Here is a 65,302-nt window from a genome sequence, read left to right as displayed (position 1 = left end):
TTTGCATTTTCAGGGGAATGAACAGCAGATGAATCAGAGTTCTAAATTAAAGAACAGGGTCGCAGAGGTGGACAGATAATAAATAGATGCTGAGTATCCAGGGAACATGAGCCGTCACGCAGGACTTTTGTACTCTTTGGAAATCGAGAGGTCTCTCTAGCGCCCTCTTCTCTCCTTGGCCCCGCCATCCACAATGAACCTCTGAGACCTTGATGATGTCAGCATAGTATGCCAACCTAGTGAGATCAGGCTGCAGACTGGCTGTGTCTTTTTAATAGCCTATTCAGAGGGAAAGTGACGTAGAAAAAAATCCCCTCCACAAGTAACCAACCAGCAGCCCTCTGCAAATGTCTACTTTACTTCTTCCTTGCCACACATGCTAAAGCAGCAGAGTTATTTTTAGCCCAACCCTCATATCACCCACCCAATGAACATGAACTGTATAGTGCCCACACCCGGACCAATAGAGAGCTCTACTAACATCTGCAAATTGTACATCCTCATTTTGGAAGTGTCGGTCCTGAACGAAGTCCAAATCAAAAGGCTGTGCTGAAGTGTAAGCTACATTTAGATTCATTAGTGAGTGGCATATGTACATTATCACAGCTCATCCAGTCTGCTGCTAAAGACTTAATTGTTACATGACACTAGTCCTGTGCTTGATGTGCTTAAAAAAAAACGCTATTTGCAAACACGAATACTCTTAATACATTTAATACTCTTAGTTACATTTCCATGAAAAAGAAGTTACTATAAATAATATAAAATAATTCTCTTCTTTTTCTTTCATCCAGCCAGTGATTGTACACTACACACTAGAATAGGCTCAGGTTAGCATCAGATTAACAATAATTTTTTTTCTGGTTTAGCATCCAGTCATTTCAGATTAACGGCCATTATTTCTGGTTTAGCATCCAGTCATTTCAAATTAGCATCCAGTCATTTCAAATAAACCACCAATTGTTTCATTTTAGCATCCAGGCATTTCAGTTTAGCATCCAATCATTTCAAATTAGTATTCAGTCATGCCAGATTAAAAACCATTTGTACTAGTTTAGCATCCAGTCATTTCAGTTTAACATCCAGCTATTACAGATTAGGCGGCACGGTGGTTTAGTGGTTAGCACGTTCGCCCCATGCGTCCTGTGTTCAAGTCTCGCAGTGAGCGGCTGTGTGTGTGGAGTTTGCATGTTCTCCCCGTGCTTGGTGGGTTTCCTCCCACAGTCCAAAGACATGCTTCTAGGCTGATTGGCGTCTCTAAATTGCCTGTTGCGTGTGTGAATGAGAGTGTGTGTGTGCCCTGTGATGGGTTGGCACTCCGTCCAGGGTGTATCCTGCCTTGATGCCTGATGACTCCTGAGATAGGCACAGGCTCCAGTATAGATCGGATAAGCGGCACAGAGAGTAAAAAAAAAAAGAAATATTACAGATTAGCATTCAGTCATTTCAGTTTAGCATCCAGTCATTTCAAATTAGTATTCAGTCATGTCCGATTAAAAACCATTTGTACTAGTTTAGCATCCAGATATTACAGATTAGGTGGCACGGTGGCTTAGTGGTTAGCACGTTCGCCTCCCACAGTCCAAAGACATGCTTCTAGGCTGATTGGAGTCTCTAAATTGCCTATAGTGAGTGAATGTGTGTGTGTGCCCTGTGATGGGTTGGCACTCTGTCCAGGGCGTATCCTGCCTTGATGCCTGATGACTCCTGAGATAGGCACAGGCTCCAGTATAGATCGGATAAGCGGCACAGAGAGTAAAAAAAAAAGAAATATTACAGATTAGCATTCAGTCATTTCAGTTTAGCATCCAGTCATTTCAAATTAGTATTCAGTCATGTCCGATTAAAAACCATTTGTACTAGTTAGCATCCAGTCATTTCAGTTTAGCATCCAGATATTACAGATTAGCATTCAGTCATTTCAGTTTAGCATCCAGACATTTCAGATTAGCATTCAGTCATTTCAGATCATTCCCTTCAAGAATAATTCGAATAGATATGTCACACCATTGAACTTCCCTGTCTTGCAGTAACATTTTATCACAGAAAGATGTTTCAGTATGCTTTAAGTTAGCAAGGACTTGTGTAAAAAGTGATATCACCTTTGCCTTACTAGAATTCATTAACTCCACTGAATTTGAAAGCACTGTGATTTTGCTAATATTAAATGGCCATAATTAACTAAGTTAACCTGGTTTCTTTGCTAATGCCGTGTTAGACTAGTATCAAAATCCAAATTCTCACATGTGGTAAATATTGCAAACTTAGAACGATGACTGATACTTTCAGGCAAAATTAGAACAAAGATAATCTTCTAACAGTTTAAGTTGAGTTATTTTTCACATAAGAAAATAAGCTTTAACCATTTCAATACTAAAAACATTCATTTAGATTTTAATACCTGAGTACATTAAAAACAAGAACCTTTTTCGTTTTGATTTGAGTAAAAGTTTTGCCTGAATGCCTCCACTTTAAATTAAGATCGTGACACTATCTATACTTTTTCTCTGAAATAAATTTTTTCAGTACTGTGCCCACTTCCTGTTATTATTATACTGTAACTCCCACACATGAACACATAAATATTCCCACATGTAAAAAGATGCTGGGTGATTTCCTGTGTGAAAACCTCTTTTATGCTAACACAGATGAGACAGTTCTCACAAGGCTTCTGAGTTGCATTTTGTAAGTGCTCAGGGATGGGACATTGTGTAGCTCAAATGGTTAAGGCTCTGGGTTGTTGATTGGCGTTTAAACCCCAGCACCACCAAGCTGCCACAGTTGTGCCCTTGAGCAAGGTCCCCAATCCTCCTGCTCCAGGGGTGCTGCATCATGGCTGACCCTGCGCTCTGACCCCAACCCTCCAAGGTATATGGTATATGCAAAGAAAGAATTTCACTGTGCAGTAATGTATGCGTGACAAAAAATAAAGGCTACTTATCTGTGCACCAGAAAGCTGAGTTTACATAAGTTTTGGAATGAATGCACAATCTGCACACTCAACTTTATTAACCACCACACCCATGCCTTTGGTAAGTTCATCACTTCTGGAAAGAGATGAGTCAAATGCTATAACATTCCTGATGTGTTCTTTCTAACTTCGGCCATCTCCCTCTGTGTGTGTCCTTCACAATCCTTTACCATTAGAGCGCTCAATAACACAACAGAACTTACCTAATCACCATAGCTCCCACTAAGAAAACAATACCAAAAATCCAGAAACGAACTTACCTTGTCACACTGCCTGGACCTGTCTGGATCACTGACCATTTATTAACTGAACAAAACTCAGAGTCATGCAAGAACCAAAGTCAATCAGTATTCAAAGTAATCAGGCATTTCTAATAACTTATATAACACCTTCATATACAAAAGCATTAGAATGGATCGGTTTATATTTGAACACTCACACAAAGCATGTAATGCTCACCAAGCTGAACACATCAATGCCTCAATATTTACCTTACACATGAATGCCAGATCCACTTTATCTCATCCTTACACTCTTCTTGACATGAAAACTACCATGAACGTGGTCAATGTGGTCAATTCAAGGTTTAAGTTTCCAAATTGGGTTGGAGCTCGCAGCACGGCAGCCACACTCAGTGCCATCTTGGACCCATCAAATTCATTTAATGGTAAGATATTTTGCTACTTTATTAATGGAAACATGGAAGGCAAGAAAGAAATGCTTGAAGGAAATATAAAGCAAACAAAATGATTGAGTGTTCAAGGAAAAAAAAATATTAGGAATAAATATTAATTTAATTTGAAACTTTGTAATATTAATTCTATGTTTTTATTTTTCTGTAAAGCTGCTTTGAGACAATGTTCAATGTTAAAAGTACCATACAAATAAATTGAACTAAATTTAAAACACAATGAAAATATAGAACAACTAGCTGAATGTAAATGGTGTTCAGGTTTCTCTCACTATGTCGAAACTACTCATCAACTACTAGGACTTCCTTTCCAGCAGGATTCCAGGGGAAAACTGAAATTTAGTAATTGAAGACATCTTGATATGGCATCACACCGGTTGAAGCGAAAGTATGCAAAGAGAGAGAAAACCAATATCACTTTTAATTTACTTCCTCATAAGACATGTGTCAGCCAGCAGAATGACACAAGAATGTGACTGCAACAGACAGGCTGGTTTAAAGAAACTGCTATTCTCCTAGAAGACGTAAAAGTCTCTATAGTTTATACAGAATGGTGCAGAAAAATAAAAACATCCAGTGAGCAGCAGCTGGCCATAGTGGAGACATCTTGTGGATTGAAAAGGTTCAAAGGAGAATGGGTGGACTTGTTTGCGCTGTCTTGAAGGCTTTGGTAACTCAAATAACCACCGGTTACAACTGTGGTGAGCAGAACAGCATCTCATGTTGAAGCTTGAGGCTCATCAGCTCACACTAGGTTCAAGAAAAAGATTCTGAAGCTGTAGTAGGAACAGGTTCACTGAAACTTTTATTTTAATTGGGTACACACATGCCCATAACCTAGAGATCACATCAGTACCTCAACATTCAGTGCTGTTTATTCTGTGTAAGATCCTGGACTCTACCTTCTCTTTCTTCCTCTTAGGAGTGCATTTAAATGCCCGTATTGTTCTCCAAAGAGGGGCTAATGGCAGGCTTAACAACCAAAAAATCCCCACTTGGAAATTGTTGTATATGTACATTCCCTTTGGGGCTTTTAATGACAAGGCTACTAAGAAATGACTGCTGCTACTACATGTCCATCTAACATCAATCTGCCGCTTTCCTGGAGTAGATGGACGGTTAATCCAGAGGTCAAGCATGTGTTTGGTGCAGTCCAGTATATTGACAGGCAGCTGTCTTCTTATGAAATAAGAACTGAGTGCATTTGTACATGCATAACAAAACCGGCTTCAGTGTTGATCTTGGAAGCTAGTGCAGCAACGTCAGCACAAATTTTTGTCTTTCCTTTGTGCTAAATCTCGTTTAGCCCATATGATCTGAACCAGCCATTTTTAGAAACACCAGTCAGGTTGAACGCTGTGGTCCAGACCATACACGTCCTTCTAGCACAAGGACACGCTACCTACACACTCCTGATGCGACCTAGGATTGATTACGGCTGATATTCCTAACGACACATGAAACCATTACGTCATTACGCTGTTAATTGCTTTTAATATGCAGGCATAGCATGTCACTCACCACTGTCCTATTACTTCACATCAGATGCATGTCCTCGTTTCGCACATTAACAGTTACGTCAGTCTTTGCCTTGTCCAAGCCCGCATCTCTAATGCGCTTATTATCCCTGCCTGGGGTTTAACACACAGCACCATAACTCAGTGCCATGGTGCTAAACCCACATTAATCTGTAACTGTATAGGTCTGGGTTATGTAGGCCTAGAGCATGGCACATGTGCCTTTACACACATCATCTTCCTTAATTTGTCTTTATGCACCTATTAGATTCCTTTAATTACGTACAGCCGAAAAAGCAGTTGTCGGAGAGAAGCAGCTGGCCAAGAGGGAGGGTCTTGGGTTTTGGGCTGCCTCGCAACACACGGGTCAAACATACAAATATGATATACACACATGGCAAGGCTCGCATGGAGTGTATGTTGTGAGTAATGGAGGGGATGTCCAGTGAGTCAAACGGTCCAGTGTATTGTACAGTGCTTAAGGAGTGATCATTTATGAACCGTAGTATTAGATGAAACTGCCCAGCAACCGATAGCTGTCCACAGGATAATACGGCAACAGGAAATGACTTTTAAACTAATTGACATTAACATGTCGATATCACAAAACACATTTAATCGTTACACAATAAAGAGGGACAGTGGGCAGTGGGGCAGTGGTGGCTCAAGTGGTTAAGGCTCTGGGTCGTTGACCAGAAGATTAGGGGTTCAAGCCCCAGCACTGCCAAGTTGCCACTGTTGGGCCCTTGAGCAAGGCCCTTAACCCTCTCTGCTCCAGGGGCGCCGTATCATGGCTGACCCTGCGCTCTGACCCCAACCTCCAAGGATAGGATATGCGAAGAAAGAATTTCACTGTGCTGTAATGTATACGTGACAAATAAAGGCTGTTTCGTTTCGTTTCGGGAAAGTACCACAAAGAACTTCTTTATATTTACAGCAGGCTTTTTTTGCAGTCATTGCATCTAATGAAAAGACCAGGCTTGTGTGTCTCACTTCAACCTATCAGTAGTATGCATCACATCTTGGCTGTTGCACCCAGTCAAGATTGCTACATTGATTTCATGCACATAAGGGCACTGAACACTGCTTCCCATAGATAAGTGCTAGCAAAATTGTAGGGTTCATCGGTATAGCATGAAAATCGCAGCAGGTGCTGTTCTTAGCTATAAATAATTACAGGGTCATGCAAAAATACTTGTTTTTCTTTAAAACAGCTGCTCTGTGCATTGTCAGTGTGTGTGAAAAACAAACACTTTGATTCATATTATAACAAATGGTTGGATAAAATGCCCTGCGACCACATCTACTGTACATCTATGCAGCTTCATTTGGGGTCATAAGAATCTAAACATTGGTCCAGATGGGCTAGCCTTCACTTCCTATGCATTAATGAGCCCATGACCATGTCACCACTTCAGCGGTTGTCCTTCCTTGGACCACTTTTAATAGGTACTACCCACTGCATGCTGGGAACACCCGACAAGACCTGTTGTTTTGGAGATGCTCTTACCCAGTCGTCTAACCATCACAATTTGATCCAAATTAAAGTCACTAAGATACTTACTCTTGCCCATTTTTCCTGCTTTAAACACATCAACTTTGAGAACTCAGTATGCACCTAATATACACCCAATCCCTGCTGTTCACTTCACCTGTCAATGTTATGGCTGATTGTTGTAAATCATAACATTTACTGTCACATCAAAAAGGGTATGACCGTAAACCTGACAATGAATAATTTATTGAAATTGTCAATTTTGCATACAAGCAAGTGGGAACTGAATGCAGATTTGTGATTAGTAGTAAAACATTAGAAGGTGTGTCCCTCCTTTGACACGGTGCCACTTAGAGGCTGGGTGAACGTGGGACTGTGACATATTAGTCTAATTAAACAATGCAGAACCAATGTTGAACGTTTTCCCACGTCGTGATTCAAACTTTTCTCCCTTCACTTTTGTCACAGTGACTTCTACACCTAACATCAATTCATGGGAAAATTTCACATCACCTGCGGCAACCAATAAATAGGCAGCATGCCAGAGTTTGGATTATCCTGAAGGACAACTTTTGGTGGGAACGAGATTTGTTTGTATGTTTTTTTTCTTGCTTTGTGGCATTCATCGACAGATTACCTGTTTTTTTTTTTGGTTTGTTTTTTTCTTGCTGTCTGCTAATTCACATTACTCAGATCTAGTCATAGCTGTTAGTCCATAGACTAAACCGGTTTGTTATTTGTTACAAATTGCTGAGCCATCTAAAGGTGGAGTCAAAAACAGTCATTCTTTTTGTAAACTGACAAAACAGTAACGTAAATATCTTTTGTTTGATAAGACTATAATACACAGAACACATATACAACATCAGTTGTCTTTACTTTGTGTTTAGAGATATACATATATTAGATAGATAAATAGATATACACTATACATTTTGCAGATCATTATTTGATTACTGAGCCATATATATATATATATATATATATATATATATATATATATATATATATGCATTTAGAAAAATCTTTACAGTATTTTATTTATTTTTATTTTAAATCAAGTTCTTCCTTTTTTTTTTGAAGACTGAGTAATAGGGGACATGAGAATAAAATGAAGCCTGTTTTTTTTTTTTTTTTTTTAAACAAAAGCCTAGGTTCCTACAAGAATAATTTTTCATTCATGTCAGGAAATAAAAACAATTTAAAGTTCACACCAACGCATTGCCACATATCTCAGGCTTCCACTTCCAAATAAACCCTTACAACCACAACCTATCAGCAACTGAGATCCAGTTTTAACTTTGTTTTCGCTTTGGTTGTCTGATTGCTCTGTAAATCTTGGCAGCGCATTGCTGTTTGTGGTTCTTTTGTTTGCTTGAATTAGAAGAAGTGAAGATTTTGTATGTGCTGTGAAGCTAATCTCACTTTATCCTTTATTGTTTAAAATTAATGTTGCCGTTAATACCAACATTAATCATTCAAAAACAATTTGAAGGCTCGTTTATATATATATATATATATATATATATATATATATATATATATATATATATATATATATATATATATATAAATAAAAGTATGTGTGTCAAACAAATCAATGAATTATGTTCAGCAGTCAAACAGTGTGAGGAGTGCAAGTGAGTGCATTCAGTGGGGTGTGTACAGTACGGAGTGTGAAAAGACACCTAGTTTAACAGCTCTTATACACATCTGAGCAGGTGTCCCGAGCTCAGCACTTCTATGGCGTAACCTTATCTTGGATATTCCAACTTTCAGAAAAATAGCCCATGATGTAAAACGTAAGGCCTGGTGTTTAGCAACCAGGAGAGCCGTATCCAGGCAACGGAGTGACAAGCGTGATTGGTCTGAACCCTCGACCTGTGTAAGTGGATGTGTGTGTAGCACATTATGATGTTTGGTGGCATCCCAGCGACATTTTATCCTGCGCGTATGAAGCAGCACCCATCTGCGGGTAACCTAAGAGAGGCCTGGAGGTGCCCTTTGTCACTGGATAGCTCTTAAAAATAAAACATGGTGAGATGATATGAAGGGATGCTGGAATCCAAGCAAGTATTTTTCAGGGGGCTTGAAAGACCAATTTAATAACAGATTGTTGTGGTAACTTGTCAAAGCAATAAACTATATAGTGAAAGCATTCTAAAAAGCATCTGTCTGTGAAAGCTTACAAAGTGTCTGAAGGTCAAAGTGAGTATTGAGAGCTGATGCTGTCATGTGCTGGCATAATTTCAGTTATCGTGTACAATCCAGTACAATCCATACATTTCCAAATGTTTGACCTGATGGAATGTGTCCGCAGGAACTCACAGGCAGCTGGCAGCAGAGATGTGGAATTACTTTAAAGGTGCTCATGTTGCAATGTTAAATTTCCAAGATGAGTCATGCTAAGAAAACAGGACGCAAAGTTGTCAACAGTAACTCGGTTTCCACTGGATCTGAATATACACAAGCTGCAGTAGTACGATTAAGACTGACTGACTTAAATGGAGGAGTCATGCTATTTGCATTTTTAATCAGTTAAGGAATCACATAACAGTATATGAAAAGTTATCATGGAAAGTGTGTGTGTGTGTGTGTGTAAGGAAGTTAGCGTGACTTATTATGTGTGTTTCCACTGAAACAGAACAAGTTGTGAAAGCTATTCATTCTATTCCACTTTCAGGGAATTCTTGTTGCAGGGGATCATCGCCTCACTAAAAACATTCTCGCATAACTGTTCCTTCATGCAGAACTGAAGTGGGCTCAGTGCTGAGCAAAGCCGGATTGGTTTTCAGATGGAGGTGCTCAGGCTGAACAGAGATATGTGCATTTAATTGAACTGACGCCGACTCCCAAAAGGGACACGATGAACAAGTTCGAGTTCAAGGTAATAAACACGTCATCTGCTCAATTTACACTGTGGCTCAGTAACATGGCCCGTCACACCTGGTAAACACTTCTACACCATTTATACAGATTCCAGTGCACTTCCTAAATAAAAAACCAGACAACCATTTTTTTTATAAAACATTCCCACATCAGATCTGATCTTAAATACATTGGATTTTTACTCATGGTAAAGCTGACATAAATATCTATGTTTATAAAAGTCAAACCTTCATGTTAATATTTCAGAATGTATCAATAGCTTGAATAGAATGTGATCAGTATTGGACCAGTGATGTGAAAATCACTGACTATGTTAAAATAAAGTCAAGTGCAAAAAATATATACATATACAGTATTTAGGTGAAAAATATAGTGAAATGCAGGAAAAATATATTTACATGCAACAGAAAATAGGGGAAAAAAAGATGGAAAAGACAAAAAAAAAAGGAAAAATATATACAGTACATAAAATGTAAAAAGAAATTAGGGAGCAAACCACAGATACGCATAAAAATAAAATTTAATTCATTAAAAAAATTCCTAAGCAAACCTCATTAGGGGAAATATAGTGAGGTGCAAAAATCTAGTCAATAGGAAAAAAGGGGTAAACAGTGTGACGTTAAAAACAGGGAGAAATATGGGAAAGTATTGTGAAGTGCACATTGTGAAGAAAATCTAATATAGTTAAGAAATGGGTGGGAGAGATATAGTGAACTGTAAGAAAAATAACAACATACAAAAAAATAGTGACGTGCAAAAAATTAAATGAAAATAAAAATACGGAAACGTTCGAAAAAATATGGGGGAAACTACTAAAAGTAAAATAATCGGGTAAAAATATACCGAAGTGCAAAAATAGTACAAAAAAAAGTGATGATTTTCAAAAAAGAGATTGTTTAGTGAAGTGAAACAAATAGTTAGGCAATATAGTGGAATTTAAATAAAATTCTAACATGTACTTTTTGCGTCAGTGTTTCACTTTAACAGAAAATGACCAGAACTTTACTTACACTGCTGTTTATATCTTGTGTCCATCATATAAGAATATTTGGGGTTATTTCACATTCACATTCTCATAATTCTAACATGACCTGTGATTAATAAACAGAGGGAAAAGGAAATATGGGGTTTACACATGTATTTATGAATAAGTCCTGTAGATTAATCATTTTTATTCAACTACTTAGACTCTGAGTGCTTAGTTATTTAGAAACTACATGGAAACTAAGAGCACTGTTTGTTTTTTGAAAGAGGAATGACTACACAGAGGAGAGGGATGAATATACAAGCAAGTCATAAGGCAACTCCTGAGATTTTAAGGATCTGGATGCACTAGATACAGGGATACATAGAAGTGTATTTATTTCCACACTACGTCCTACATAACTTAGCAGAGTTAAAATGACAAAAACTGTCTTTGTCTCCTGTCGTCCCAGCCATGTTTAGGGACTCTGTAGCATATCAGTACAGCATCACTAGAGTGCTGGTGGGAATAAGGGTTCATATGCTGGAGGAATGTAAACTACAGCCGTGGTCAATGGGACGTATTAAATACAGCCTTAGTTCCTGCTACCTGATATATGTATCTGCGATTGTTTCTGGATAAGAAAACAGTGAGCATTTTTTTTCCTTCTCATTTGGGATCGTTTAGTTCTTATGTGCCACAAAGAGTAATGCATATTTTAATGACTACAGTAAACTAATCTTGATCTTTAGACCCTGTATCATCGGTCACTCAGAATGTGACATAAAAACCACATGCTGTATTTGTCCCTATTGTTTCCATACGGAGTTGATACTCAATAAGCCTCGGTTATCAAGCTGGAGATGAACAAATGTATCTGAAAATTATTCACAGGAGCATTTACGCATGAAATGTAGCATTCATGAAATTCCTGAACTTGTCAATATTTATGTACATGGAGACTCCCTTATATTTTAGTCCTTAGCTCTGTATTGATTTATGTAGCTCTATGTTGTTTTATGTAGCACCAAGCTCCTGGAGAAACGTGGTACTGCATCAGCTATATATGATTGAAATGACAATAAACGCTTCTTGACTTATGAGAATTTACTGCGAATTTCTCTTCAGATTACGCCGACAAAGTTAAGTAGCTTATTGATTTCAATTACAGACAAACTGAATGAAAATTGTGAGTCATTTAATTTTAATGACTTGAAAGCCAGTGATAAAAACAAAAACCATTCATAACTTAAGACAAACAAGCCTAGTCATTCAATTAGGATAGAAGAAATGCTCTGTCGTCCTAAATGAATGATTAAGTCTTATTTGTCTTTAATTATGGATTTGTTCTTATTGCTTTCTTCAGTCCAATAAAAGGAGAAGGAGTGTGTGTCTGTGGTAGACGAGTCTGAACTGCAATACTTCAGGCACTCTTCTACTGATTAGTCACTTTGTCTTTTTTCAGCTCTCTGTGAGCTTTGCCTTTTATGGAGAAAAAATGTAAATCAGTTGCCATGAAGGTGACACAATCGTGTAAGTAAAAATAAATAATCAGTGTTACCGAAATTTAGTTTAGCTTGGCCTACGAAAACATTTACACCTATAAATTTCTGGAAAAAAAACCCCTGATCATCGAGGCTCAACGTGTGTCAGGTAACTGAGTTACCATAAGAAATGACAAACGGAGCTGTTGGAGTAATTTCTAGAAGTTTTTCTCTCTGGTTTTTGGGTGTGAGTGCGAGTCAGTGTCTGGGTGCTGGTGTATGTTTAAGACTGTCTGTGTTTAAGGATGACGAGATGCAGGACAGATTTGCTTAAGGCTTTGAGAGCTGTGGATTCTCTCAGACCTCTCTCAGAATGTGTAGATCACTGCTATATGCCTTCAGGGCTGATTGCACACAAGACAAGAGCAGTTCAGGAGGAATTAATCCAGCTAGCCTAGAGTGTGTTCAAGGTAACTATAGAGCTAGAACATTAACAATCTGCTCGATACACTGCAGGTACAAATGCTATCAATGCAAATAGCACGAATTCATAAAACCACGTAGGGTTGCAACATCTTTTTTTTATTTTGCCATGCAAACTAAGAGCTTCCCAGCATGCCCTGATCCAGGTAGCATGTTTGCAAATAAAATAGTGTGACATTACATCAAACAAATCTGCTCAATTGTTAAAAAAAATGTCTTTTTACCAGCTTCCACCATCAAAACGTTCTGCTCTAAACTGTTATCTGATGCCACAGATGTCGCCTGCACAAATATATATATATAAAAATTAAAACACACACAAACACCTGGGTACACATCGTTGCTGACCCACAGGTTGGCTGTAGCAACGACACAAACATCTAAAAACAACACCAAACAGAAATTGGCTTCAGATGGGACTTTTGTAAACTGATCGGGTTTTAAATTACAAATAAAACTTAGACTAAAACATTAAGTAAAGTTAAAAGTTTTTACGAAGAACCAGAGTAACAGCTATCATTATAGAACATTGACAAAAGCTACTTTATTACTTAATTGCATAATACTTAATGATTCGTTTATGCCTATTAATAATGCACATCAATTCAAACTGGATTTAAACTTGAGGAGAAGAACACACACACACACACTTCTCTTTCTGTTCATCTGTAAACTTTAAATGTTATTTTTGGCATGAGCTTTTCTTATTTTTGTGCAAGCCGTGTCTCAATTCACTCAGCAGATTCTTCCCTTTCTGATGAGCTGCCTTCAGTGAAATAATTTATGAAAAGTCACGTGATTGGATAAGCCATGACAGATGATCTGCTACAGAAGAACTGGATCGTGTTTACAAAAGTTTTTAAATCAACATTATTTTCCGTTAAAATACTTTTCTGGGTCCACTAGTTGATGATCTCTGCTTTATACGATTGAAAGTGGCTTCTCTGTGTCCAGTGCAACTCGGTGGCTATTGTGTGAAGCTGACAGGAGCAAGAGGGTGATGAGAGCTGGGCAGACAGAAGTTGACCCCTTGTGTCATCACGTCGCTGCCCCCAATGCTGCTCCGAATCGCACAGAACAACAGACCTGCTGCCATTGTGCCGCTCGCTCCGGGAAAAACAAGCCATCAATCAAGCGTTCAGCAAGCCTCGTTCCGCTTATCAGGATCATCTTAGGAAGAGCAGGATCTCCATAGCACATGTGCGAGAACCACTGGACTGGACTCCTCATGAGTCTGAGTGGAGAAATATAAACTACAAACATTCAAGTGTTATAGAATTGTGTTAATGTTGTTCAGGGGGTATTCTAAATTTGGCATTTATTTTTAAACAGTTCTGCATCTGAGATGTAGCTTATGTATTTTAAAAGTGTGGTTCTTTTGAATTGGGAAGCATTTTAAGTTAGAAGAAAATGCAGGTCTCATGCACAGAAAGTTTACTTTGTGTAAAGTAAGCCTATTTTGTGTGCAGTTACATTACTTGTAGTGTGTCACTTAAACAAGACTCCCTTTTCCGGTCTGATCAGTAACTCGTGATTGTTATGTCTTTCTTTTGTAATGTTTTTGGCTTTAGTGTGTGAGCAGTGTGTAGGCTTGTGGCATTACCTTGTTTTTTTTTCAGGATTTTTGGGGTGGTGGTGGTGGTAAGGGGGTGTAAGAACTCCAGTGACCATGTGCTTTGGTCAAACCCGGGTCCTGTATTCTCTCTATACACCACCAGGTGGCAAATCACTTGCTGAGATTAATAATAGCAAAAGACCACAAGAATCCCCCGACTTACAGATGTGATTCCACTTAGCAGAGGCACCTCAAGCTCTCTGCACCACCCAGGTTATTAATGCCAATTATGAGATGAGTGTCTCACACTAGCTGGCAAAGTGTCAATCCTGCAAAACCAGCCTCTCCCTCTCTGTACTGAAAAAATATTTACCATGCGTCTCAAGTGCCCAGAGAGGCAACGGGGGGAATGCTAGCATGTTTATTGTAAACCATAAGCCCACAGCTGTCAAATCTCTTTACAGACTGTGAGGATACATGCCAAAAATTTTGAGGAAGACATATTTGTGTTATAAGGGTTGCTGGGGACACAGTGGCAAGTTTTCCCAATGGAAGGGTGTGAAAAGAACAGAAGAACAGAGATTAGGTATGTGTCGGGTTGGTGGGGTCAGGACTAGAAAGATAGTGAAAGTGTATAAAGCAAAGACGTATGTTGCACTGGGTAGATGCAGGTAGAAAGAGGGATGCTGTATGGAGATTGTTTTAAGCAGCAACACATCAAACTCTTGCCCTGCTTCAAGAGGTCAAGTAGGGAGAAGCTTGAGGGCAGAAAGAGATGAGGGACGAGGGTGTCAGGAGGCAGCAGTGTGCGCTGTGGGGTTAGTGTTCCATGAACTCACACTCTTGTCTGACCTCGCTCATAAACTCTCCCACTTGTCAGGAGAGGATTAAGACTATAGAGCTCCAGGCCTGAAACGGACAGGAATGGCCAATGCTCCTGGTCACAGGGCGTTCAACACCACTTTTATTAGCTTTGGTTATAGGCAGAAATTTATTTCTGCTTGTTAGTGTAAAACCGAGTTTGAGCAGTGGCAAGAAATCACAGAGATGAACGACTTACATTTTATTACTCATTCTGAAAGGGCAACTAGAACATTCTTGAATAGTGAGCTCCACCGTAAGAATTCATATTACTGTCAGGAATAATGGGTGAAGTGAAAGAGAATAACTGCTTGTTTAAATACTTGAGGGCAGAGACCTTGTTTTGCTGAGAGGCAGTTTTGCTGACTAAACAGAAAGTGCATCGGGACTGATTGCATTACATTGCTGTTGCAGAAAGGCATGCATTGCCCCCTGTTGGCAAACAATCACATGTATGAAGAATTACTTACGTAGTACTTCACACGGGATAAAACTGAGATCTGTGTGATGAAATGCAGAGATGCTACACAAACATGCAGGTGCATGACACACATAAATTAAAGATATAGATGTGTATATACGGCACTGTGCGCCAAATGGACTCTATTTTTATTGCACAGTACATCTGCAAAAATGATTGAGATCACTGAAGAATGTGTTTCTATTGCAGTTTTCTTATTAACTACAGAATGTGGAGAACTCCAAGCAGCCGGGCATGCAGGGGTTGTATTGTGGGTGCATTTTCAAGGCTTGGATTACACAGCAGGCTAAAAAGTTTAAGATTGCTGGGAGTCACGGCAGGGATAGAGTGAGTGTGAACGCACCTCCGGGGCTTAAGGAGGGCCCCCTTAGAAGCATCTGCTCTTTCTGCCACTAATGATAAGCCCCCCCACCAAACCCGCCTGTCATCAGGCTTTAGGTCCCCCTGCCCTGCAGCTTCTGCAGCCTAACTGCATTTTATTGGGTTTTTTGAAGATATATCAGAAATGACAATACTATATATGTACTTTACATGTTATATCAATATTATATAAAATACCAATACTCTCTCTCTCTCTACAAAAGTGAAAAGGATAAAAAAAATTGCATTTTAATGCATTACAAATACTTTTAACTAATTAGCATTTGCATTCATTATGTAATAAACATGACTACAAAGTTAAAAAATAACCATGAAAACTCATCAGCCTTGATTCACAACATAGTGACTAACAGGCTATTGTACTGTAATGTAATGTAAGTATTTAGAGGTCCTGCAAATCCAGCTGTCATTCCTGTTTAATCTCCTTTTATAGAATTTATTGCATTTATATTAAAAGTCATTTTTTGACTCCCTAATAACTCCCTGATGTCAACTCTTATATTATATCAGTTAGATCTTAACCAGTTTTAAGATTATCCTGAGGTAACATGGGGCTACAGCAAGCCCTGCTCACCTCTACATTTGTAACTTAATCTACTTACACTTTAATACAAAATAATTTTCAGGAAAAAAATTATGAAAACGGTTTATGATGGGAAATATGTGAACATTTCAAACATCAGCTTTCTATATATCGTCAGTGTCTTGCAGCATTTAAACAGAGGTCTCAGTATTGGAGGCTTGGGGATGTGGTAGATGTGGTTAAGTTGTTGTACTACTGATTGGATGGTTGTGAGTTTGAATCCCAGGTCCACCAAGCTGCCACTGCTGGCCCCCTGAGTAAGGCCCTTAATGCTTAGTTGTTTAAATGAGAAAAATGTAAGTCGCTCTGGATAAGGGCGTCTGTCAAATGCCAGAAAGGTATTGTCTCTTCACATCTCTTCTCATGCTGAAATAATAGCTGACTAACTCAGTGGCATGTACTATTGACCATAGTTCTATCAGGTCATTTAAAAGCATTTAAAATCCTTCTGTACAGTGTGTTTAAGTGCCTGCTCTGTTTTGATGATGGTGTGACAGCCGGTATCTGATTAAAAGCTTACGCCTGTTTCACTATGGCACACAGCTATCAGAATCGTTGATCAATGCCTACCAGTCACTGTGTGAGGAAAGCACACGTAGCTAACAAGGTTTTAGATCTCTTTAGCCTGTTCTTACCACTGTGTTGGTTTAACTGGCTTATTGCTTGTCATAATGTTAGCCTAAAAAAAGTAAAAATGCTTCTACATATTGTTGGTGAAATATATTTTCTTAATGTTTAGGACACAAAATGTGTTATTGGCAGAAAATCCCAATTGTGCTCAAAACCTTGATTGTTTATTTATTTAGCCTGAATTGCCATGGTGAAATCTGACATGCTTTCCCAGACTACCAAACATACACAAAGCTAAAGATATTATTATGGGACCATGTCAGCAGATTTGTTCGAAATCACCCAAATTACAGAAGAGTGTTCATATCTGCATGAGAAAATCAGTGCTGAACACCCTTATTTATGTTGTCACTGTAGATGAGGATGATTTCTACAGAACACAGCTCTAGTCAAAGCCATCCAAATGACAAACGCCTACCTAGCATGGAGAAGATCTTTATCTAATGTAGGTGTTGTTTTCTCCCTCTCCCTCTCTTCCATATTTTCCTCCCCCACCTGAGCTGACAGGTGTAACAAGCAGCCATGATTCATGTAATCAGTTATCTCCTGTTCCTAGTATGAATTACAGGAAGATTTCAGCAAAACGCATGTCGAAATGGTTTCATATTGCCAGCTGCTGTGCTGTTCTGCTGTAATTCGCCCTTGACAAAATAAACCATACACAAATAAAAGACATTCCTGTAGCTATTAGACAGGCTCAAAATAATCACTAGGTTGGTTATCCTGTGACTCCTATCTATGTTTTTTTTTCATGCAAGGCTACAGTGAAGCCATTCTCATGGATGAGATGCTGAAACACATTAGCTTGTTGCCCATATACTACACTTGTGCAATATTTCATTCGTTAAAAAAACCCTAGAGAGCTAAGAACTGGTCAGATCTGCTCTATTGTCCGTGCCTGTTACACATCTTTTTTACTCCAGTAATGGATTTAACCACACAAGAACTCTAATCATGTGCAAAATGTGTGCTATGTTTCTGACATCAATCAAAATATCTCACTAGTGAAGAAACGAAATGGCTGAGCCTAGCATTTCGTGGTGGTGACGTCCGACAGAGATGGCATCCTCACATTTTCGCCATAGCTATTGTTTTCCGTGCGTAGAAATGCAGGGCGTGTTCCTCTCTGCATTCTGCATAGCTGGGAAGACTGGCGAGCTTGAGCCTTTTCCAAGAGTCCCATTCCTCACAAAGTTCAACACACTGCTCCAGACACAACACGGACAGCTGGGGGCAGAAACAGCAGACGAGGGTGTAAATAAAAACATTGCTATCAGTGTTGTACTTACACACAGCTGTATGGTTGACAGATGGAAAGAGTAGAAATGGAAAAAGGAGAATTGGACAGCGTGGAATATAAATGCCACTGGAGTAGCTTAGTAACCTGCATTCCGCTAACAGGTGCCTCATGTTTACTGAATAAACAAGTTACACTATGGTACTCGAGTGACATGAGGACAAGTGCATCTTCCAGCTGTATCCCCTCAGTACATACCTGATATTAGAAACAAAACATTTAGTGATTGAGTAATGGTTGAATAGTTAGAGAGATGCTCAATTTTTAAACCAACCTGATAAAAGCTGACCGCTGTTAGAGGTGTGATTAGGAAAGTGGCCTGTGTAACCTGCAGCCTCCTTTCCAGCATTTCAACACCGTCTGTAGCGAGCGCTCCTAGAGGTCTGTCTGAGCTGTAGGCCGCGTGCCATGTAAGCCTGGCAAGTCTGTCTAGTGTTACTTGCTTCAGGCATGTTGTGCAGCTCTGGTGTTAGTCAGGTCATTCAGGGTCATGGGCGCAAAAGTTTTTCAAAGCCCCTCCACCCAGCTCTCACTTTGCCAGTTAAATTCCACTCCGGGGCAACGAGGAACCTCAGTTCACATCACAACAAACTCCAAAAGCACCTGTCTACAGACATGCCATTTCCCCTTCCACTAAAGCTTAACCTGTGTGAAGACATGAAGACAAGGAGTGCCTGTAAGGTACAAACCTGACAAACACAACCTGTATGATTGGCACTGATTTTAAAAAAGACTTGATCGGCAGGAAATACAGAGCATTAGAGTACAACATATTTTAGTAATCTTTACATTTATTATAGTACATGCAATATAGTTTGGTCATGAGCCTCGGACTGTTCAGCACATACAATTTTAAAGGATAGAATTATACGTTTTAATTATAAGTTTTCCTATTTAGCACCAAAAATATAAAAAAAAGACTAAATGTCCACAGTAAAACTCATTTTAGTTTAAACAGTATGTCTAAAGTTAAAAGGTACATGCGTGTGTGGATGCAGTGGTATCCCATACAGAGTGTATTCCCACCTCCTGCCTAGCGTTCCTTGGATAATCTCTGGATCCATCGCCACCCTGACAAGGATAAAGTGCTTAATGAATATAAATGAATGACCTTCTAAAATGTTTAAATATTATAATTGAATTGTTTTATATATAAATAGTAAATGTATTTGTATCTAAAACACCTTGATATACCTTCAATTACCAGTTTATTAGGAACACTATACTAATACTGGGAGGGCCTCACCTTGCTCTTAATCAGCCTCAATCCTTCATGGCATAGATTCCACAAGTTTGTTGGAAACATTTCTTGGAGATTCTGGTCCATGTTGATGTGACTGCATCATGCAGTTCCTGCAGATTTTTCAGGTGCCCTGTAATGCTTTGAAGGTGTTCTATTGGATTCAGATCCAGTGACTGGGATTCAGATCTACTGGATTCAGATCTATTGGATTCAGATCCAGTGACTGGGAAGGTCATTGTAGAAAACCTCATTGACATTTTATCATGCTGGAAATGGCCATTAGAAGATGTGTAAATTGTGGCCAGAAACGTATACATGTGGTCAGCAACAATTTTCAATTCTCAAGGCATTCAAGCAATATTTGATTGATTTTAACAGGCTCAAAGTGAGGCAAGAAAACATTCACCACACCATTACACCACCTCCACCAACATGGACTGTTGACCTTAGGCAGGTTGGGTTCATGAAGTCATGTGGTTGGTGCCAAATTCTGACTGTACCATCTGTGTGAGCTAAAATCAAGCTTCATCAGACAAGTCAACAGGTTTCAATTTCCTGGAATCTGCTAACCGTATCTGCACCATTTAATGCATTGTACTGCTGTTACATGATTGACTGGTTAGATACCCAAGTGCTGTGAACTAAGGTAAAAAGTAAAGTTTGTGTTTATTTATTTTTTGAGGCTTTCATATATGGCAAAAGAAATAAAAAAGCGAAAGAGCAAGACAGAGAGAGAGACAACGAGAGAGAGAAAGAGAGGGAGAGAGAGAGAGAGAGAGAGTCAGATAATGACCTCTGATGGCTTTTTGGTTGAAATAGTTAGCTGTGGGTTGGGTTAAGGAGCCTGTGTGCTGTATTCTGTAGCCTCAGGCAGTGCCTTACCTTATCAGAGTGGAATGTAAGGAAAATTACTCTAAGGATGATTAATCGAATCCTCCATACTGGCCATAAAATACTGGCTCCTCCACACTGGCCATAAAATAACATTACATTTTAACACAGCTATTATTGCAGACGCTTACTCTTCCTGCTCCGTAACGCTCTGCATAATCATTGATCAATCTGTGCATAGTTCATAAGAAATACTGTGGTTATAGAAATAAGTGCTGTTGCCTGGAGCAATCTAAGATCATCCGTGTTCCGAATTCACTATTAGAAAGTAACAATATTTATTTTAAATGACAGTAGACTTTCTATTAAAATATAGACGAAAGATATTTCCTGTTAATCAGCCGACTTATCTGTAGACATTTGCACATCTGAGCTTTAGCATTGTATAAATTATTCTTCACACTTTTTTACTTAAAGGAAACGAAAGGAAAATAGCAAACAAATGACCTGTCTATCCAAATAGGATCACCCCATTCATATACAAAAACAGAAAATGGCAAATAAATAATTTAAAACACTTTATCTTTTTTACTATAAGTCCTATAGAACAAAGAGAATTTAGTCTTCCATATTTTCTCTTGACTCACATCACTGGAGTTCATCAATTCACAGGTCAAAGATCATGTCAGAACTTATCAGAAACTGCTATCAGAAACAAATGTGTCGTTCACATCACGCATCCTTTCCCCTTAGGAGAATTTTAGTCACATTTATTCTGACTAATGCTTGATCTAGGAAAGAAGAAAAACATAGTTTTCATGTGTCTTGCATATCGTCATCGTAAAAGGTTCAATTTCAAATTTGTTTTCCCCTTTTTTCTTCTTCTTCAAAACATATTCCAAGATGATGTCAAAATATTTGACACGCCGAACAGTAACAAATCTTTTACAAATCTGTGTGTCAACGGCCATTTTTTTCATACTTCCACTGAATCAGAATCATTACTAGGGCCTCCTTGGAGATATATCAAAACACACAACAACACTATTAAACTGATGAAGTGAAAAAATATATGAGGGAAAAAAGAAACAAAGCTTAAGGAGCTATTTACACAAGACACAAAGGTTAGACTTTGCAGCAGGATCCCATCTTCCTATCCTATTATTCCTCTCATCCCTTTCTGGCTTAAGTCATTACCCATGGGTAAGTTAAAGATAAAACTGTTGTGCAGTTAAAAGAGTAGTTTATCGAGTAATTCTAACATGGGTAAAAAAATATATAGCTGTATTATACCTGTATATAGCTCATGTTTACTGAATAAATTATTATTATTATAAATTATTATTAATTATTAAAACCTATAAATATATAGGCTCAGAAGACACAGTAGGTACGTCCATCGAGGCTCAGGTACGTTCTACTCACCTTAATATTAGCCAATTTTTCCATTTTATGGAAAAACTTTCCTAATACACTTTCCTAATGTCATCAAGTGAAGCACCATTTTATTGTGAAAGATTTCTGTATCATGCCCCAAGCATGCTGTTGTGAAATTCAGTTGCATGCCTGGAATACGGTCACTCCTTGTTTTAAGGCCCACCTCTGTTTTAACAACTGAGCTGGCAGTTCACCCAGTGCTTTCTTTCAAAGATTAAAAAAAAAACGTTCAGAGCTTAAGAAGAACTTTGAATGTATGCTCGAGAAGCCCTCCTCCAGGGCACAGCAGTTCCCGAGCTTGGGTAATGAAACGCTTCCAAGATTTTACCAAGATCCACATTAACACCCTGGCTTCTGTAACACACACACACACACACACACACAAAACAAAAACAAATACATATTCCTTTCCCCTACGGCTGATTTATAGTGTAATTTATAGATGAAAGAAAAACAAACTTTCGAAATAGATACTAATAAGATTTAAAACAGAGGTTCAGTCCCAGATCCATGAAATCTCTATACTGTAGTTTTTTCCACTCTAAAAACACAGCCAACTTAACATAAAAACACAAGGTCTGCTCTAGAATTACCTATTTGGGAAAAAGAAACTGCTAAAAAAAATCCCTCACAGCTCAGGACAACCATGTGTCTATATGTTTCCGCCTGGTTTCTAACCACCTCCCAAAACATACCAGTAGGTGTATTGCTGACTATAAATTGCCCATAGGTGTGAATGAGCAATGTGCAAAAAAGTGTGTGTGTATGATGTACTGATATCTAATCCAGGGTGTGTTCCTGCTTAACACCCAGTGTTTCCGGGACAGGGCATGAATCTACTGAGAACCATCGAGAATCCAATGAGAATTGTTAAAAAATGAACAGAAAAAGAAAAGAAAACAAAATAGAAGAGAAATCTAAGGAATCTAAGAGAAAGAAAAGCACAGGTTTAACAAGGTGAACCTGCATTTAGTGCAAAACATTAATTTTTTTCATACACTTATTTGCCCAATTATAAATAATTATGCTTATTTTTTTCAATTATAAGCAATTAACACAACTTTACAGAGTGAAGCAGAGTGTGGTTTCAGGACTGAGTTGATTTTCTGGAGTTAGAGACTGAGCTGTTACACTTCTTTAAGACACTTTAGTCACTTCCCTGTAGTCTGTTTGGCTAACACTAGGCAGCTAAGAACAGTAAGTAGTTAACTTAGCTAATTAGATCGGCTAATTTACCCGTCTATAAAGACGTTGTACATTAGAAAACTGACAAGGTATTCTGTTAAAATAAAGCCAAATAGTTTCCTTAAGCAAAAGTAACATTAATAGCCAGCTTTCTTACCACAGGTTTTTCTCTGACGATTGATACTAGGAACTGATTCCAAAAGATTCGATTCTCTGGTTTCAGGCATTATCAGAATAAATGTAACACGTTTAATAAAAAAAAAAAGGCTATCTGAAACAGAGATTCATAACCCAATTCTCTCTCACACAGAGTGCCTTGCAAAGGTATTCATACCCCTTAAGCTTTTCCACATTTTGTCACGTTACAACCAAAAACCTAAATGTATTTTATTTGAGATTTTATAAGATAGACCAAGTCTTTTTAGTAAATCTAGAGTCTGCGTGTAATCTCAGTATAAATACAGCTGTCAAGTGAAGCCCTCACAGCACACATTTATCCAAAGCCCTCTTCATTCATGAGTACAGCTATCAAAGAAATGAAATACATGTGTTTTTTTTAGAGAACATTAGTGAACAAACAGCATCATGAAGCCCAAGCAACACATTAAAAAATATCCCAAGCTTTAAACATCTCATGTAGCACAGTTCAATCCATCATCCGAAAATGGAAAGAGTATAGCACAACTGCAAACCTACCAAGACATGGCTGTCTACCTAAACTAACAGGCCGGGCAAGGAGACAATTAATCAGAGAAGCAGCCAAGAGGCCCATGGCCATTGTTGAAAGAAAGCCATAAGAAGTCCCGTTTGCAGTTTGAGACAAGCCGACTGGGGGGGCCAGAGCAAACATGTGGAAGAAGGTGCTCTGGTCAGATGAGACCAAAATGGAACTTTTTGGCCTAAATGCAAAGTGCTATGTGTGGCAGAAAACTAACACTGCACATCACCCTGAACCCACCACCCTATAGTGAAACATGGTGGTGGCAGCATCATGTTGTGGGGATACTTTTCTTCAGCAGGGACAGGGAAGCTGGTCAGAGTTGATGAGATGAGAAGATGTATGGAGCCAAATACAGGGCAATCTTAGAAGAAAACCTGTTGGAGTCTGCAAAAGACTTGAGACTGGAATGGAGGTTCACTTTCCAGCAGGACAACGACCCTAAACATACAGCCAGAGCTACAATAGAATGGTATAGATCAAAGCTATTTTGCAAAGAAGAATAGAAAAATTTCACTCTCTAAATGTGCAAAGCTGGTAGAGACATACCCCCAAAAGACTTATAGCTGTAATTGCAGCAAAAGGTGGTTCTACAAAGTATTGACTCGGGGGTGTGGGGTTCTGAATACAAATGCACACAACACTTTTCAGATATTTATTTGTAAAATATTTTGAAAACCATTTATCATTTTCCTTCCATTTCACAATAATGTGCCACTTTATGTTGGTCTATCACATAAAATCCCAATAGAATACGTTTATGTTCAAGGATGTAACATTACAACATGTGGAAAAGTGCAAGGAGTATGAATACTTTTGCAAGGTACTGTATACACCTTTGCTTAGCATGACACAGCATCTCTTCATTTATTGACCCACTGTATTCTACAAAAATATAGAGATTTCACAATATATTAATTCTTATATTGATATAGCAGTTACTGAAACAACTGAATAGTAAATGAATGAATAAAACACTAATAGGTTTATAATAACCTTTTAGATTTGGTGGCCTGTTCTACCCATGACTCCAAAGAGCATTTAATTCATATAGCATTTATTCTGAGATCACTTATTTAATATATGCTTTGGATGAAATAATATCCAGAATATCCTTCAAAACAATGTTTTGTTTTAATTCAACAAAGTAGTTAAAAAGTTACATTATGCTGCATATATTCTCATTATTATTTACAGTAATGTCACACAGAGCACCATGTTTTCAGTATTAACGTGTAGGACGCTGTACACCTTGAGCTTGTAAGCTGATACTGTGGGAGGCTGCCGAGTGACAAGAATGCACACATGTACAGAGTGGCTTATACAAAATCTGGTAGCATTGTACACATTAACAGTGGGCCATTGTGCAGAGTCTCAAAATGCAATCAGATGAACAAGAGCTTAACGCTTAACATGCAACAGTCCAACCATTTCATATTCTTCAATTATTCTCTATTTTTTTTTCTTTTCATTTCACACACAGAACCAGGATAGCAGGCCTCCTTTTTGCACTGACAGAAAGTGCAAATAAACACTGGCAGCTGGAAAGAATGCACTTTAATACCCAGAGCTAGTATAGTGTACTGAAAAGATTTTATGTAAATGGATCACTACATTCATACAATTAGCAGCTGATGTTACTCAGTAGAAATATGGCTAATATTTGATTACATTGTCCAAAAGATTTCCAAAAGCATGTCAGACATAACCTGCGGTTCAACCAACACTGCATATATTTCCACAGTTTTCCTAATGTGGATTAAACAACAGGATGGTCTGCACACAGGCAGTGATAGCATCATGGGATGTGTTTTAGGATATCTGAGTGACTTCTAAAAGACAGTGGAATGTAGCATCAGTTTCTGCATCAGCTGTACTCAGGGATTTGGGTTTAATCTGTTCACTTTTCTGAAGAAAAAAGCAAAAAACAAAACAAGCAGAACTGCATTTACAAAACCCAGGACAAATTCCAGCACAATACTTGACGGTTAAAATTCCTACCATCAGGCTAATATGACATAAACCTTCATGCTTCAGAGAGCCTGTAAGGAGCATTGCATTATTGAAGGGGCAAGCAAATGGCAGGACTGATGACAGAACTGTTACAGAGTAAATGAAAAGAGAAAGAGACTCTAAGGCGGGTGGTAAATGATCTGCTGTACGAGACACTCCTCATTGTACGGTCATGAGGGATTCACGTGATGTATGCCACAGAGGGTAAAACACACACACATTCTCACAGTGTGTTCTGTTTGTTTCTATACATTTATTCCTCTTTTATTCTTTAGTTCTGTTTATTATGATGTTCAAACCTTCATTAAACTGTGGTCATGTATATATAGTTGTGTTCTTCAGGAAACCTCCTTGATGTTTGACCTCATCCTGCCTTTCAGATCTCAAGAGCACAAACGCTGCCTCTGCAAACGGCAAACTCCCAAGCAGACTCCTCCTAAATAGACACTGGGATAGTGAAAATTATTTCAAATACCTAGAAAAATATTCTGCATTTTTGGAATATCATGATATCATTTACTAGTAGTTTTGTAAGCATTTATTTGGAGTGAAGTTTACATTCATTTTCCCCCTTGATTCACTTCCATAGAAATGACACTTATAAACATACAAACTTAAAATTTTATGATTGAAAAGAACATTCTGACAAAATATACTGTATTGTCAAACATTTTAACAGAGAAGGCTAGAGCATCTTAGTTTACACCAAAGTGGGTCATTTCAATGTGGCCCCTATTAAATTGCTTTGATTTGTCGACATCTTTGGAGTTGTTTAGCTTGGAAAAGGAACAATATATTGTATTGTTGACATGTATAATATAATATAATATAATATAATATAATATAATATAATATAATATAATATAATATAATATAATATAATATAATATAATATAATATAATATAATATAATATAATATAATATAATATAAACAGAATTAACATTAAGAAGAGATAAGAATAACATTTTCAGAACATACAACTATCAGCTGTCTTTTACTTCAATAAAAACATTAAGGAATTGAACCAGAATTTCCATTCAGAAACCAACGTTGCCTCTTGCTAAGCAGTAGCCCAGCTTGTTCTGGTTGCCAAGGGTGGACATAATGCCTACATAGGCTTCGATGAGGATGGGCTGGTTCAGAAGCAGGACACCGTTGGCTTTCCCTGGGATCGGATTCAGACTGTGGGCTTTCTGTGCTGCGGCAGTCAACTGCTCCTTAAAACTGTGAAGCTGTGAGGAGAAAGCAGATATCCAAGGTCATTAGGCTATATCTGGCCTGAGTGTTCACTGCTCACTTTTTCTGGCTCGTCAAACATACAGATCGTTTAAAGTCTTTCAAACGTAGCAGGGCCGCTGTAACGTGAGAATGAGACGATTCAACTGTTGAATTTCAAACCTCTTCATTCCAACACTATTTTTTTAACCTGTATTACATGATTCAATATCTGCAGAATTTGAATACTATTTAATACGATTATTTGTTAGAGATGATACTGATCAAAATCATGACCAAGCAGACTGTGATAACATGTTCTCCAAGTCTCATTATAAAATGACGATCCTCTAAACACAGACCTAATGCAGAAAACAGGGACATGATATATAATGTGTTGAGAAAGTAATGAAGTTTGTGGCTTGGTAAACGAGGATAACATTAGAATAACGATTGTCCATTTGCACTAAAGGTTACTTTGGATCTCGTTGTATGAGGGGTCAGGCATGTAGGCTTGTTGTATAACTGAATGTGAGCAAGTCAGTATTTTAAAACGATCCTAAATATTTCATCTCACTTTATAAGTTTTGGTTCGTCCTTTGCCTCCTATCGGTGGCTTTTAAATTGAATTCAAAAACTCTCCACATTATATTCAGAACTCAAGAAAGAACTGTTTTATGATGTGACATTTTTGTCTGCAACCAAATCAAGCCAACAATTACCTAGCTGTCTGTAGATGGTTGATGCTCTCTGCCTCATTTCTCTCCCTCTTTCTCTCTGTGCTGCTCACCACCATGGGCGTGGTGGAATGTGAGGAATGGTATTGGGGCTGAAAGCTTTGACACCCTGCCTCTCTAAATGAGCGGTTATGTGATCTGTGCAGTCACCTGCAAGGACACTGCAACTCCACCCATGTCCACCGCGACCCGCTAAAAGCTGTATCATCTCTGCAGGGCTTCACAGTCATGAAAATGTGTGCCTCAAGGGTGTTTTTTTGATAGTTATGGAGATTTCAGAGAGACTTCATAAAGGGGCCCTAGTTGAACTCCTCAGAGAAAGAAAACTGAAGAAACCTTAAGGGTAGACTTTCGTGTGCACATTAAACACTGGAAAGGAAATGTCTAGACACTGACTAAAAAAGAAATTGATGCGAATGTGCTGCGAATGTGTGTGTGTGTAGTGGTTATTTTAATTTCTCAAACCTTTTGCATTCAGAGACCCATTTAACTGTAAATAAAATTCTACAGCTTCTACAGAGATTAGGCTCATCATTTAAATGTGCTATTTATTAGAGCCAAATGTTTTATGTCTAAACATTTCAGACACAGACCCCATTTTTAAGTTAAATTGTCATTAGATTAGAGTCTACAATATTTACAGGCATAATAATGTTAATAAGTGTGTGCTGTGATTTCCACCACATAAAAAAAATGCTTTAAATGCCCCTTACTAGGGTCCATGGATCATTTCACAAAGGTGCAATGTCAAGGGCTTAATTAATAACTCATTATTATTATCATCATCATTAACATCTTCAATAATAATAATAATACTGAATGATCTGACATTTTGCTATAAATTTCCTTTAAATACTCTCTACACAAGCTTTACTGTGCAGAATCCACAGAGATTAGCTTCCATACACACATTAAACCTAAAACACAGACATGGCAATGATGTTAACAGAAGTCTCCTCACCTCACAGATTGTGGACAGCTTCTCATCAGCATTTCGAACTGGGTGGTAGGTCAGTGTAGTGTAGGGGTAGTCCGTGGCAAAAGGATTCCAGCGTGATGTTACTGAGGGCTCTCGGAGTTTGTCCCAAAACACACGCAGTCCGTCGCCTTCTCTCCTGAAACGATAAAACACAAAAAGACAAATAAATACGTATTAAAATCATTTTATTTCACCCTTCGTAACCATCAGGGCAGTGTGAAAGTCTATCTCAGGCTGAGGAAGTGAAGTGATAGATGATGCAGTGTTAGCAGTAAATACTGCTGTCATAGTGTAATCGTTCCCTTTTCTCCTTCTCACCTCTACATGAACATGATATGGAGATATCTAGTGACCACGGTCGGAGCTACAGTCTTCTTGTGCTCCAAAGCTGGGGACACCATCCACTCTTTCTGTTCTACTTTATGCACATTTTTCTGTACTGTAGTCTTTAGCATTAGTGTCCTGTAATAGCTAATAACAATGCATAACAATGCACTGTGCCTTGTCCACAGGCTTTGCCTACATTTCTGGCTGCTGTAGCACTTCCTCAGTTCCTGAGTGCTTTAGAACAAATGTTTTATTCACACCACAGTTTTTACTTCTCAATTCTTCTCCCATCAAGTAGGTCCCACGATCTGCGTTCCTAAACCTTGAACCTGTTCCTTACAATGATCCAACATTGTCTGACAGCTCAAAGACTTGTGTGGCATATTATTACGGTTAGCATATCGTTATGGATATTATCAATTAGCCTGCAAATTTAACTTGATTTTGACTAAAGTGTAGCTCCTCTAGTTTAACCTCTACAGTTACAGGTTTTTTTTTATTATCTTGGTTTATGTGCTATACAGCATGATAGGCTACACTAAAAATGCTACAAGACTTGCACTCATGCAGCCAGTGTTTGAATCTGTATGTGCTTACTGCCTTGGAAGGGACCATCTCATAGATTCCAACTATAAATCATGCTTCAAACCCGTAATGCCAATGTTGACAAGACGTGCTCAGCTGGCAAATTTACATTCTGATTTAGAGTCAAATCTGGGCTCAGCCCCCTGGCTTAGTTGCAAACTCCCAGAGTTACTTTCTAGAGAAATCAAAATAAAATAAAATCACTTATGTAAGAGCTGTGACTAGCAGCCTGCAGGTTTGTATTTTCCAACAGAGCCCTTCTTATCACTCAGTGATCATTCAGAGGAAGAAAACATGCAATGTCTATAGCCGCATGTAGGAGGTTCTTCCAGGCTGTTATTAACCTTGAGCTGCCATTTTCCAGAGCTTGGGCTCCTTGGTGCTCCAGCTCAGCTCCCGCCAGCTCCATGCTGTGTGTGCTCCAGGCTAATGAGATGATTGATCATGTGCAGGTTGGGTTTGGTTGAATAGAGCACTGTTCCCAGATAAAAACTTGCAGGAAAGCCACATGGGCATGGAGAGAACATGCACAGATACTCCAGACAGTAACCTGAGCTCAGGACCTATCCAGGTAACCCGCAGCAATGTTACCCTCTCTAACACCAATCCCACTACTTGTACTACTACTATTCTTCTTCTTTTCATTATTATTACTATTATGATAACTGGTATCATCCATCACAATGGATGGCCCATGTTGAATCTCACCTAAACTGCAAGTCCTTTTTTATTTCATTTAATTTTGGCAGGACTACAGTATAATGTTTACAGTAAACATCAGTTTATCAGACACCATGCAAAATATCCAAGTGCACATCATTAGAAAGGCATCATCACGTTAGCCGCTCACCGAATCACACGCACTTGTGTTTTCAAATAGGTGAGCTTGACCTCTCGAACCCCTCTGCTCTCTTCCAACAAAGCTCACTCACTGCCAAAATCAGCACCATTCCTCTTTAGGGCACCTCCTTTATGCATGAGCCAATCTAATGTTTACTAAGCTTAAAGGCAATTCCCAGTGTTCATCAGATTTTCTTTCACTCCCCCTTCTTTTCTTTTTGCCATTTTAAGTAAATAGATTTTAATGAAACGCCCAGGGGCCATGTCTTTATTTTCCAGGCTGATGAAACCCCAGAAGACAAGTGTGTGCCTGGCAGCAAACACTGAGCTTTAAACCTGCTCCACATTCAGGCTTTGAAATGATCTTGGCACCCTTCCATTTTCACTAAGATCTTTCACAATGCTCTATTTACAGGCTGCCCATCAATCTCAGTCGGGGAGGCACTGATTTCCGTACATGGCTTTAGGATGCACTTCAAGATAGTTCACTGTGCTTATCTGACATGCTAATGCATTTCAAATGAGTGTCTTTCATATCCTTATTACAAATACAGAGAAGCAAATAATTAGACAGGACTGAGTATGATAGTAGAGAAGGCTTTCCTATGTCGCATTTAATCTATGCTGATGTTTGTATTTTCTGGATAAATAGTTGCTCAAGTGTATACGATTGATTCTTGTAACTGCCTATAGAAAAGAAATTCAGTGCATAAGTCACAATAATGTATGTATATTCATGGTGCACATTTATAATGCCTGGAAAATGAACAAAGTAATCAGAATAACAAGCACAAGTCAAAACCAGGAAGTATAAATGAGGACACAGAAAACGAGATAACAAAACCGAAGCAAAACAAAGATTACAACTGAAACAGATATTCTCTTTATTCTGCAAAGAATATACAGACGGAGAGCTAGACACAGGTGAACAAATTCAGGGATGCAGCCTATGAACAAAACAGAAATACGCTGCATTGTCTGCTGAGGTAAACCCTTTGCTACAGAACTAAAAATATCATTGTGTGAATACAGTCTGCTAGATGTTATTATGGCTATTGAGCCATGTTAAGAGCTGTGGACACACAGGGAAATTATGCTAATACAAAAAACATGCTGGTTTGTGGGACGACTTGAGAAAAAAAAATAACTTGGCATGTTTTAGGAAATACAGTGCATACATATACAGGACTTTTGTGTACCAATTCTATTATCATTTCTAAGTATGTCTTGACAGCTGTTATTGTGTGAGGGTCAATGCACATATTGTGTTCGTCTGGTATTTATTTTTCTTTGTCTTGGGTATTGTCTATTTACATCCTGTGTTTCCTCGGTGCAGCATGTGTACTATCCTGTTCTTTAGTTCCACATACCATCGTCACTTGTTTGTAGCAAAGCCTTGGTCCAAAGTCAATAAAAAAAAAGTGTTGTTCAGCTTTGCCCTGTGATTCATTTTTGGCTCAACTAACCAATAATTAGCAAGCAACTTCTCCAGAACACATTAACTTTCTCCTGAATTTGTGTGAAGTCATAACTGACTCTTACAGGAAGAGTCTAGACTTGCCTCTACCTTTACATAAAAAGCCCTCCTCATATGCAAATAAAGCCTTTTTTTCTAGTTATTCTTATCAAAATGAAAGTAGTCATGCTCTGACTACCGTAGTCAAAGTTGTCCTCCCACCCCTTACACCCCTTCTGGCATTAAGCATTACACCTCTGCTGTTTTGAGGAAACTGACGTTCCCTTCGGCTCCAACGCCGTGTTAGAGCTACAAAGCTTTGCGAGCGGCCGCAGGAGCCCTCTGCCTTTTTTTTTCTTTTCCAAGCAGATCGATAGACCCTTTCGGCTGCAGGGCTGTATCATCTCCTCCTTTTTAACCATCTCTCTTCTTCTTACCCTGTGTCTCCTTCCTCTCCCTGTCACATACTTTTTGCCCTTTTTCCACCCCAAGTCTGGGCTCATGTTTTAAACTGATGAGTGTAAGAGCTAGGTACCACATCTGTCTCAGCTTTCACTGTCAGATATTTCTCTATCTAAAGCCACAACACACACACACACACACACACACACACAGCATGCACCAAAACTCTCTCCAACTGTTATAATAATAATCATTAACATATTTTGTTAATATTTATTCCTCTTCCTCTCCATTATTATTATTATTATTATTATTATTATTATTATTGTTGTTGTTTTGTGTTTGTAATTGCGGTAAGCTCCTCAATATTCCAATGAGTGTGCAATATTTCATCTTTAATGCGAAATTTCCACAGATTTGGGCCCAGGCATCTGGTGTGACATCAATGTAACATGCATTCAGCCAAACCCTTGTTGACTGACATGCATCGAACTTGAAAATTTATTACATTTAAATTTTGCCAATATAAGTAGTTTTCTGGGGAAAAAAAGCACAAAATACTCAAAAATGTAAGAAAATGTAAGAAAATAAAATAAAATAATAATAATAAAAAAAATGTAAAAAGGTGCCGCAACATCAAGCATTTTTGGCCGCAGTCACAAAATCCTAGAGCGACTAAGATACTACAAGTGTTTGATACAGTAAGATACTTATAGATAGATATCTGCTATACACTGTACATCCCATGCAGTTCTATATTAAACAATTAAAATAGATTATAAATAATACATTTCTACAGAGGGTTAAATTATGTAGAAAATGAAAACAACAACAAAAAAAAAAAAGCCACTGATATTACGTCTGTAAGAGACTTAACCTAAAAAGCCACAGACGCATCTGACTCATCTCTGGGCTATAGTAAAATGTTTGCACTTAACAGCATTAACAACGGATCGGTTCATTTATTTCTCTCTCCTTCAATGATTCACAGCTTCTTTTGTTTTGAGTGTACACAGAAAGCGAGCACTGTGCCGGCTGATAAATCAGGACACACATGAAGACAGATTCGCTTTTCCAAATGCAGCGAGAGTGTGTTTGCTTTGGGAGGAGATCTGCATGCACCTTGTGTGTGTGTGTGCATGTGGCACACTGGTGCAGTGTGCCATAACCTGACCAGCGCAACACCATCCTGAACACACCTTAAGGGGGAGGATTTTCTCCTAAAGCAAACATATGGCTCTGGGCTATACACACACACACACACAAAACCTCACAGAAGCAGCAGCAGCAGTAGTCCTGTTGTTTACACTATGCTTTCAGAGCATGGACAATGTGTGTGTGTGAGAGAGACTCCACCCAGATGAGCTTGACCATGAAAAATGAAGAAAAGGTGAGGCACAAAGGCTGCACTTGGAGAAAGGGCCTTAAACAATAAGTGTACACTTGAAACAGGGGTGTAACCCGATGGGGGTAGGGGTTATACTTCCGGTGCCAAGGTTTGTTTTGTGTGTATACACGCAATGTGTGTATGCATGTGTGTGGATGTCGTCCTGCATACTCATGCAGAACCGTGCATGTGCTAAAAACGTGTTTGTCTAGTGAGAACTGCATGTCATTCTGATGTGTGCATGAGAGGGATATATGTGTGTGTGTGTGTGTGTGTGTGGAGAGATCTCCAGATGATTACAGGTAAGCTATCCGAATAGGGCCAGTTGAGACAAGTTGAGAGGGCTGGGCTGCAGTCGCCAATGCTCTTACACACTCACTGTTTATGGTACAAAGCTGAGCTTTCACTGATCACTACACACACACACACACTTTATATCTCACACCCATTCTGACTCTCCTACTCCATTATTCTAAAAGATTAACCAACACAAAAGGAAAAGTTGGCGGGAGTGATGTGGAAAAAAAGAAGGAAAAAAAATTCTTTACTGTATATGGATGAATTATGAGCTTCCACAAGACATGTACAGGACGCTTCATAAAATCATATATCAGAGGTCAAAATGTAAATGCTCCAGCTGTACAACAGAAGTAATGCTCATTTCATTGCCCTCCCTCCAGCATAAACACACACACATACACACACGGGCCCACATATCCCTGCGTATTTTTAACTAAGCTTCACCACAGCGTCTCCAAATTCCTGCAGTGGTTGAGTGCACTCTGTGAGGACGAGGACTAGTAAGTCAACACATTAGATAAATATCAGTGGCCCGTTCCAGCTGTCATGGCAAGTGGCTCACACAGCCAAGCGCACAAATCCCCCTGATTGCTCAATGCAGCTCCAGAGCCAGCTCACTCCCCGCCGTTACAGCATGCCGTACACGAGCCAGCGGCCCCGCACCACCGTCCGCACGTGTTAAAGAAAGCGGCAAGAGGACATCTTACAGAAGAGGAAGACAGGTGAAAGAATGGGAAAATGTAGTATGCGGGATATGAGTACATGTGCAGAGGGAAAAAAAAACAACCAAAATCCTAATTGAAATCACTTTGACATAAGACACACAATCATGAGAGTGTGAGAGATATTTCACACAGTTCACCATCACTGAGGGATTCGTATATTAATATGTTTTATATATTTATAAATATTCTTATTTGTGCTTTTATTGCGATGTGATTTTTCATTTGTTCTCTTCAACAATCTTTCTTTCATTCATTCATTTAGGGTTGCAGTTCCCAGAAACACTGGGTCCCTGGCAGAGGTGCATCCTGGATGGAATGGGGCGCACACACACACACACACACACACACACACTTATGCACGCATTTACATTTTGGAGCAATATGATATAGCCTGTCCATTTACAAACACATTTTTCTGGAGGTGGGAAGAAACTGGAGAACCCAGAGGAAACATGTAAAGACACAGGGCAAAAAAACCATGCAAAATTTCCTGTGAACAAATTTCTGAAAGCCAATGATATCATCGCACCACATACTGCAATGACCGTATCCAATATTTACACATACTGATATTAGAGTCGATTAAACTTTATTGTCATTGTGCAGAGTACAAATACAGGGCCAGTGAAATGCCGTAATATATTTCTTTAAAATGAACAGCCTTTAAATAATAATAATAATAAAAAAAATCTTCAGGCTATAAACAGATTGTGTAAGGGATCTGTTTTGAAATATGTGAAACTGGAACTTTCCCCTACAGTGTAACCTTTGCTAGCATGTTGACCCCTGTGCACAACACAGATGTACTTCAACACTGTGAAATGTATGACAAGCAGCTGCTTGCTGAAAAGAAGTGCTTAACAAATCCAAACACAAGAACGCTTAATCCCTGCCATTCCGAATCAGGAAGTCGACGCATTCAACACTGTGGGATCGTGCTTCGCTTTTGTTGCTTTTGCTTACGCTCCACCTCCACACTTTGTGTTTGAACAGTAAAGATTTACTGTATGGCTGGGAGAAATCTAAAAAAAAATTCAGGACAATGCCACAGACTGGTTAAGCAGCTGTGGACATCAAATCTATGATAATGTAAATGTATGTAAAGGGGGACTGGTGCTCAGCGTTCAGCTGGGTGGTGATAAAGGTAGTATAGATGGAAATGTGTGAAACATCTCCCTCTGCTGGTCACAAAGAGAATGACGACTGCCTGCGATTCAGACCCACTTAAACACCAAACATTAAAACTGTTCAAAACAGTTACAATCTAGCTGCTATGCTCTAATGTTTTATTATTATTATTATTAGTTAATCTAATTAATATCAGATCTATTACTTCAGCCTCATCCAAATAGTACAAGTTCAGAAATTAATTTTTAATCTTAATCCATTTGCCTCAAAAAGTAAAGTAAAAACTGATAAGGTCTGCTTTAGTACATTTACAGAATTTCTGTATCAAAAACACGCTGTATCTCCATGCTAGTACACTTGGGACTAATGCTAATTCAAGTGCTTTAGAATTAGCAAGCAGCTGTGGTGGTACCATCATTGGTCCATCTATTGCATTTTTTTACCTTGCGTGTCTTTTATCCATCTATACTAAAGCTATATCAGCATATACATTATTTTAAAGGTACACTATATTCACATTTCAAGGTGCAAGATACATACGAATGCTACAAAAGATATAGCAGCACTCCAGCTGCAAGAGAGTATGCTGGTACTAAAGGATAAATCTATAAGCCCATGGTTTTTAAACTCAGCTTCAAGACTCATGAAGCACAGCCGTGTCTTATATTTAATTTTTTATGTATTTATTTTTTCAGTCATGGGAAACTCACCACTCACCTTTATCAGTTATTATATTTATTATTGAGTTACTATAGTTATTTTCCTGTTTGACTGGTCATTTGAATGGGTTTAATCCAAGCTTCAATAACTCCAAAACAAGCTAGCATGTCATTAACAATTATCTAATTACAAGTTAATGGGGTTCTATGAGTTTAACTATGTGGAATTATACCTCCACAGCTCTTATGCACAGCAACAATATTATTTTACACATTTAAAAATATGAAGCTGATACACTATATTGCCAAAAGTTTTGGAACGTCTGCCTTTACATGCACATGAATTTAATATGGAGTTGGCGCGCCCTTTGCATCTTTAACAGCTTCAACTCCTATAGGAAGGCTTTCCACAAGGTTTAGGAGTGTGTTTATGGGAATTTTTGACCATTTGTCTAATTCATCCAACGGGTTTTGGTCATCAGGTTCAGGGCAGGCCAGTCAAGTTCCTCCACACCAAACTCTCTCATCCATGTCTTTATGGACCTTGCTTGTGCACTGGTGTGCAGTCATGTTGGAACAGGAAGGGGTCATCCCCAAACTGTTCCCACAGACTTGGGAGCATGAAATTGTCCAAAATGTCTTAATATGCTGAAGCATTAAGAGTTCCTTTCACTGGAACTAAGGGGCCGAGCCCAACCCCTGAGAAACTACACCTGAATTCAGTGATTTGGAGGGATGTCCCAAAACTTTTGGCAATATAGTGTAGTTTATCAATTTATGTGCGTAAATGAAATCTGTACTGAGGGTGGTACAGAAAAAAAAATTAAAGGAGTCCTTGCTGGCAAAGGTTTTGGTACCCCTGCTATAACCAAATGTTTTAGCAAAAATATAACATTAAATCTCAGAGACTAAAAAGAAACTTTTTGTAGGAGCTTTTAATAACCATAATGACATACTTTTGATAAAGAAATTGATCTACATTAAAAAGTAGCTAATCAAATCAAAATAGTTCTTGAACACACCCTATGCACTCCTTTCCCAAATAAGGAAGCTTGGCAAAGGTTAGATTTTTAGGTTAAAGGTGGTGGCACATTGTAGCAGGTTCAGACCTTTAAATTAAGTCTTTTTTCTAATGTGTGTAGCTGAGTCAGTTACCCAACAGGTTCAATCCAAATTCCATGTTATTTTTTCCCACCATTGTGTCGCTAAACAAGCAAACTAAAGGTTAATAGTTGCCACTGGAGTCATATTATAAATCATTTATAAGCACTTTTTAAACAGCTGAAGCATATCAAACTGTAATGGTCAAAGGTGTAATACACAAGATAATGAGACAGACTGTTATATTACAGCATGCAAGGCATCACAAGGCCTGATGACAGGCATTTCATTCATCTGCATTTAAAAATGAGAGGGAAAAAAAAAAGAAATATACAAAACATCTTTCCGCAAAGCATCCCTCTGAATGTTGCATGTACAGTTGGAAATCATCACAACAAGCTGTCCTTGTCAGGAATAAAAGAAGACGCGAGTGATGTGCAGTGTAACTGAGTAATTACCTTGTCTAGACAGCTAGAGAGAAAAGCGCATTAAAAAGAAACACACACATCTTCAGCTCCCGCAACTTAGCCACACTCGACTCTCTCTACCTCACACTGGCACAGAAAATGTTTTCTTAGAAACAACAAGGCTCACACCAAACCACAAGGAACTGTTTCTCCAGCTTATCAAAATGGCTCCAGGGCCTTGAAAGATTTGTAGCAAAGTCTCCAGTAGAAACCAAAAGCCACACAATGACTAGGGCATGATGGAGGTGTAACCCCAACTCAACCACACCGCTTTGCAGTAAACAAATAACATTATGAACTGTAGCGTTATGTTATTCCTTTCAGCTGCTTTAGTCACTCAAGAGTGGGTCTGCCTCTGTGAGTCATGGAAGAGCTTGTCATGCTTTGACAAGAAGAGAAGGAGCAAGAGCATAACTTCTATAACCTTTTTTTTTTTTTTTTTTTTTTTTTAAGAAACCCTCCTTCCCAAAATGCCGGAAAATGATTCACGGTCACCCAACCCTTTGTGGGCTGTGATACAGTGAACATTCAGACTCAGGACCCCCCCCCCCCCCCCCATTTCTCTCTGTCTCTCTTACACACACGCACACACACACAAAACCGCTCCCTATAAAACTATGCATGCCGGCTTCGTTATTAAACTCTACCTTAAAATGAGTCAATCATTAAATAAAACATTTAATGGCCCAAAGCTATACAAATGATTCATTGCTCTGCACCACAAAATTCAAACAGGGGCACATCAGGCTGGGTTAGAAACCAAAAAAAAGAAAAAGAAGCTGTATGCATTAACTGAAAAAGAATACATTTACAGTAAACAGATGTATTGTTATTAGTTTTTTTAAAGAAATAGCCAGATGCCAGAAAAGTTCACAAGGCATCTGGTTGAGATTAAAGGTATGCATCAAGACTGGGATCCTGCGAGCCATAACAAAAAAAAGTCATAAGCATAAGCAGAACATATTTACTTTCATGCGGGCGTGAGTAAATCAGATATGAAACTTGTGGAACAAAGAAAGACCACGTTCATTACCGTTACCATGAACATGAACAGCTTTCATTCATCCATTCTTTATCTAGCTAGTCAGGGTGGTAGTGGATTCATATCTAATTAAAGAAAAAAAGAACACTTCGCAAAAAAAAACAAAAAAAAAACCAAACAGAAAACAACAACAAAAAAAAAAAAAACTAGATGTAGATATTTGGAGCATATACTTGAACTATATACTAGGAACACCTAATTCAATTTAATTCCCCAATCAGCCAATCAGGTGGCAGCAGTGTAGTGTAGGAAATCAGGTCAAAAGCATAGGATAACAGTCACATGATACCTCAGAATGAGGAAAATCTATCTATCTATCTATCTATCTATCTATCTATCTATCTATCTATCTATCTATCTATCTATCTATCTATCTATCTATCTATCTATCTATCTATCTATCTATCTATCTATCTATCTATCTATCTATCTATCTATCTATCCTATTTTTTAAACTTATTAGAGTTTTAGACTATTCTCCCATCACCTAGTGAACCAGAATTAGGATGAATGCGTTGATAGAGTTCATCTGTAGCTTTCTTGCCCCAACATCCACATAACCATCATCACACGTTCCCTCATTCTGATATGTGATGTGAACATTAACTAAAGCTCATATTAAAGTGAATATATTGTAGACAGACAGACAGATAGACAGATAGATAGATAGATAGATAGATAGATAGATAGATAGATAGATAGATAGATAGATAGATAGATAGATAGATAGATAGATAGATAGATAAAATATCTCCTGTAGATACAGATTACAGATTCAAAAACAGTACCTGGAATTTTCTGTATTATCGCTAAGCGGAGCTAATGGTCCAGTATAATATCAATGAGTTATGATTACTGACATGATTGATCAGAGCAGAACTGAGGATTTATCAGGTCACTCTGATTGGTTAGCTGTGAATTGTAGAGGTGGGAGTGTACAGATCATTACATGTGATTTGTGTGAATTTGGAGTATTGATTGTAGACCTCTCTGCCAGTCGCATCCTTAAAGATTATAGAGAAAAGTATCAGGTATTTGTCATTGGTCAGTGCGCTCCTGTTTAGAAGAGGCTGTGGGAATGTATCACAACTTCAGACATGTGTCAAATGTGCACTTTGAACTTTTCGAAACATCTCGCACCAATCGCTAATATTTTTGCAGTAACAGAAAGCACATGTCACTGAATTGCATCAATTTTCATACATTTTATAATCTTGAACATCAGCCAAGGTCAAAACCTAATATGTATATATATATTTAAACCATGACCTAATAGCTCCACCTCTTTTTAGTTCCTGTGGTGTGAAACACATTGCACTTAAAATATGTGAAATATACAGTGGTGCTTTAAGGTTTGTGAACCCTTTGGAATTGTCTATATTTCTGCATAAATATGACCTAAAACATTAAAATAATGTCAGATTGTCAGACAGAGAACCCAATTAAACAAACGAGACAAGACTATTATACTTGTTCACACCACATACTGCAAGCGAAGGTTCATACACTCTGGCCACTCACAGATATATAATATTGGATTATTTTCATAATTAAACGAATGAACAAGTATAATATTTTTGTGTTGTATGTCTTATTTGGTTTCACACTTTGTCAACTTTTCTGGACTTTTGTGAAAATCTGATTATGTGTCAAGTCATATTTATGAAGAATGGAAAATTCAAAATGGAAAAGGAAACCAACAAACAGTAAATGAAAGAGCTGAAAAGATATGAGAAATAAAAGGTAAGAAAGAAGGGAAGGAGGATAAACGAGTGACTGCCTTGGCTTTTCTTCCTTGCAGCACCATAGATTGGTTTTCATTGCTGATTTTATTTATAATTGAATGTAATATGTGAGGATAAAGGCCCTCTAGTATCACCTATCTCTCCTAAGCGCTTTATGCTGCATTACACTTTATTCATTGAATTAGCTTTACTTGAGTTGGCGTCCCTTGAGCCTGCTTTAAAAAAAAAAATTCCCATGAAAGGCTTACATTAATTTCTGCAACTAATCACATGCACTAGAGCGTGGCTGTGTATTCTCCACACTTCTCCCTTATAACATCCCTCCTTAATCATTTCCACACAATTCCCCGGCAGAAATAAAAGAAGAAACAACATTTACCTCCTTATACTTTGCTGTCAATGTTTAATGAAATAAGCCATTTTAAATGTAGTAGATTCACTGCGATATGCTTGATCTCTGGATTTTTTTTTTTAGACATATACCATATACCATGTAGATCTTTTTCCAAAAGCATTGTTATATTGATTGGTATTAGCTAAACCACAGGCGTTAACTAAAATGGTAAAGTACTAGCTATTTCTAGCTATCAATTTAACTGGAAAAATGCATGCCTGAATCTTGATAAAACAGCAGATTTTGTGTAATAAAAATAAACAAATTAAAAGAACGCTGTGCAAAGTGATATCAATCAAGATACTAAGAAAGAAACTGAAGAAGTCTGGCTTCAAGATGGCCCTTATTACAACGGCGTATTGCTATACAAATACTTTTGTTTATTTTTTACAGATAACGCACGTGACAACATGGTCTCAGGCTAGCATGTGTTAGAACAGATATGCAGATTGCAAGTTACTTTGTTATTTAAAGACACTGGCTTACGAGCCAAGTGGGATTTTATTATCATTCCTCCATATATAACTTGTAAACAATGGAATGAAATGTTACATAGGAGTGCATATAGTGCAAATACAAGTGCAAATACTGGATAGGACCACATGAGCTGAACAAAGCCGTGTGGTCGTGTAATAACAGATGACTGGAAACTAGTCAAATCCAATTAAACGTTGAGGTTTTGCCCATTCTATTTCTTTAAGTTGTGCTGCATGCTTCTTCCTGGCATGGTTTTTCATTCATTCATTCATTCATTCATTCATCCATCCATCCATCCATTTTTTCATCCATTCATGTATTCATTTGTTCGTTTATTCATCTCATGATGTTACTGACACTAGGTAGGAGGTGGGAATAAAAACCAAAGAAATAGAGACCTGTCCACCACAGACCACCACACACACACACACACAGACACACAAACACACACACACACACACATACCAAGTGACCAATCCATCTACCTGCATCTACCTTTTTTTGGGAGGTGAGAAGAATCCAGAGAACCCAAAAGAAACCTATGTAAATACATGAGAACATACAACTCTCCACACAGACAGTAACCTGATCTCAGGATTGAACCAGAAGCTGTGAGGAAGCAACACTACCTAACCTCTTCCACTCTGCAACACTCTTAATACCACTAGTGTATATGATTTATGCTACTGTCTGGCAAAAATTCTACCTCTTGTAGTGAGGATGGGAAAATGGAAGAAGTCCAGAATCAAAGCAGCGGCATTGAGTGTATTTCAAAATCAACATGGTTCATCTTTCTTTCTAAAGAAGTGAAAAAAAACAAACAAACAGTGAAACATAACCAGTGATTAATATCATGTTCTTCAACACTCAATAAAGTACTCAAGACACAAACTAGCAATACTTTAAATAGCCAGATTCAGTGCAAGGACACAAACTGTTGAATGAAGCTGTCGGTTTCTGCCAGTCATATGGCTTACAGTAATCAACAAAGTATTACTGAATAATCCACTGAAGTATGTTTAGTAGAGCAGGACAGTTCATTTGTTTCCAGAAAGCCCTCTCCATCTGTGCCACTGTGTTACCCTCAAATCACCTTTGCACACGGTGCACTTCCCAAAACACAGCTAGAAACACAGCCCCAGTTTACTTTAGGATCAGGTGCAAAAGGTGAGTAGAAGTTTATCAAATATCCAAGAGCAAAAAGAGTGCAAAAAAGAGGTGTTGGAGCTTCTGTTTGTATAAGTGCTTGAACAAGACCAGATGTGCTTTGTGCAGAATGTGTTACTGTACTAGTGCTTATCTAGCTTAGGTGTGTAAATATGGCAAGCTCTGAACCAACAAGAGAATTGGCTGCTATGGCTGCTGTGATGCACAAATTAGTTAATGCTTTAATCCTCTCAGGAAGAATGAAATGCTCAAAAACAAAGCCAGTGAATTTGACTCTTATATCAGTGACCCCCTAGTCTCACATAGCCAGATCTTACAGCAGAAGGTCTGGACTCCACAGCAGCTTTTATTGGCATCTGATTGAAATGTAAAGCATCCAATCACAGTTAATTTTGTTCAGCGTCACGTTTAGAGGTGTGAAAATGTAAAGTTGATGTCCCTACAAAAACAGACCGGCATGTAACTATAGACTGTTCATTTAAGTAAAATGAATGAAATGAATGCAAATGAATGTCTATTTTGAACATCCAGCCATTAGCTAATCCTCATTGCACTCATTGTCACAGTAGTAATCATGATGGATTCGTTCTTCTCGGAGGGAAGTAAAGCATAATAACGGCTTTGTTTCCAGAGGGACCGTTAAAAAAAATGTGCCACATGCACCTCCAGGAAGTCCTCTAGAATCCAACCAATCAGACGACGAACTTGTATCATATGCATTAGACTTTTAGCCAGCGGTTCTTGGGTATGACGTCTGTATCTGACCTGAGATTAGTGACCCTCTAACCTTTACTGCTCTAAAAAGAATAAACAATCACAGCAAGACTGGATCCTTGTAATCCTACCATACTATACATGTGTAGACCTCCATTACAGCATTCACTCACACATATGTCTATGTTAAAAATATTAATATATTATTGTTATTACCAGGGGTGTGTTACCAGGTGTACAAGACAGTGGTGAGACCGGCCATGCTGTATGGTTTAGAGACTGAGGAAGAGACAGGAGTCAGAGCTGGAGGTAGCAGAGCTGAAGATGTTGAGGTTCTCTTTGGGAGTGACATGGTTGGACAGGATTAGGAACAAGTACATCAGAGGGACAGCTCATGTTGGACGTTTGGGGGACAAAGTTAGGGAGGCCAGATTAAGATGGTTTGGACATGTTCAGAGGAGGGAGAGTGAGGTAGGAGAATGTTGGACATGGAGCTGCCAGGAAGGAGGCAAAGAGGAAGGCCAAAGAGGAGGTATATGGATGTAATAAATGAGGATGTGAAGCTAGTGGGTGCAAGTGTTGAGGATGCAGAAGATAGGGATAGGTGGATTGTGATGATTCGCTGTGGTGACCCCTGAAGGGAAAAGCCGAAAGAAGAAGAAGAAGACCAGGGCTAGCTGGTATACAGTAAATGAGCTAGCAGGGCTTCAGACAAATAAATAAATCATAAATAATTAACAATAATGTTACATTCCCATCAATACTGTCATCAAAAGTGGTGGAGATGTCATGTTTTCAGGTTACTAGGGCAGCTGTCTGTCCATCCATCCAAGATTCTTGTTAGGGCAATATGACAGGAACGAGCAGCAGAACGTTTATAGAATTTATTTGGAAATTATCAGATAAACTGGGTCAGGATCATACCAAGGCCACAAGTCTGAAATAGTCTTGCAACTATGCACCAGAGGTATTGGTGGTTCATGCATCCCCATCAAAGCTTTTGCCATTGAGTTATTCTTGTTTACTTTTGTGGAACCAAGAATAATAACACCACCACCGATCATAATAAAATAAATGATAAAGCAGATGTTTCAGGTGTTTTCGTCCTAGCCAAGACTGTAGAATCATGTAGCACATTATTAGCTCTAATTTTTTTAAGCCGGCTACGCTAACACATCCATTACATGTCATTAGGTGTAATTAAGAAGGTGCATGTGAGAGACAAAAGCAAGTGTAAGAAATAGAAACAAAGTGAATTACCTACTTGATCATTCAGTTCTTAATTATTTTTGAAGAAGAGACTATGTATAAATTGTACATTGTGTTACACAAATGGATAAACAACAGAATCTACAGCATAGATTGCTATAAGAGGGAAACATGGTATGATTGTTGACCAACAACAACAAAAAAAACGTGAATGTTAGGAATTAGGAATGGGGCTTACTGTGTCCCCCTGTGTTTTATCACTATATGATGGGACTCTAAGCTTAAAGCTTCAACCATAATGGGATCCTAATACTAACAATGAGATAGTGATCAACATGATGGGGGGAAGAAGAAGAAGAAGCTACATTACAATCTGGGGAAGATACTCACGTGAGGAGGGAGCGAGGAGGGAAAGTAAAAGCACCCTCGCTGATCCGGTCAATAAGATTAAGTGGAATTCTCTGGATCTGCTCGCAGTTTAGCATGATGAAATCGTATTTGCAGATGAGGAGAGACCTCTCCGTGATCAACACCAATCGCTCTTTTTCGTTGTTCCAGTGATCGATCCTGGAGAACAGAGAAACTTATTGAATATATATTCAAGCTAAAAAAACACCCTCTTGAGTACTTTCTTTAGTAATGTATTGTGATGATCTTTACTGGTCTACATTCACACATCCAAAATTCATCATCACAATATGAAGACAATGAGGGGAAAAAAAAACAATGCTGGAAATGAAATTAAAGAATGACAGATTAGGGATAAAGGTGTGAGTGACAGCACAGGGAGAATGAAAGCGTGTGACAGATGAGTACTGTTTCAATCTATTCAGCTTTCCGGGATTACTGAGCATATATTTGCTGAACACATCTTTAGGGAACTTCGGAACAGATTCAGTGCAAACACGGTAATTACATCTCAAACTGTGATACAAAGAAGACTAAGCCACTGCACATCAAGTCTGACTAAAATACACAGCTGAAAACAATGTTATCATAGGAAAGTACATAAATGGCCATGGTGTGGTTCTTAGAAATTAGGAACATCTAGCATCATGGGTTTTCCCTCAGGAATAGTAACATGACTGCTCAAGAGGTTTACATGAAATTGTAATTCTGCAGTCAGGATGGTGTATTCTGACAGTAAGTTATTTTGAGGTAAGACAAATATACAAAAACCTCTCAATTATGTACATACTCTAAAAGCTTCAATATTTCATGAAATGCCTTCAGGAAAACCTCATCAAATATGTATGTTGCATTTTTAGTTCCCTGATGTTATACTGAACACAAAAGTAAAAGAGTTCAGAAGATGAATCACTGATACATAAACCCTGGACCTGAATTAACTTTTTGAAACAAAGACAAATCCAGAAGATTAAAAAAAAACTTGCAAACTAGTGTGTTCTTGCCTCATTTCCTCGCTGTTGCAGGTATGTATATGAACCAGAGAAGGGACTGATTAAATGTTAAATGAAGAGAAGAGAAATGTTAAAGCTGTTTTCAAGTTTTTTATTGGGGTGTGCGTGACTTTAAATGATGTCAGTGACTCCTTATAGATCAGATTGAATGGACAATGAGAGGAAGAAAAACATCTGAGTCTCTTATTTGGCACCAGAGTCTAAACCCCACACCAAAGGACACTTCGTGCACATGAGTCACATAGGAAAGTCATGAGGAAATCCAATGTTTAAATCCAGTGACAACCAGGAATCAGCTGATGGGCCCTTTTTCCAGTTTCTCAACCTTCAACTGCTCATCTCTATCCTCAGTTTGAATCCTTCCCATTTGTTTGACAAGTGAACAAATATAATCACAATAAATCAATCCTATGTCAATCAGAGTGAGCTTATGTATGTGAAAGAGGGCAGTTAGCACTTTCCTCCAAGTGTGTTCAGCTGTATGATAGCTTGCATCGTTCATCCTCCTTGGCTGGAAGCTATCGTGTGATGGGACAGCTAGATAGTGGTGCTAGGTCATGCTTGATCTTGATACTATCCTGGCAATACTGGATGCAAGGCAGGAGAATTCACCCTGGATGGGCCGCCAGTCCATTACAGGGCAGCAATCACAAAATCACACTGTTAAAAAGCCAAGCTATCTACTTCACATTTTTGGTCAGTGGGAATAAACCTGAGAACCCTGTGGAAATCCACATGGACATAGGAAGAGTATGTGAAACTCTACACAGACAATAACCAGAGCTCAAGATAGAATCTGTGAACCTGAAGTGAGGTTTCTCAAAACCATCTGTGCCAACATGTCACTCAATTTCCTCAGATATTAATATAATATAATATATTTTATTTACTGTTTTTGAGGAAATTACTCTGAGCCATATCAAATGATATCTCCTAATGACATACAAACAATATCCCCTAATGGCATACAAACGATATTCCCTAATAGCAGTGGACTCTTTCAGCAGCATAATGCCCCCTGCTACACTGCTAAAACTGTTCAGGAATGATTTGAGGAACATGACAGTGAACATGAGTTCAAGGTGTTGACTTGGCCTGCAAATTTCCCCAGATCTCAATCTGATCAAGCATCCCACATGTGCTGGACAGACAAGTTGCCACTTGGTGCCAGACACAGCACACCTTCAGAGGTCTTCTGGAGTCCATGCCTCAATGGGCCGGAGCTGTTTTGTAGGCACAAAGGAGGCCTACACACTATTAGGCAGGTAGTTTTAATGTTATGGCTGATGTTACGGTGTGTGTGTGTGAGTGTGTAACTATTGGGCTGGGAAAAATGCAATATATTATTCATTCTCATCTGGTAAGCTCTTAAAAGAATTTCCTGAAAGCTTGTGTCCACTGATAGAAGCTGACATCCGCCTGCACATTTAGCAAACCCTCCCTCAGCAGCTCTGGTTTACTGTCTATTTCACTTTAATAATTTCCTGCATATCTGCATTATGTACAGAAACGCATGACGGAATAAGGAAATGTCAGATGCAACCCTGCAGTTTGGGAATTTGTGTAAGATGGGTTCTATAATACTGCTTGCGAGTGTGTTAGTTCTGCACTGTTGCCACATTATATGACACATTACTCTGTGTGTGGGCTTGGAGAAATGTGTCAGAGGTTATTGGGTAAAAGGAAAGCTTTAGCTCTAAAGTGTTCAGAATGATTTGTTTACCATTTACATACAGGCTTCCTCCTTGTCACACAGTAACTTGCACAAGCTTAAAAAGATGATGCAATCGTTATATCTGGAGTTGCAAGAATAACATTCTCTAAGGTAAACTGAGCGGTTTATAGTCATAAAGTTTATACTTCCTGTAGTTCACTTAGACCGTACCATTCTTAGGTAGATTTTCCAGTGGAGGCGTCATCAAACTAACCTCACAAAAGGGTTTCTAGTTAACACACATAAAATGCTCAACAGGAAGTTCTTTACAAAACAATTAATGTGGTTTTTCTTATGGGAAGTTCACTGCAAACGAATGTGCAAATATTATTTTGAAGAACAACAGCAGGTAAACTTTTAACTAGCACTAGCAATACCATGCTGCAAAAAGCATACTCATGATCTACACACTAAAATTCCAATCAGTGTAGCGATTATATCAGGGTATGATGGCATATAAACTGACCATAGAGTATACAGTAATCATATTTTATGACGTCTGGTTTTGATTGTTTTACTCATAATAACAAAGGAAGAACATACTCAACCAGCAGCCAAACGCTCAGGACAGGACCGTCCACCTTCTGGTCTACCAGTGATTTGATGTCGTTAATCGCACTGTCCAGAGTCCCAGGCTAAAGCAAAAACAAAGATGATCAGTCAATGAGGTTAGAGGGTCAACTCAGCGATTAAGACCATGCAGGTCTGTTCACTGTTAATGCTTATAATATTTCATGAAAATACGGATTTTCTATGTTTCTATGTTTTCAAAACATTATAGTAGGATAAACACAAATTAACTCACACTTCATGCATAAATAATTGAATTTTAGATTTCATATTTCAAATAAATAATCAAAGCTCATTATACAGGAAATTACACTCATGCAATTAAGTATGTCTGTTGATAAACATTTTGGGGATTGATGCACCACTTTTTTGTCTGCATAACTGTGTGTTTTTGTGCCTTTATCAAATACACTGAACAGAAATTTGGGCCTTGTTAAACATGAAATCACAGAGTGCCTTTTTCACTTCAGACAGTTCTGTTACTGTGACAAGGCTGTGAACAACGTCCGGGTTAGTTGCCAGGCAAACAGCATTTGATAACCAAATGCTGCAAGGTCGGTGTAGAGAAACACCAGGTAGCTCGATGTGGGTGGGTGTGTGTGTGTGTGTGTGTGTGTGAGTACTTTGGACTTACGTGCACATGTGATTAACTATATTTACTATGGGTGGGTAGATGATCACTTCATTGTTAGGCCTGAGTAAACTTTAACTAACAACATAACACACACATCAAGCCTTACTTTATCGATCACTTGCAAAAACTGCACAGTTGGAGATTTTATCTAATAAACAAGATCCTTTCATTACCCGAAGGACAAAGAATCTCTTGAGCTTGAACTGGTTCAATGCTGAGGTCCACTTCTGTCCTGGCGGTGCATTTGCTGCATCTGCATTGGCGGCGGTGCTGGTGTGGTTGCTGCTAGAAGCAGGTGGCGATGCCTTCTCTGCAGTCTCAGTGCTCTGAGTGACAGCTGAAGATGGGGCACTGGGGCTGGACTGAAGGACCTCGGGCACTGGGTTAGGTGTATCAGCTTCATGCTGCTCAAGCTGCACGGATTTAAAGGACTCTTCGTCTCTTTCTGACATTGTGCTGCTTATTTACCCAGGAGAGTCTGACGATCTGAAAAAAAAAGAAAGAAACTGGTATTGAAGTAGACAGACAAACAGACACAAAGAGACAGAACGAAAGACAGACACAGAGACAAACAGAAAGACGGACAGACAGCGACATAAAAGACAAACATACACAGAAACACAGGCCCGCCCACCCACACCCACCCACACCCACCCACACACACACACACACACACACACACAAGAACACACACAAGAACACAAGCAGCAAGTTTGATATCAGACAGGCTCCAGTTGTATCATTTACTTTTCAGCTGCCGACTTTATTTTTTTTATAATCATTTATCATTTTTCTTTAACGTTTTAGTCATTTTATTTAAATATCACATTTCTTACAGAAACAGTTGCAATTAGAATCGTATAAACCATGCAAAAGTTTTTAGAACTTCTGCACCAAGAACCCTATGAATTAAATAAATGAAAGCAATTAAGAGATTTTATATTCAAAGTTTTAACTAAAATAAAATGAAAGCAAATCTTCTTCCGCGCACCAACACACACCACACACTCTCTCTTTCTCTCTCTCTCTCTGGGGTGATCTGCACACGCTTTAACTTATATCTAGAACTAAAATCGGTTCTGGGAAGTCTTTAAATAAAAGTCATAAAAAAGTGGACTCTTACCGGACACTGGTGCGAGAAGTTTTATCGCTAAAAACACCGGATATGTTTATACAATAACAGGTGCACGAGATTCCTCTTCCTTCTTCCGGAATGTTTAAGCAGTGGGCGTGGCCAAATAAAGAAATACATGTCTGGCACAACTCAGTGTGTCTACTGTCTAGCCTCTAAAGTATACATATATACTTCTAAACAATAAACAGCAAATACAGTAAATACACAGGTTTGTCTGCTCTTACTCTTTGCTTTAATATTGTCAAAAAATATACTGAATGAGATTTCTTTTCTTTACAGTAAAGTTAATGCTATAATGAAGGGGAAACATAATGGGTTTAGAATGATTACTGCACTGTGATAAGTGACATAATGATATAATGATCTCTACTCTACTGTGCTTTCCCCAGAAAGAGTCCCAAAATAGATATTAACCATTGTCAAATTTTTCTTTCTTTCTTTTTTTTTTTTCATTTTACATAAGGAACAGTTCATATATTCATTTATCTTCATTAATTTTTTAATAAGTGCTTTATTTTGGTCAGGGTTCCAGTGGATAAGGAGAAGAATTGTGTGCGAATACACACAAATAGGATGCTCGTCTATAGCAGAGACACCATGCAGACACACATTCAAATATACAACCTATTTAACATAGTCGGTTTACCTACCAGCCTGTTTCTGAGAGGTAGGAGGTCGTTGGAGAACCTGGAGCAAATCCACACAGACACAGCTTACAACTGAGCAGGAAAACCTGGAGCTCAGAGACATCAACATAGACTGTTTATGTGGGAGGTTAGTGCATGAAAATGCTACCAAATCTGTTTTATTCTTCTTTTTCTTTTTTAATTTGTTTAGGTTTTGCGTATGTATTTCTCATACTCTCATACTTTAAAATAGGAAGCCTGCATCCTCTTGTTTTGTCATTAAATGTGGTCACTTGTCTTGACACCACATTATGGATGCACGCTCTCACATACATATCAGTCACCCACACTGACATTTTGTCTATAAACCTGAGCATATCACACCCATCCTTAAAAATGCAGCTGAACTTATGTTCATTTTATAAAGAGGAACTCATAGTACATTGATGACACATGGGATAAATCTGATCACCGGTTAAATTCAATCCCCAGCACCTATATGATGGATTACATTTACTATTAAAAAGAAAAACAAAAAAAGGAAGAATCTGTGAAAGAGCTCAGCCTCCCACAGCCAGTGGCCAGAAAATGGGGATATGGAACGTGAATGGTTAAGACACCATGCTTTTTAGACATGCTGGCTGCAATCACATTGCATTGGTTATTCCTATTTAACACTTTTGTTCCAGCACATACATGATTTTCTATAAATAAGCAAACCTTCACCTTGCACAGCAATAGACTTTAGCTGTCAATCCACTGAGTGGGATGTTGTGGATTGTTCCACCAGAATTATGGCATATCCCTCCCACATTAAATGTAAAGCTTTAATCTTTTAAGTGTCAGTTTCTATTCCTGCTAATCGCCTATGATGTGACATGTCCTACAGCTGCGTGAGAGAAAGAGCTATTCACACATATTGCATGGCTATTTAAAAAAAACACCAAAGCATTGAGAATCCATCTCTATCAAAGGCATATTAAGCACAGCTTCAGAATAAAGCTTTTTTGAAATGGATTCTTTCTTCAGTGCCCACATATGATGCTTTCAGACACTATTTTCAGATGCTGCATAGAGCTAATACCCTGAAAAGTCATCTTGTGGAAGGCTTAACGTTGGGCTTGTGCCCAGTCCACAGGCACATCTTATTAGTCTGCAGGCTTCACTACTCAATATTATGTTAATAGTGCTCTTTTGTGGCAAGGCTTCTAATACACTAATAGGGCAATCCATCAAACTGATGCAACTCATGGTTTTCTAGGAAGAAAGCCTGACAAATCCTTTTTTCTATGCCTACTGGATGTATACAATATGAACACCTGGATAAGAAAATGCCTTGCATGCAGTGAACTAAAATGACTGCCTTTGCATTTGATAATAATTCATGTCCAGTGATATAATCAAAAGAAAATAGATTACATTTAGGATGTGTTGCCTCCACCCTTAATTATCGGAAGAGCCCTTGTGGAGCTAACCCTAACCCTCTTTCCTAACAGTGTGCACTGTTATGGAAATCCTCATATGTGGGCAGAGCTGTTTACAACATCTCAGCATGCATGGTTTCAATCACTATTTTGGCAATCTTCTTGTAATAAATAGTAGATAGATTATATATATACCCATACCTATATACCTAGATTCATAATCATAGTTTCATTTGAAGTGGCATGGTGGTTGAAGAAGTCACATTACTGCTTCATAACTCCAGGGTTCGATCCTAATCTCAGGATACGGCCTGTGAGGAGTTTCTGTGTATGTTCTGCATGCGTTTGTGTGGGTCTTCTCCATGTTCTCTGGCTTCCTCCCTAAAGCATTTACTGAAAATGGATGACTGACTGACTTTTAAATTATTTTTTCTTGGAGTGTATAAGCTATAAATGAAATCACAAAATGGTAAGCCTATGTTTAACTACAACCTAAAAGGCAAGTCTCAACAAAACTCTAACGCTTCAAATACCCCAAACTTTACATCAAACCCTTACAATCATCACCACACTGGTGTTCAGTTTATCTGAGTAGATCAAAACTGTGTCATTGACTTTGATATTAATCAGTTATTTTATATAGAGCATCTGTTTTTCAAACCGATACCAACTCCACTAAAATGAGGAACTATAATAATACTTAAAAGTTACGAAAATAAAAAAGCGTCTCACTAATTTCAGAACTCAGAATAAAGAAACCTTTCACTTCTTTCACAGCCTTGCAAAACAGGATAAAAAATGTAATCTATTCAGGACATTCACCCAACTTTGTTCTGTTAAAGATAATTGATGTGAAGTCTAGGACCATGGCAAGAAGCATGGCAAGTATATGCACTGGATGAGACACTGGATTGACACAGTCAAGCACAAGCCTTTATACACAATCATTTTTAACCAGTGAGCTCAGGACTGTACCAGGATAACGCAAGCACTTTATTTTAAAGTCACTTCTGTACAATAATTCCACAATGTAACCATTTTAACTCAATGCACACACATCTGAATAAGCATAATGAAAGCAGTGAAGCTGACACTCACAGAAATGTTAATAACCCTGTTGTGCAGATGAAGCACCGAGCCCCAGGGTGTGTGTCAAAGATCATTCATTTGTGCTGAACCTTGATGAATAAACTTTTCTCAGTTATGATTCATTGCTTAAAGATTTCTTGAGACGTTCCCAATTTTCTTCAATTCATATTCATTCCAATCATTTTTCATTCATTTCATTTCATTATACTAAGCTGTTCCATGCTAGCAGACATCTGATAAGTGAAAAACACTTCTGACAAATGAATTTGCTCTTAAAACTAAAGAAATATAAAATGTCAGGTCACTTTGACTATGCACATATCAATCAGCAAAACCAGATTAAGTATAGTAATGCCCCAACAGCCATGTAGAATCATGATGAAGTAATAATAATGATATCCCTGCATCTTATGATTTGTCTACTATGACTACATCTTTGTCTCTTTCTTCTGAAAAATGTAATGTGCTTTTTACATTTTTTTTCAACTCAAAGTGAGAACATACTGTAAAACTATTCATGCTAATTTTGTGCCTGTCTTAGCTTACCATTTCTTAAACCATTTTACCAGTATTTTACTGACATGAAATCGACTTATAGGACATTTACAATCAGTATAAACAAAAAAATGACTTTATCACTGCAAGTCTGATATACAATTAACCAGACCGCTGTCTGCTTTTAGTCTGAGATGTTTTTACTTCTGTTAGAATAAACTTATTCAGATTTTAGTGGTTGAGCTTTAAAATAGATGCCTATGAGCAAGCACTTCGGCATCTCAGAGAGCAGATATAGTTTTGATATCACCATATAATTTAAAGGTAAAAACAGAAGAACTTACAAAAAAACTACAGATTCTTAAATCCCTGAGTGTCTACTTTCATATGAGCCATTAACCAGCACTGTATGTGTGACATGACAATGAAATTTAATGCTGAACATGAACACCAAAACACAGGTGCAACAAAGTTAAGGAAGAATCTATTGCTTTTAATAATCACTTCCTTAATCACTTTCAATGGTTCTTTGGATAGTTTCCTTCCTATAAAAGCTCTATTTACCTTCTAGCTTTGCTGTGAAACCATGTGTTGTAAGATTTCACACAGAACCAGCACTTAATTTGCCTCAGATCCACGCCTGAGATTTGGAGTGGTCAAATTCCTGGTCCAAAAATAAAATAAAAACATAATAATAATGATAAAATAATTTTCTGTGACCTCTCTTCTAAAACTAAAGTGGGCATTTCCATGATGACCAATTAGTAACTGCTCAGATACCTTATGTTTTACAAATTGAGCACGATATAGACCTGTTAACGATTTTCCAGACCCCGTAAGCATTGCATGTTCCCAATTCCTGTATTTAACTATTACCTATTTTAATTATCTTAATTATGCCCTAGAGTCTTAGAATCTGTGAGGTTCCATCTAGTATTTTATAAGCGTTCTACAGATTGTCCATCCGGAGAAACCATTTACAGGATCTACATAGAATCCTACAACACATTGCTTTCTCCAAGTAGAACTCTTTTATAATGCGATGAACTATCAGTGGAACCTTTCAGCACTGAAACCGCTCTGATTTGAGTGTCCGGAAGTAGGCTTTATGCAATAATGTTCTCTTGCTTGGGCAGATTATGAGTCATAAATGAATGATAAATGTAGAAATTGGATCTAATCACAGACAGATATGCAGGAGAACTTTAAGTTAAAGTGCTCCAAAATAAAGGTCATGCTGATTGCTATTAGTCTAACTATTTACAAAGCTCACTCACTTACTTTCAGTGCCTGCTTTTTTTTTAAGTTGGTGGTCATAGTGAATCTGGAGCTTCTTCGGGGAAACTGAAGGCTGGATATACTGTAAGCCAGGAATGAGATGCTAGTCCATCGCACACACATTCATACCTGGAGCAATTTATTTTATCCACCAACTGGCATGTTTTTGGGAGGTCTGAGGAAACCATAGTATCCAGAGGAAGCCTATATGGACACAAAACAAACATGCACAGAAACTCTGCACAAACAGCTATCCGAGGTCAGGACTGAACCAGAGACCCTGGATTGGTGAAGCCGCATTGCTTCCCGCTCCATGACCATGCCCCTGTCTGGGATTTGTAGACGCAGATTTATATTTTAATTAAACATGAACAATACAGAAAATGTAAATCTTAGACACCAAAACATGAACTATAACATGCACCTCAGACTAGATCAGGCTTGTCCAATGTTATCAATAAAGGGCCAGTGTGGGTGTAGGTTTTCATTCCATTAAAGCAGGAGTCAAAAGGACCTTTGCAGATCAAAAGGGTGCCAAAGCACAACAGGGAAGTATGACCGTATCCTCCCTTTCCTGGGGTGTTAATATTCACATTAATATAAAGCCGTCACTGAGACATTTGAGATTTTAATCATCCTGGCAGAGAGGTTGGATTAGATGCATGATGACTAATTGATCAGTCAATTAAAAAACACTCAGCAAAGACAAAATTCATCCCACATTTAGAATAAAAGCTCGCTATTTAATAGACAAATTCCCTAGATGCAACCAGGCTCAAACACCAGACGATTTAGGAGCTGCTCTCTAAGCACAGACACACAGTTCTGCTGAGGTAAGGCTTTCTGAAAGAGATCACATTACAACGTGTTTCAGCATTTCTCCTGAGAGAGAGAGAGAGGGAGAAAGAGAGAGAGAGACTGTGGGTAAAGTACAGTTATCCAGCCTGGCTATGATTAATGTACTAAAGAAGAACAGGTTGCTGCTCTTACTGAAATATTTCTTAGAACTTATGAATAGTGCACCTTAGAATGTCCATGACAAACCATAAACTGTCAACACATTTAGAAAACATTTCCAGCAATCTACTGTATGTATATTAAGTTTCTTTATTTTTAGACTGATTATTCATCCAGTGGCCTGTAGAGGTTTGTAAGGCATGTAGTGTTAAATGAATGGCTATTTTGTCAAAATATCAATGAGTCAACGCTACAATGTTAATCTAAGATTTGAATCATGAAATTTGTACAATTTAAAACTTTAGAAGCTTTCGAGCAATTCCTAAAGCAGTCAGCTTTAACATTAAAACAAATTATTGTGTAGGCCTCACTTGTGCTGGCCAAACAGTTCTGACCCTTCAAGGCATGGACTCTACAAGGCCTCTAAAGGTATGCTATGGTATCTGGCAACAAGTTCTGTAAGTTGAGAAATGGGGCCTCTATGGACTTGTTTGTCCAGCACATCTCATAGATCTGGGGAATTTGGATCCCGAGTCAACACCTTGAACTCTGTCATGTTCCTCAAAACATTCCTGAACTATTTAAGCAGAGTGGCAGGGAGCATTATGCTGCTGAAAGAGGCCACTGCCATTAGAGAATACTGTTGCCATGAAGGTGTGTACTTGGTCTGCAACAATGTTTAGGTAGGTGGCCAAAGTAATGTCTACATGAAAGCCAGGACCCAAGGTTTCCCAGCAGAACATTACTCTGCATCACACTGCCTCTGCTGGCTTGCCTACTTCCCACAGTACATCCTGGTGCTATTTATTCCCAAAGCACACACATTATGTAAAAAAATATATATATGTTTATATATATATATATATATATATATATATATTTATATATATATATATATATATATGTTTATATATATATATATATATATATATATATATATATATATATATATATATATATATATATATATATATATATATGTGTGTGTGTGTGTGTATATAAATATATATATATAAATATATATATATGCTTCCGGTAGTGAACAGGAATCCATATAGCCTATCTGACCTCTATACAGCTACACAGCTTCACAAAGCAACCTGCTGTATGTGTTTGAAAACCTCTCTATCATAGCTAGCACTGACTTGTTCAGCAATTGTGTCAAAGTAACACAGTAACTTCTGTCAGATCAGAACAGAAAAGTGAGCCTTGGACATCCATGAACCTGTTGCTGGTTCACTTACTGTCCTTCCTTGGACCACTTTTGCTAGATACTAACCACTACATACTGGGAAAATGCTTGGGAGATGCTCTTGACCCAGCCTTCTAGCCATCACAATCCGGACATTGTCAGAGATGTTCAGATCCTTACACTTGCTCATTTGTCCTGCTTCCAACACAAAAATGTCAAGAACTGAGTGCTCAATTTGTTGCCTAATATATCCTACCTCTTGACAGGTGACATTGTAATGAGATAATCAATGTTACCCACAGTGGTTTTAATTTTATGGCTAATCGATATGCACTGTTACAATACAGTAAAAACCTCTAATAAAGTGTTGTCATTAATTTATGCATGATTTACAGACCAAGATACAACCCAAGATATAATACCAGAGAGTAAAACAGGCATATCCTTGCTTAAACCAAGTAATACAGGCGTTTTTGATAAATAGTGACAATTTACAATATAACAGATATGAAATAAAATGACTATATAATTTCTATTCTGTTCCACCTATGGGACAGTGGGGCAGTTCCACTTGGCGCAGTAGTGGCTCAAGTGGTTAAGGCTCTGGGTTGTTGATCGGGGTTCAAGCCCTAGCACCACCAAGCTCCACTGTTGGGCATTTGAGCAAGGCCCTTAACCCTCCCTGCTCCAGGGGTGCTGTATCATAGCTGCCTCTGGACTCTGACCCCAACTGGGACACGTGAAGAAAAGAATTCCACTGTGCTGTAATGTATATGTAGCTGTAATAAAGGCTTCTTCTTCTATATGCTGTAGACTACACAAGTCCTCAGCCTCCAGCCACTTGACCAATGTGATGCTCCAAGCCCTGAGGGATGTCATCAGAATAAAATTCAATATCTGCTCCTTCTGACAGCTTCAACTCAGTCAGACAGTCTGTCCAGAAAGATAAGCGATGTTTCATAGAAAACGTAGGTTTATAATTAGATAAATTGATCACAATCAAGATATGTGTGCAAAATATAAGTGTTCTCTAAATTAAAAACACACTGTTTTAACAAAGGTAAACATATAATCAATAATTGATAGGGTGATTTTTTAATGTTAGAATATGTTTATTTAACATTTAGGTATTTTTTTCTAAGTGCTGTGAGCACAGGTTCCATTAGAGGATGTCGGTCTTTCATGGAGTCTGTTTCTGACAGTTTGTTCACACCAGGAGACTACTGGAGGTCATTTTGTAGGGCTCTGGCACTGCTCTTCTTGTTCCTCCTCACACAAAAGATCAGATATCGGTCCTGCTGCTAGGTTGTTGCCCTTCTACGGCACTGTCTATCTCCTCCATGCTCTTGAAACTGTGCTGGGAGACACACCAAACTCCCTTGCGATGGCATGTATGGATGAGCTATCCTGGAGGAGCTGAACTACCTGTGCAACCTGATTGGGTTGTAGGTACAGCCTCTAAGACTCTAACAAAACATCAAACTAGAGACAGATCAATCAGGAAGGATAAGGAGAAGCAAATGTCTGTGGCCACCACCTGCAAAACCATAACCTTTTTTGGAGTTTGTCTTTCATTTGCTCTGCCATGTCATGTTAATTTGCACCAAAGCAGGTGAAACTGATTCCCAATCACTTAATGCTTCCTAACTGGACTGATTGAGTTTAATTGACTTGGTGTTATTCTATGATGATTAAGCGCTCACTTATTTTTTGAGCAGTGTGAATATAAATATATTAAAATAAATTCTTTAGGAAATTTTAGGACCTGCTCGTAACTGTGTTTTATGTCTGCTTGCAATACACCACCTGGCTTAATAATCTGTCTTAATAATGTATTCTGTACATATGTCATCATACAACATGATAAAGTCAACTCTATATAAGAAATAAGGCTCTGGCTGAAGCAGTATGCTGAAATTAAAAGAAGAGCCTGATAGCACTAAAGATTAGAAAACCTTGACGTGTTTCTCCCTAATTCACTCTTTCTATGCAGAGAGCCATTGAAAAGCTCAATGAAAGTCAATGTTCCCTAAAAGTAGGGCATACTTTCAGCTAACAAATTTTCAATTTCTATGCACAACCGGATCTGGGCTGGAAACTACAAGCAAAACAGGCCGTATCAGTAAACAGAGCTGGGAATAGTGCTAGTATCATGAAGCCATGTAACGTACAGTTCTTTCTAGACACAAGGTGGCAGTATTCCATCAGGATTAAAATACAGGGCATGGAGGCTACGAAAGACTCTCAGGCATCTGCCTCTGAAATCCCTCAGTAAGAACATTGACTCTCGTTGACCTCAATGAATCAAAGCATTGCCATGATGATGTGCTTTGATTTGTCGGGAGGCTGCTGTGGGCGGCGTAGGTAGGTCAAAGCAATCCATGCGTGGAGCATAACTTTTCATCCCAAATTCAAAAGCTTGGATGACATATAGACTACTACAGGCTCTAGTGATAAGCCTGCTCTGCTCAGGAAGGATAAAACCAGGATGGGGGAAATGTCAATGTATATTTAACTGTTTTGTTGCAACTCAGAGCTGTTGACTTTTAAATATACAGCATAATTTCTATGGTATAGAATTTGCTGGAAAAACATTTCCATAGTTTGAACTACTGCATCAAATTATAAAATCTCTGATTTCTAAAAAAAATATATATATTATATTATATTATATTATATTATATTATATTATATTATATTATATTATATTATATTATATTATGTTATATTATATTATATACATTTCAATTATTTCATTTAATGTTTCTATAGTTTAGATTTAATGAATACTGCTGTACAGCTGTTAAAGGACAACTGGTGGTAGAAATCCTACAAAACGGTATGCCATGACTATTAAATATTTCAAATGATTTACGCTTTTAAAATGACTTTATTCTTTAAACACCTTAGCCATAATTACTCTTAGGAAATAGGTAATAAATGGAGAAGATTAGAGTGCACCTTTTACATTTTCGGACCTGTTTGTTTCTGTAACTAATTATATTTCCTCTTTCAGTATTAATTAGATTTAACTTAAGAGGTCTTTACGCTCTTAATCACTTTCATCACTGAGTCGGGCAAAGCTTGATTTTGATTAGTTACCCTGTGGATTCCTAGTTACCAAGTGGACTTTCTTCTGTTTTATACATTTTTATACATTAACTACTGGTCCAGAACTGGACCAGAATGGACCAGAATGACACATTGGTAGACATTTGTACAGTTTGCACCTTGTAAAAGAAAAATGTAACTGAACTGTACAGTTGTTAACAGTGCAAACTAGTGGTCTTAATTTAAATGTAAACATTTATCTTCTTAGCAATTACTCATATCTTCCAGCATCTGTGTTTATAATCAACAGAGTTGGTACACTATTTGTGCCATATGTTTGTACATAAAAATGAATGAATTCCCTGGAATAGCACTGGAAATTGACTGGTACAAGTCTTTGCCAAGTTTAGTAATGCTATTTTAATAACAGGAAGTAAACAGTCATACAGTGCTTTGTGTCGTAAGCTCAGTGAGATTTTTTTAAATAATAAAAAGTCAATCATCATGTTCTAAAGATGAAAAAAACATGTCAGTTCAGCATAATGAATTCTTTATCAGGACAGCTGGAATTAGGATTGCCGGTACATTTCATTCTCAGTTTTTAAGCTCCACTAATGGAGGTTGTGCTCTTGAGTCAAGTTAAAAGTTATGGTTCTTGATTCAGATAATTCTTACCTAAGTGGCCCTCTTTTTTTTCATATGTTATTTGGAGTCTTGATGCGCAGCATGAACTGGGTTTATTAGTGTTGGCAAAGGAAATTTTTTGCTCAGTAGAGATTACAAGTTTAAACCTCGTCCACGCTACAGTCATTGTTAGTTAGGAGCAAAATCTGGGTAGGGATTGATGGTATACTTTTTCCCCTGTCAATCAGAGCAACGCTAAACTGTTAATATTGGGCATATATATGTGAAAGAGGGCGGAAAGCTCTTTCCTCTGAGTGTGTTAATTTGCCCTGTTGGCTGGTTTCACGCTTCTCTGAGAAACACGCTCAGTCTTCACACTCCCAGCTTGTTAGATGTTGTGTGAATGGGGAGAGCTGGCTTGTGGGTGGGAATTGGCATATTACCAAATTGTAGATAAAATTAAGGGGGAAAAAGATTCCACACCCTGTATGAATGTGTTTAACTAACTAAACTCATACCAAGCAATACATAAACCTCCACTTTTATCTCTGATCCCATCTCTAATCTATTTTACAGTTGTGTAGTCCAGTCCTATTACCCTGCAGCTGCTTTCTTATTGCTTTGTCTCAGTGCAAGCTCTGGAGTCGCTCTGAGAAATAAGAGATTTTTCCACCGGTTCATTTACGATGACTGAAAAGTCTACCTCATTTCTGTATGACTTCTACAAGTAATTTTCCTTTTATAGCAAAAACGTATATATTTCATAGGGCAGAAGAGTTGTTAAGCCAATGTTTGTGAGTTGTTTTTCCAAACTGAGTGCTCTTCTGTGATTAGTACTTGACCTGATCTGAGATATATATTTTCAAAAACACTGACTCTCTCACTCCATGTACAGGATGATCCCACTCATGTGCCCACTGCTGTCGCTCTTTGCATGTGTGTGTGTGTGTTGCTCTCAGCCTGCTGTGGTAAACTGTACACACATGCAATTGCTACAAGCAAAATACAAAACACTCAAATAATAAATCAAGCTGTACTAAGATTAAAGGTACCGAGCTGAACTACAGTGAACTGCTGTAGGTTGCTAGTCAACACAACACTGTTCTGCTTTGTCTACTTTAAAACCTCATTCTGTCCTCATGCTACATTTTACAGAGTGATTTTATGGGCAGACACTGTCCTCCTGTTTCACACCAGTCTTCTGTAAATAAATGAGCTATTCAAAGGCTTAATTACAAAGAAAAATCACTTCCCCTGGTGCTTTTTGTATGAGTCAGTGGTTACATCCATCTAAGACATCTAAGAATTCCTCCAAACCACATTACGCCAGCATGCAATCATAGACCTCTGGGATTAACAGAGAACATTTGCTTATTTGCCACTGACTATAAGATTACACTGTGTTTTCCGCTTGGCTGCGTGCCCGTACTCCACTTCACTAGGCCAGTATTCAGCGTGTTTGGAGCACTGGGGCAGTTCAATTGCTGACTTACTGGCCAACAGGGACATAATCAAACACACTGCTCCCCTCATTCACACTACAACACCAGTGTGTGCAGAACTCAGAACAGGGAATGCCATGTAGAAGTGTGTAGTGTCTCTCCTACAGAGCCTTCAGAAGCATGCTGCTCGTCTGATTCAATGTGTAATTGAAATTATTATTTTTTTTCTTTTTCAGTGTAAATTACTTTTAAGTAATATATTTTTGACATGGCTTTACTCTTGACAAGTCTGTTATTATGTACATGGCTTTGTTGGTTAGGAACATGGTTACGTGATACAACATTTTGTTTTTCCTGAAGTAAAAGTTTTATTCCAGCACACAAGACTAACAAAAAATAAGTCCATGTGGATGTTTTACATATGGTTAATAAATAATGTGAAAATACACAGGTGTGTGAATAGCCAGGCAGAAGAATGAATGATATGAAGTCTATTTAAAGGTATAATAAAATGCAGGGATAACAAAAGTGCATTTTGAATGACAGTGCAATTGTTACAGTAATATAACCCAGTAAAACCTGAATCCCCCATAAAAAGGAAGACTCAGGGGCAAGATTAAGATCCATGTACAGGAGATTTATTGCAAATAATCTCAATCCAAAATACAGATCAGGATCAATATGAATCAATATGAATCAAAGTAGACAATATAAAAGGTGACCCAAAGTAGTCAGGTAAGCAAACCAAAGTTACATATGGAGTATCGAGGCAGTAATAATGTAATAATTCAGTGTATTTGAATAGCACTTTTAACAATAGACATTTTCTCAAAGCAGCTTTAGAGAAATATTGACATTCAGAATAATGAGATGTCTTTTAAAATAATGTCTTTTTACTGTACTGTAACTGTATATAGTCATGTAGAGCTTCGTAATTATGAGCTTCTGTGCAAGATGTAAGTATGAGCATCAGCATGATTTCTGGATTCATTAAAGCTTTAACATAAGTTATTTTTTCTGGCAAAGCCATCATGGCAACAAAAGTTCAAAGCCACTGCCATGGTCTCCAAGGGGTACTATCCACAACAATAATAGCAGTATTGTACTGTCCATCCATCCATCCATCCATCCATCCATCCATTTTCTGTACCGCTTTTCCTACACAGGGTTACGGGGATCCCAAGGGAATTAGGGTACACAGCAGGGAACAACTCAGACAGCATGTCAACCCATTTCAGGGCACAATTGCACATGCACATTTACACATTAAATAGAATTTTAAGGACCCAATTAGCCTACAACACATGTCTTCAGACTGCCGGAGGAATCCAGAGTGCCCTAAGGCAATCTCCACACACACAGGGCAAAGGCATGAATTGAACCACCAACCCTGGAGGTGCAAGGCAGACGTGCTAACCAGTGCTGTGCCCCTCGTGTATTTGTATTGTACTGTATTGCATTGCACTGTATAATATTGTAGTTCACAGTATTGCAATGTGTTGTAAGTTATTGTTTTGCACTGTACTGTACTGCATTATAATAACTACAAGAAGTTGGAATGGTCCTGTTGCCTCTGATCCTTCCCGAAAGACTGAAGACTTTTGTGGAAAATATTTAAAGCATGATAACACATCTGTGTAAAGCTCTGCACTGAGATTTTACTCTTCACAATCTTACTTTTTCAGTTTGTCTTTTGTAGTTGCCCACTGAATCACTTGGAAGAACCCTGTGTCCTGCATACTTTATTGTTTATCTCCCATCACTAATCCTATCACGTCTTAGAGGTTCAGTATTTACCTCTGTGCCACTGTACACACTTTTGTAAGAAACTCTGGATAATAACCACAGCGAGGTGTGATGTGACCCAATGCAAAGCAGCGAGACATGACCACCCTGAATTACTATCCAGTAACAGCACATCCAGAAAGATTTTATTCCTTGTACAGTATATCATCTAATATCAATAACCATGTACACATTCATCATGAGAGTTTTGAGCAATAAGGTTTGAGGGTTTGTCTGACAACACCCACATTTTTAAATCTCCACATAAAAAGTAATAAGGTTTTCTGTTATAAATGAACATGAAGTTTTTTTGGGTAACAACCAAGTAGACTACATGGTAACAGGATGTTGTGTTTTCCGAAAGGTCATGTCCTCCTTCTCCAGCAAATATTTGTTAACATGCTGTACCAGAGTCACTTGGGAGAGGTGGAGAACACTCCACAGAGTCTTCTTTCCAAGGAAAGTAAGTAAGAGAGTTATTATCACATGTCATAATGACAGGGGTTTGGAGGCTGATGAAAGATTGATCTGCTTATAACAGATGGTTTAGCAAATCCTAACATGTTTCATCGAAGACAATCCACAAGACAAACCTTGTTTCACACATTTACTTGCACACACACACACACACACACAAACACACACACACACACACACACACAGGCTCTGACATGGCCTCTCATCCCTGCGGGACAGCATTAAAGTTTAAAACAGGATTAATAGTTTGGCCACTTCACCAGCAAATTGAATATCTCCACTCCCTGTCTGTTTGCCTGATGTATTTGGGTGCCAGAAATTGAGTCTCTACATTCCCCATTTGTAGAGTGTGTACCATACCAGGCTCTTGACATACCTGCCAGGTGACCTAGTTCAGCTACAGAACACATTCTTTGGTGCAACAGAAGAAAAGAAGAACGAAATATCAATTAGTTAATATAATCAATTGAGGAAATAAGATTTGATCTGGGGGCAGATTGGTGTTGCTGATGGGAAATCATAGGGACAGTTTGTTGTAGTACTGAGGAGCGGAGAATGTGTTGGGCATTGCTCTGTTTTTTTGCCCTCTGGGGTATAATAGAGCATAGGGATGCAGTAGCA

General features: G+C 38.3%; 1 protein-coding gene and 2 long non-coding RNA genes across 5 annotated transcripts; 1 reads left to right on the top strand and 2 right to left on the bottom strand.

Moving 5' to 3' along the window:
* The first annotated feature begins 8,279 nt into the window (after nucleotides 1–8,279).
* LOC131361860 (uncharacterized) lies at nucleotides 8,280–35,320 on the top strand. 2 transcript variants are annotated; one of them, XR_009206108.1, is made up of 3 exons: nucleotides 8,280–8,559; nucleotides 9,358–9,561; nucleotides 34,927–35,320. It is a non-coding gene; the product is annotated as an uncharacterized LOC131361860 (long non-coding RNA). The 2 variants fall into 2 exon arrangements; XR_009206109.1 differs by lacking the exon at nucleotides 34,927–35,320 and adding an exon at nucleotides 13,449–13,581.
* LOC131361858 (uncharacterized) lies at nucleotides 10,127–21,898 on the bottom strand. 2 transcript variants are annotated; one of them, XR_009206107.1, is made up of 5 exons: nucleotides 19,529–21,851; nucleotides 19,309–19,353; nucleotides 18,557–18,927; nucleotides 18,370–18,480; nucleotides 15,839–18,212 (listed from the first exon to the last, which is right to left on the bottom strand). It is a non-coding gene; the product is annotated as an uncharacterized LOC131361858 (long non-coding RNA). The 2 variants fall into 2 exon arrangements; XR_009206106.1 differs by lacking the exon at nucleotides 18,370–18,480 and having other exon boundaries at nucleotides 10,127–18,212; nucleotides 19,529–21,898.
* Nucleotides 26,233–50,337, bottom strand: tprg1 (tumor protein p63 regulated 1). The gene is made up of 6 exons (XM_058403460.1): nucleotides 50,230–50,337; nucleotides 49,280–49,592; nucleotides 48,446–48,537; nucleotides 45,158–45,334; nucleotides 28,625–28,778; nucleotides 26,233–26,943 (listed from the first exon to the last, which is right to left on the bottom strand). The coding sequence occupies exons 2-6, from the start codon at nucleotides 49,556–49,558 to the stop codon at nucleotides 26,749–26,751; spliced, it is 897 nt and encodes a 298-aa protein (XP_058259443.1). The 5' UTR covers nucleotides 49,559–49,592; nucleotides 50,230–50,337; the 3' UTR covers nucleotides 26,233–26,748.
* Between the last annotated feature and the right edge of the window lie 14,965 nt (nucleotides 50,338–65,302).

The sequence above is a fragment of the Hemibagrus wyckioides genome, linkage group LG11, assembly GCF_019097595.1.
Source record: "Hemibagrus wyckioides isolate EC202008001 linkage group LG11, SWU_Hwy_1.0, whole genome shotgun sequence".
In the NCBI taxonomy this organism is placed as follows: Eukaryota; Metazoa; Chordata; class Actinopteri; order Siluriformes; family Bagridae; genus Hemibagrus; species Hemibagrus wyckioides.
The sequence above is the reverse complement of the archived record's forward strand: the minus strand, read 5'-3'. Positions and strand labels throughout refer to the sequence as shown.

Bases quoted from the DNA above. Each gene is read 5' to 3' on its own strand.
- tprg1 (XM_058403460.1), bottom strand. From the start codon at position 49,558: ATGTCAGAAAGAGACGAAGAGTCCTTTAAATCCGTGCAGCTTGAGCAG. The intron at 48,538-49,279 runs GTAATGAAAGGA...TTTTTGCTTTAG, and splicing joins AGAGATTCTTTGTCCTTCGG to CCTGGGACTCTGGACAGTGC. The intron at 26,944-28,624 runs GTGAGGAGACTT...TTCTCCTCACAG, and splicing joins AGCTGTCCACAATCTGTGAG to CTTCACAGTTTTAAGGAGCA.